Below are 72,089 nucleotides of genomic sequence, written 5' to 3'. Positions count from 1 at the left end.
CAATCCTTTCTTTTTCATTTATCATTTTCCTATATATATATATATATATATATATTTTTTTTTTTTAGCACTTGAGTATCTTCTCCTGGCACAGAGCCAGAGGAGCCCCTGTGGAGATGAATTCAGGGTTTTTGAGCGGTTCCATCACACCCAGCACTCCCATCTCACCTCCCCCTGTCCAAATGTAAACAATGATAGCAAAGGTTTGTGGCTTGACTCTCTGTCCAACCCAGCTGACTGTGACTGGCCATTAATTACAAACAACCACATGAGACCAATCCCAGATGCACCTGTTGCATTCCACAGCAGCAGATAACCATTGTTTGCATTTTGTTCCTGAGGCCTCCCAGCTTCTCAGGAGGAAAAAATCCTAAAGAAAGGATTTTTTCATAAAAGTTGTCTGTGACGGAAGACTCAGACATCATTTCCATGCAGGCACTGAAAAAGACAAATCCCTGTGAAGAAGTTAGCACAGAGTCTATAATTAGCTGTGGCATTTTATTTTGTGAGAGAGAAAAGGACCAAAGTGAAATTGCATTGGCATTTTAATGCTGGTGTTCCCTAACTCTTGCAAAATTATTTTTGTCACCCTTCATAATAAGTATTCAAAGAGAAGACTCAATTTTGTAGCGACGTCACAGGTTTAGGAAATAAAAAATAAATAAAAATATAAATAAAAAATAAATAAACACCTCAGCAGAGAGAAATGTCACCCATATGATCCATCATTACCTTTGGATGTGCTTGGAAAGGCTCAGAAACCATTTATTTATTTATTTTAGCAGCAGCACCTCAGCAGCGAGCTCTCCTGGGCCGGGAGCTTTGTCAGGACTCAGGAGGAGCTGAAAGGTCCCTGCAGCCCCTGATTAACCTGAGCTGCCCCCTGCCCCTCTCAGGACACAGCAGCTGCCAGGAGAACTCACAATACAGCAATTAGGCAAGGAAAGGCCGCTGCTCACAGTAATTAACACAAGAACTGCTGCAGCGCTGCCTTGAACGCTGAATTAATGAAAGCCCGGGTGGGAAATCCGTATCGAGGTCACACGTGGAGTGGCAAATATTTTAACTTTTCTTTTAATCTTCCATAAACTCAGCATGGAGAACAAGTCAGGAGAGGCTCCTCTGGCCGCTGACACCTTGTCCAAGGTTTGATTCATTTGCTGCTGAAGTCAGAGGAGCTTTTTCACTTTCAAAGCTCCATATTAATTTGTGTCTGACTGCTGGTGCAATTCATTTCCCCTTTCACTCCGACGCTTTTGGTGCAGGCAAACACCAAAACTCCTTAAATATAAGATGCTCTCCATCTTTTCTTTGGTTTGCAGTGGAATAAAAATGTGATAACGCCCTTTGCTCTGTTATTGTACATGAGATTTTAACAAAATTTACACCACAGCTGTATTTTCACCGATCTTCCAATGAACTGCACGCCTTGGACACTCCCAAATGTCTGAGGTATGGCCTAACATAACAAAATGATGTTTTTAAGAAAGTTTCTTCCTCCCAAGCATTTCACAGCCCCCCAAGCCACAGCTCTGCAATATTTTAATGCTGAGACACCACAGAATCCTCAGGGAGGGGTTGATGCCACCAACAACCCTGCGAGACCCGAGCTTAACTCAGAATATTTGAAAAGGTCACAACTTCTTTATCAGAAAATTAAGTTAACCCTGCACCCAGGAGTTTCTGGTTTAAAACTGGAGTTTTAAAGCTGACATTTATAAAACTGGAGTTTTAAAGCTGATATTTCAAGGCTCCAGTGATGTCCCTCTCCTGTTTTGTGTGTGTCTCCCTCTCCAGAGAGGAGAACAGGGCAGCACACAGCTCCAAACTCGTCCCTCAGAAGGAATTTCCTGATGGTTTTCCTTGGCCTGCCACATCCCCAGCTCCAAAAAACCCTCTGCAATTCAGTATTTGGATATGGTTTGGATGGAGGAGATGAATTTTATTGTGGCACTTTGCCAGAAATTGATGCCTAGAGGGAGAAAACCTGAAAAACGTGGTCGCAGGTTTATTTTTGCTGACAGAGGTGGAAGAATATTGTTTGTTTATTTTCATTTTTTTTTCCCCTGAGGACAACAAATGAAAAATCAGCCAGGAGTCCCTTCCTGGGTGCATTCTGAACCCAAAATAATCACCACCACCTATTCCAATGCACTGACCTTTCCCTGTTTTGGCTCCCCAGTCACCATTGCCCAAGAATTAAACGCAGTCTATCTGCAGGAAAAGCTAATCCAAGGCTGGATGCTTGCTTGTAAATAAATCTTGCTGCTAATCCAATATTGCCACCACTCAGAGGCAGCTTGTTACAATATTTGTTATTTAAGAGATTATTTGTCTAAAAAAAGAAGAAGATCATAAGTTTTGCTGTGTTTGATCTAAAAAAAACCCCCACAAACAAATCCCACTGAGCCTGTTCTGCAAACATGCTGAATTTTGGAGGATGAAAGGCAAGGCAGGAAAAGGTCATGCCTATTAATTTCAATCCTTGTGCAAACCCAGCATATTCCACACTTGCCTTGTAAGATTTGTGGCATTTGGGTAAATAATTTGTATTCCTTTCATGCCATTTGCAGCCTCCATGCTCTGCATTGCTGAGTGCATTGCAAGTGGGATGTTTTGCAATGCTGATGCCCCTCAGTTAATTCAAACATGATATTTCAGCTTTATAATTTACTATTTCCATCACATTAGCTCCACTTAAGTTGGTGAAATCCTACGTATTTTGTCAGGTTTGTTGATAGGATTGGATGTTTTTATGCTTTCCACTATGAATTTGTACACTGACATCGCAATAATCTGGCAAAATCCTGAGATATTTGAGCAATTAAAATGGAATTGGGAAGATTTGAGAGGAGCAGGAACTCCCCATCCCATTAACAGAGGGTGAGGGATTTGTGATTTGTGTGAGGAGCTCCTCACCCACTGCCAGCCCCCTGCACACCCTGGCTGCATTCACCCCACAATAACAAAACTGGAAAACAGGAACAAAAAAAGTTTCCTTTCATCTTAGGATAAAACCCAGCCCCTGCTGTGTGACCGTGTTCACAGGGGTCTCAGGGTGAGGGAAGGGATCAGGATCTGACTCCATGGTTCAGAAGGCTGATTTATTATTTTATGATATATATTACATTAAAACTATACTAAAAGAATAGAAGAAAAGGTTTCATCAGAAGGCTGGCTAAGCTAAGAATAGAATAGAAAGAAAAGAATGATAACAAAGGTTTGTGGCTCAGACTCTCTGTCCAACACAGCTGTCTGTGATTGGCCATTAATTACAAACAACCACATGAGGCCAATCACAGATGCACCTGTTGCATCCCACAGCAGCAGATAATCAATGTTCACATTTTGTTCCTGAGGCCTCCCAGCTTCTCAGGAAGAAAAAATCCCAAGGAAAGGATTTTCCATAAAAGTTGTCTGCAACAGGGCAGGAGGGGAGGCACTGGGTACAGCCAGGGAAGGGATCAGGGATGAGATGGAGAGGTAATTAGGGATGGATGGAGATGAAGAGGTAATTAGGGATGGAGAGCAAGAGGTAATTAGGGATGGATGTACAACACTGATCCTTTAAGTGGGCACTGATGAGTTGTGTGGTGTTCATCAGCTCTGCTTACAGCAGGTGGGAGAAGCTGATGAGCTAAAACTGATGAGGAAAAACTGATGAGGAAATGCTGCTGAGAAGGAAATGCTGCTTAGGAAATGCTGAGGAAAAGCCACTGAGGAAATGCTGATGAAGAAATTCTGCTGAGGAAATGCTGATGAGAGGATGCTGATGAGGAAAAACTGATGAGGAAATGCTGATGAGGAACTGCTGAGAAGGAAATGCTGATGAGGAAATGCTGCTGAAAAGGAAATGCTGATGAGGGGGTGCTGATGAGGAAAAACTGATGAGGAAATGCTGGGGAAGAAATGCTGAGGAAATGCTGATGAAGAGATGCTGCTGAGGAAAAACTGATGAGGAAATGCTGAGGAAATGCTGATAAGAAGGAAATGCTGATGAGGGAATGCTGAGGAAATGCTAATGAAGAGGTGCTGCTGAACAAACGCTGCTGCTGAGGAGATGCTGCTGAGGAAAGTTTTCCTGCTCTGCCTGCATCAGGATTCACTGGAGAGGGCTCTGCCAGGAAATGAAGGTGCAATAGGAGCTCCTGCAGCAGCTCCTGGGGCCATCCATCCCATCCATCAGTGCTGCAGGCAGCAGGCACAGGGGATCCTGTCTGCACCCGGGGAATGCTCTCATTAGCACGGGGAGGAGCAGCTGAATGAAGCACTAAAATGAGAATTTGAACACTAATTACACGACTCCCCGACATAACAGCATCAACAGCAATTTGCTGCTCCATCTTCATTTACTAAACACCAAGCCCACGCTCATTAATTAGGGCTGTGATCAGCCAGCAGCACAAACAGAGCAATTTCACTCTGCTGGGCGTATCCACTGGTGTCAGTGTCACCTGCTCCTGTTCCTGCAGAATTGGACACCACACACACAGCCTGGCTCAGCCTCAGCCCTATCAAACATCCCCTACCTGGGAACAGCCTCCCAAGATCAAATCTGTCTTAGCTCTGCTGCAGGGAGATCTGTATCCACGTGGATCAGACCTGCTGCTGCAGTACCTCACTTCTCATTGGGTTTTTCAGAATGAGCTCCCACTCTGCACAGGTTCTCAGCTCAGGAGAAGGGATTGGGATTGGTGAGGCTGTGAGGGGTTTGGGGCTGTGTTATAAATCTGCAGTCACCATGAATGAAACATTGATGTTTTCACAGCTTTACTGAGGGTTCTGTGAGGGACTCTCAGAGATCAATCAGCTTTCAGAGGTGAATTCCCTCCCAAACCCCACAGGCACAGATCAGCCCCATCCCATGAGCTGCAGCTCCATCAGTTTGTGCCACAGGATTAATTTGTGCCACAGGTACATTAATTAATTTGTGCCACAGATACATTAATTTGTACCCTGCTCAGGGTATTTACACCCTGACCTTGCTGTGGGGCAAATGCATTGACAGGCATTTGGTGCAGCTGAGGAATTCTGCTCTGAGGCCAGACACGGTTTGGTCACTCTGATGTGTTTGAATTCACTGTTTAAATTCAAAACCAGGAGATCAAAATGGGATGGACACTCCACCACCCACCCAGGCAGCTCCTCCCAGTGTTTCATTCTGGTGCAGCAGCAAAGATCACAGAGAATTTCTCATCAATGTTTTTCCATCTGGGAAAAAACCCTTTTACCTCATCCAAAACCAAAGCCAGAATATGCCCTGCGAGGACTGACCCCTTTGCACACACTGAAAATATTTAGAATTTCTCTTCAAAGGCAATATTCCTCCTGCTGAGCACACTCTGTCTCCTCCACTTCTCCCCATTTCTGAGCTGAATTGAAGTCCGAGTCCTTCACAGAAGTTTTATCCCAATTTTTGGGAGCAGAAGATCGCAGGCAATTACAGCTTCATCACGGGTGCTGCAGTTGGGAGGGGAAATCTCCCCAAACATCCAGCACGGTGTGAAAGCCTCCTGAAAGCATTCAATTTCCAGCAAAATACAGGTGGGAGTTTATAGAAACTCTGCAAGCCTGGGGAAGGCGATAGGAGAAGGAGCCAGACTTTTATTTGCATTATTTTATTCTTGTGCAAACCCAGCAAAATATGGGATTGACCCTGAGTGAAAGAAGGCTCAGCTGCGAATTCAGGGGAGAGTTTATTTCTGAAAGATGCAGCTTTTACCTGTGGAGAATTTCAGCCCTGTTTAGTGTCAGCTCCTTTATTACTAAATCTCTGCCAGAGATTGAGCAGTCCTTTCAAAAAGAGGCAATTTTAGTGGTGTTTATACCAAATTTCAGCTTCACTTGGCACAGATGGGAACTTCTGGAACTTCTCACAAGGACAAACTCTGAAGATTCTTCATGTTTAGGGTGGCTCTATGTTGTTACATCTGCAAAAATAAACCAAAAATTGAGAAAATACGATTTTTCCTCAATTACAATTAAACCATAGATGGAAAACTTAGAACATTAAACCAAGAAGGAAAATCCAAGAAATGAACATCAAAATCACCTTTCAGGGACTAAATTCAGACATGGCTGGGAGCTTGTATTAAACGTTGGACATGTGAGCACTGATCTTAATGAAACAAACGTGATACAGGAAGAGATCAAGGGCCCACCGCTCCTCAGAGATAAATGAAATAAATATCTTTGTGTTAAATATAAAGTGCAGAAGCCATTTCCTCCAGGAATCCCTGCAGCTTGCCCACCAAGGAGCACAGGGATGCTTTGGGAGGAGCTGGTTCTGCTGCCCAGCTGGGCTGGAACACAAAACAAAGGATGTGGCAGATTCCCAAGGCAGGTCCAGACCCACAGAGAAGCAGGAAAATACAGCAGCAAAAAAAGAGAAAGAGAAAACCCCCCAAAAGCTGAAATTCTGCAAAAAAAAATAAGTGAAGGATGGCTCAAATAATGTGGTTTTTGAATCAGCAAGGAGTGGTGCCAGCAAAAAAGAAGAAACTCAGAGGGATTTCTTTTTTTTCTATTCTTTTCCCAGATAATATCTTCTCCAATTCTTGGTTTCTTTAAATAGTTTTCTTTGAAGTTGGGCAAAGCAGGCTGGCCATGAATTGTAGCATAGAAATTTGAGGAATAGTGCTTGAAAATGAAAGCTAAGTGCGGTAAAGAAGGAAAAACCTGTATGAAATGAATTATTTTTGATATTCTAAAAAATTATCAATTATAAACACATCTGCCACCAACATTTCTACCCTTCCTCCCTCCTTTTCCTCAAAATAAAAGTTACTATTTCATTTACAAATAAATAGAGTTCAGGCAGTTTCTGCTAGTTTGTGCCTTGAATTCCCACATCTGAAAAATCTGGACAAATATTCCCATATCAGCTGGAAAAACTCCAGAGAATTTTAATTAATACAGTTTAAGAAAACCCCCAAAATCAACAACAAAGCTGCCTTGTCCCAGAGAGGACTTGCATGAGGTTCAATAAAGAAGGTTTGGACATGTATAAAAGAGATTCAAAAATGCATTTATCCCCAATATTAGCTGTAAATCTGATTATACCTGTCTGAGTTCTCATCCATTGGCTTTTTTTATGGCAGGAATTGAACCCAGAGATGCCCCAATGTTCCAGGGAAGTTGGTCCCAGGGCCGTGCTTCCAACTTCCATTGCAAAAATATCCACCATACTTGAATTAAAATAATTAATTATTAAAAAACCACCTTATTAAGAGCGGTTTTATCTACCAGCTTGTTCTTTGGAGGCGCTCTGGGTGGCTGGGAGGGTTTTTCAGTGAGAAAAGCCATTTTTCAGTGAGAAAAGCCATTGTTCAGCCCTGAGCTCCCATCCGAGCTGGCACGGGCTGAAGTGATGGAGAAATCTCAGAGGGACTCAGTGGGAGTTAAACTGGAGGAGAAAACACCTAAAAATTCTGCAGCTCAACAAAAGAATCGTCCTTTATTCAGCTGGAAAAACGGGCTTGAACTGGAACAAATCTCAGCACGGAGCAAGGGGAACCTGCTGGCCAAACGTTCAGGGAACAAAAGAGCGGCAGAGCTGATGGAGCCAGGCCAGGGCAGCAGGAACAGAGAACAAAACCTGAGGAACCTGGAGAAATGATGGCAACAGAAATAAAGAATAAAACCTGAGGAACCTGGAGAAATGATGGCAACAGAAATAAAGATTAAAATCTGAGCAACTTGAAGAAATTACGGCAACAGAAATAAAGATTAAAATCTGACGAAGCTGGAAAAATTATAACAACAGAAATAAAGAATAAAACCTGAGGAACCTGGAAAAATTATAACAACAGAAATAAAGAATAAAATCTGAAGAACCTGGAGAAATTACGTCAACAGAAATAAAGATTAAAAGCTGAGGAACATGGAGAAATGATGGCAACAGAAATAAAGAATAAAACCTGAGGAACATGGAGAAATGATGGCAAGAGTAATAAAGAATAAAACCTGAGGAACCTGGAGAAATGACGGCTGAAAAGTTCATCAAAAATTCATCGAAACAATCAAGAAACTTTCACACAGAGAAATTAAAGGAAACTCTCAACTTCAGAGCAATTTTGGTTCTAAGCAGAAATGGGAACATCTGTTAAGTGCTGAAGCAACTTTTTATTTTCCCATAAAGAAATTATCTGTCATGCCAGCCCTGTGTGTGTCTGTGAGAAACCAGGCTGGGATGAACAGCAGAGATTTCTCATGGAATGGAAGAACAAGGAAAATAATTCTGATTATTCAGCCCAACTGCAATGCTGGGCCACGTGCAGCACAGGTTTCCTTAATGGAATAAAAGGGAAAAAATTCCAAACTAAATTTGATTTCTCAAAATGAGTTTGGGTAATCTGGACTGAGTTATGCAGCAGGGTAGGCAGGCACTGATAAAGGACACAGAAATGGGAATGAGGAAAGGACAGGAAATTTCCCAGAATTTCCCAGTGTGTGTTAGCAGCCACAATGGGGATGTGATAAACCACATTTTGTTCTGCTTCCTGAATGCAGCCTCTCAACAATTTTCCTCCAAATGTCCCTGAATTTTGGAGAAAGTCACGTTCTGAACTCGCAGGAAATGGCATCAAATCAAATATTGAGTTCTACTGAAATTTGCCAGTTCTAAATGCAAATTGCTCTTTTACTTTGCCACCATTAAATGTAGCATTTTAACCCCAAATCCATCTGACTCACCATTTTTTTCACACACGAGCAGATGGTATTTTAGCTGCAAATAAATGTGACTTCTCTTCAGGATGTTTCATCCGTAAATATAAAAAGAGGCAGAAGAAAAGTTCTTTTTTTTCTACAGTTTTAACTTGAGTTCGGACAGGGTGGAATGGAGCAGGAGGAAAATCTGTGTTTAAATTCTTGCTGGGGTCTGGGTTTGCACACTTACAGAGGCAGACAATTCCCATATTTAAATCCAGGGAAAGTTTCACATCCAGTCATTTTTTGAGAGCCTCAGGGGTGTCTGTTCCAACGTTTTTCCACTCCCCAGGGCAGGAATTTTTCCTGATTCCCGACCTGAGCCTCCCTTGGTGGGACTCAAGGACTTTTCCCTTGTCCTGTCCACCAGGATCTGCTCAAACCTGAGTTTTCCCCTTTTCCCTGTGGAACCTGGACCAAGAGCCCTCTTTGTCCTCCTGGGAGGAACAGAAGGGAGGAAATTGAATTCCACATTTCCTTTTCAGCCCTTTAATTTGTTTCTGTTCCACTTTCAGGTGCTTTGATTGAAACCCATTCAAAGAATCCCACCCCTAAATCCACGTTCTATTCAGGCTCTGGGGGAACATTAAGCTGAAATAATCAGAGCCATCAATAACAAAAAAATTCTCATTATTTTGTGCCAACGTGTTATGAATAGATACAAATAATTCCATATAAATACAGATACACCCCCATGTTAACCATGAATGGAGAAACACTTTTAAAATCCTTCTCATTTTGAAAATAAAATAAATGATAGAGCAGCAGGTATCATTGTACTTGGGGATGATTTTGTGCTGTCAGAGCTGTTTGCTGCCATGCAGTGCCATTATTTCTGCAGATGCCAGGACAGGCAGCATTTATCATCCCCTGCCCCCCTGAGCAGGCACAGACCCATCCCTCTGCGCTATGAGAGTAAAAATAAAAAAATTTATTTATTAATTTGGGGAGCATCCACCCCATCCCTCAAATTCAGCTTGTCTGGGAGAGGAGCAAGCCCTGTATTCAGATAGATGGGGAGGATTTTGCACTGTGCATTTACAAAAATGTCATTTTTCATCACTTAATTGGAGCCAATCCTGGCCCGGCGTTTGGATGGCTTCCTATTGATGGTAACAAATTGTGACAGCACAACAAGAACGGGTGACAAATGCATCCTGTCCCAATTAGCAAACCTCACCCTGCTGCTGTTAGAAAGGCAGATCTGCTCTGAAATGATCCATTTGGGTGGGGAGGTCACTGCAAAGATGATTTTTACATGCCCTGTGCAGTAACCCAGCCCTGGAAATGCCTGCCAGGGTCTCACAGGGAAAAATGAGGTTTTCCTTCTAAAACCTGAGCTTTCCATGCCCCTCTTCCCTTGGGACACCCAGTGGGGCTGCAGGGAGCAGGGCAGGGATGCTCTGCAGGCATCCCTGATGAAATCAGCATTTATGGCAGTGCCACTGCCTGTCTGCCCCAAACCCTGGCCTCTGAAATACAAATGTTCATGCACAAACATGCCTACACGCTGCTCTGGCATTGAAATATCCTGCTCAGTAGGCCATTAATGTGTTTACATTGGTGTGCCAGGTTTGTGTGAGCAGTTTGTGACAAGGAGAGCGGGATCGTGGACAGGAGTTCAGGGGAAATCAGCTGAGAGTCACTCCCAGGGAAAGGGAGCAGTGCAGACCTCAATGAGCACTGGGGAGCTCAAAGTGGAGCTGCCAAAGTGCAGCTGCTGAGGCTGAGAGAGGGAAACAGCCTGGATAATCCTTGGGAATGGTACAAATAATAATAATAATGGTAAATATTTAGAGAACAGAAGCTCGGAGCCACCAAAATCTCCCAGTTCTCTGAGCACAGAAAACCATTTTGATAGGGAAATGGATATTTGGGGGATGTTTCATTCTGACTTCTTGTCAATGAATTGTTTTGCCTTCCCATGGGAAAGGAGGTCAAGAAGGAAATCAGAGCTGGGGGAATCAAGTATTCAAAGGTCAAGTACTGCAAACACTAAAGGCTTCCTCAAAACCCACAAAAATTGTATTATTTTAGCTTTCTCTGTAATAATGTGGGCAGTGCTTTCATTGCCAGCCGTTCAGGATAATGGCATTACCAGACTGAGGTAATATTTGGAATATTTATGACACAGAGCTTGCCTGAATGTGTTGTTTTTATGTAATTACGGGCTGTGTTTGACATGGATTAATGTTCATGGAAATGTGGTGTATTGGATATTTTGGTAAATATTTCCTTGCTCATTCTCCATGCTATTTTATGCTGTTTTTAATGAAACCATCAAAAATATTTACAAATCTGCTCCTGAAATGGCAGCTTTTGATGTCTTAATTTTCCCATGAAGTATGGTTGGCCTTCATTAGAATTCAGGATTTTAAGACTCTTGCATATAATCCCTCTATATAATTTACATGGAGCTTAAAACTAATAAACAAAACCTTTCCTCCTTTCCTTCTATGAGAGCACAGAGCTTTGTTTGGCTGTTTTATTTCAATTTTAATCAGAATATTTCTGCAGAGCACAGGGATGTGCTGAGGAGCTGCAGAGTGAGAGGTGCGTTCAGTTCCTGCAGATGTGAGCACACAGCTGGATTTCAAACCCGGACACATTCCTTGGGATTTTATTCCCTGTTTAATGGATGGGGAGTCCCTGCTCTTTGCAGGCACCTGAGCAGGGGTTAGCTGGGGATTTCTGTACCCAGCATTGCCCTCAGCCTGTCCAACAGCTCAGCAATTAACCCAGGTTCAGGACGGCACAAATCAGCCATTTGTTCTCTCATTTCAGCTCCAAGTCCTTGTCCTGAGTGTCTGACAAGCCTTGAGGATTGTGCCTTCAATCCTAGAAGGTCAATAATTGTTTCCTAGGCAGCATATTTCTACACATCTCATTTTTTTAAAGACATATCTATTTTTTTTTTAAAGTCAAATTCTGCTTTGCACACCCATGAGCCGGGAAGCTTTCTGGACCCCTTCAAGGTGGGAGAACAACTCCATTACCCTCAATCCCTCTGCTCTTGCCACTTGAATTGAAACTGGAATAACTCCAAGGAGGCGTCCAATGACCTGCAATCATTCAAACTTTTATAAAGAAACCAAGGGAAGATGCTGGGAATCCTGCAATCATTCAAACTTTTATAAAGAAACCAAGGGAAGATGCTGGGAATCCTGCAACCATTCAAACTTTTATAAAGAAACCAAGGGAAGATGCTGGGAATCCTGCAACCATTCAAACTTTTATAAAGAAACCAAAGGAAGATGCTGGGAATCCTGCAATCCTTCAAACTTTTTATAAAGAAACCAAGGGAAGATGCTGTGACTCCCCTCTGAAGTTTTACAGAATATTTAACCCCGAGGTGGTGCTTGCAAGCACTGAGAAAGTGATTCCCAATTAATGATTCATCCAATGGCTTTAATTTGGTTTCTTCCTTTTGCAGTATCTATAATCAGATTGGGATTTTTCTCTCGTGCATTTGTTCCTTAAAACGGTTTCACAATTTAGTTTAGCAATGTGCTGTAGCCCCAGTTGTCTGGTTAGCACTGGAGATGTTGAATTGTTTTCCAGCGGAGTTTGGATCAAAGGTGGAATTTGGGAAGGGGAGGCCCAGGCAGGTGCAGCCACCTCAGCAGGACACAAAGGAGAAACACAGAGATGGCACCAAGGCTTTTCTCTTCGAATCAGAATCAACCTTTATAACAGATTATATAAAAGATTTTATTAAAGCCACCACATTCTGTTAATTGTTTGTTTTAATATTAGCCTCAGAGTTCAATTTTGGTAGTTAATAGAGTGGAATAAATGGAAATTTTATTTATCAATACCCATTAAGAGAAGCAGACACTTGCTAGGAAGCAAATTTGCCGTTTCATTTTTCATTAATTCACCTGCTGTGTATTTACACTCTGTGTACAAAACCCAGAAACCTCTTCAGGCATCAGTGCAAGGCTGGGGATCCTCTGGGATTTGCCCTTCAGAGCAGCACCCTCAGCCTGAGGCCAAAGGAATTATTGATATTATTTTTTCTCATTTTAAATCAGCTCCAGTAATCAGCTGAGCTGCCCACAGCCATCCTGAGCCTTTGAACTGTTTATTTGTGTTACAGCTAATCCATGGCTTTGTTCTTTCCTGTTCCAAGCCCTGCTTTGAACCCTTTTCCTTTCAGGATTTGGGTTCATGACTTATTCCTCCGAAAGCTCTTTCCTGTTGTGACTTTATGCAGCCTAAGTTTGGAAAGGACCTTGAAGAATTTGTTTCCCAATAAACATTTATTGTCCACAGAATTCTCTACAGCCATTTTTCAATGGAAAAACCCAAAGCTCTGAGTGCCACATCCAGGTTTTCCTTGGACACTTTGAGGGAGGAAAAAGGAAAAGGAAAAGGAAAAGGAAAAGGAAAAAATGAAAAGGAAAAGGAAAAGGAAAAAAGGAAAAGGAAAAGGAAAAGGAAAAGGAAAAGGAAAAGGAAAAGGAAAAGGAAAAGGAAAAGGAAAAGGAAAAGGAAAAGGAAAAGGAAAAGGAAAAGGAAAAGGAAAAGGAAAAGGAAAAGGAAAAGGAAAAGGAAAAAGGAAATAGATGCCTCATCTCTGCTGGCTGAGCTGGGAATTGGGGCAGTTTCTGCCCTTTTTCCAGAGAGAAAATGTAAAAGAGAGTTTGGATCAAGACCTACCAGAAACCTGACGTAAGGAAAAGTTAAAACCACTCCTAAGGCTCCATCAAATATTGGGAAATTATTTTTCCTTTCTCTTCTGCCCGAGCCAGAAGAATCAAAGTGGTGCCTTGTTCATTAGGAGCGAACTGGCAGAGCGTGGCTTTGCAGATGAACAAAGATTTTATTAATAAACTTTTCCCTGCCCAACACCCTTCCTTTGCTCAGGGCTCTTGTGGCAGTGGAGGGGCTCTTTGTGAGAGCCTGGATCCTCTGCATTTGAAGTTGTGCTCCCCATTTCATTGCACACATTTCATCCAAATATCAAACAGAAGCAGCCCTTCTGAAAGCACTCCCAGGTAAAAGGAGCACGGCTTTGGGCTGGAAAGGAGATTTTTCATCCCACTTCAGAATATTCTTTTATTTTTTTATTATTTTAACACATCAGGTGCATGGAGATCACATTCATTTGCTCTTGGGAAGGTGAAAATTGGCAATTTGGGTTCACTAAAGCCCAAAGTGACCCTGGTTTGTGTCACTCATTTGTTGCCAGCCCATGGGAGTGGTGTTGATGAAATCATCACCAAATTCACTCCATCATCTGCCCTGGTGCTCCTCAAAATGGAAACTGGGGAACACAGGAACGCCAAGGAAAAATATTGAAATCTTTGGAGAGAAGGGTAATTTTACAGGAAAATCTATGCATTTAATACACTGAAAACCAAGGTTTTTGTTTAATATAGAAAAGGATCCCTGAATATTGCCAAGGGCAGTGAGTCCTTGCCCAGCCCTTCCAGGCAGGAAAATGGAAAAAACCAGAATTTTTCTGGGCTATGAATTGAATTTTGTGTGTATAAAAGACTGTTAGCTGGAAGTAGCTATCTTTAATATCTTCTACAATCCTATGCTATGGTTATGAAAATGGGAAAAATTATTTTCATAGTTGCCATGTGGTGATTTTGAATTTGGGCTGATCTGAAAGACAAAGACACCACCCAGGAAATACAGCCTGCATTTGGCAGACCTCTGCAATTTCAGCATTTTTCTTATTCCCTTCTCCTTCTCCTGAAACCAAATTTTTACAAAGTGTGTTTTAGCACTGGGGTGTGACTGGAATATCCCTTACCCACACCTTAAAATAGGTAACATTTGCTTTTGCTTTGAGCTAACTCAGATGGGAATTTTCTCCAAGCCTGAAGTGTTGTTTAGAGCCCTTAAACACAATTTCACGCTCAAGCCAGCCACCCTGACAAGTCCCATTTTGGTTTCCTGCAGCACCATCAAGCTGCTCCAGTTTCACTTAAAAGGTTTAAGACCTGAGCCAGTAAAAAACCCTGAAACCAGTGAAATCACCCAATTGCCTTTTTTTCCTCCTCCAGCTCAGAGGAGCTGACATCTCCAGCCTGGCAGAGGGAAAATTTCCATTTCAGCTTTTCCAGGGGGTCACATCCACTCTGGAGAGCTTTAAGCCGTTAGCACCGACTCAGCTGTTTGAAAAACCACATAATTTCCCCCCGAAATAATTGTGCTTCGAGTGCTCTTTTCCCATTGAAGGGGATGTTTCAAGGAGCATTTCAATCCCCAAGACAATTTGCACCTTCAACAACAATCCCAGCTCCAACCATCTGTGCACCAAGACATGGGGATATCAAAACTGGCCAAATTCCAGCTTTTAAAAGTGTTTTTCTGCCTCTGCTTCCTGAAGATGCATCAAAAAGACAGAACTTTCATTATTCCTAATGCAGGTTTTCAATCAGATAATCACATTGATCATCTTCAGAAGATCAATCTACTTTTAAATTAATAGCTAATATTTGTAATTTTCCTTTATTTTTCCTCTACCAGACATAAAACACACACCAGTAATTCCTATAAAGTCCCTTTGCTTGTCCTCTGAGCAAAAAAAACCCAAAATACATTCTTCTTCCACACAACCCTTCCCAAGGACTCCAGGATTTACACTTCAGGATTTTATGGCTCCAGGATTTGATTTGTGTGAGGAAGAGTTTGTTTGTCCTTTCATTAGTCAACAAGGCTGGTCTGACAAATTTGTCTAATTATGTGATGTATTTTATATTATTTATTTTAACTTGCTGACATGCAGCTGTTGAGCAGAGGTCGGGTGGGAAGCTCAAGGATGAGCCAGCACTTGTTTCATATTTCATCTTCCAAAGCCAGTAACAAATGGCACCTTCTCCCCACCTGTCTGTCAGCAAAAGAAAAGAAACCTCATAAATAATAAACAGCATTTGCTGTTAAACCTCTCAGAGGGGAAAATCTAAAGAGGAAAATATGGATTAAATGGTGTTCATTTAAAACAAACTCAATGAAAACAGGAGAAATACCTTTTCTTTCAGTTATCTGTGCTTGTGGTAATTGCATTTTAAATTAAACTGCTTAGAAACAGGGAAGAAGAAAGCATTTGGAAGAGTGAAAAAAGAAATCATGGAGTGGTTCCAAGTCTATCTCAGTGAAAGATCTTCATTTTTGTAATGGATCAGTACACCAGGATGGAATAAATCCTTTGGTTCTTTCTTAATCACTGACACTCCTGTCCTCACCTAAAGAGCTCTCTTGTTCCATCCCAAATTAAGGATTTGCTCTCTGTGTGATCCCACTGGCCTGAAAACCGAGCCTGATACAGAAATTCTGATTTTTCCAGCACATCCTGGAGGTTTTTTCCTTTAAATGTCTTTTATTTTTGTACCTGAGCCAGCGATGAGCTCTGCACTGCATCCACCTGGCAGCCCTTCAGAGCTTTCTGTTTTACAGGCTGCTGGTGGAACAAAAGCTGCTTGCCTGAAAAGCTTTGTTGTTTCTTGCAGATTAAACTGATTTCAAGCACTTTCCAGGCTTTTGTATGAAAATGAGCTGTGCAATTGCTGCAATTATCTCAGCCAGCACGGGAAGGGTAAATCGCCTCACGTCAACCCTTCTGCCCCACTGGCTGGTGCCTTTTATTCAGGAATATTTCTTTATTTCTCACAGTGCAAATTGGTTGCTTGATTTCAATGCAGCCTTGCTAGAGTGGAAAAAAAAAAGGATAAAATTAAATTTCTCTGCTTTCTTACTGACCATTTCTCCACAATTCTCATAAGTGTGTGTTCAAGGTTGTGTCAATTAAACTCTTCATGGTATAAGCAGCCAGTGATTCTGTCTTGGAAAAGAAGTTTATTTATGGATTCGACTTCATAACTTATTCAAATTGCTTGGGACATGCTTTCAGAATCACTTGTGCATAATCTAAAAGCTCTGGAAATAAAAACATTGCTTTATTGTATTTTCATTAATTCTGAAAATCCCATTTGCTCTGTCACCATGGCAGGATAAAAGAATTCCCATTGTGAAACATTCTTTCCTGAGGAATCCATTCAAGTGCAAGTCTGGATCTCATCAAATATTTCTCCATTCACGTCCCCAGAGTGCAGCACAACTTTCTTTGTGTCACTTTGAGTTCCAGCAGACAGAATTTACAGGGGGAAATGTTCTCCAAGGCTCTTTTCTGCACTGGGGCTGGGGAAGATCAATGTTATTTAGCACAATTTGCTAATTGGGGATGAGTAACGAGGGTGAGCAAAGGGAGACAGAATTAGAGTGGATTGAGGCTTTTGTTGAAATACTGGAGAGTTTGGAGAAAAGGAACCAAAGCAAATATTGAGGTGAAAAACCCCCTGCAGCTATTGAGAGTGGTGAATTTTGTGAATAGAGACGCTCCAGATTCCAAATCAGGCAGTAGAGGAAAATCAGGTGTACACTGGGTACAGGGAGCCAGAATTCCTCACATTTTCCCAAGGGGAACCACAAATCCTTGACAATTTGGTTGAAATTTTAGGGGGAACAGGGTGAGAAAAAGGCCAACATGAAAAATCTTTTAATTTTAACATCTTTATGACATTTCTGTGCTGGTGCCTCTCACTTTGGCCAAGCTGAGCACAGATTCCCTGCCCATCCTGCATTCAAAGCTTTGTTTTTAATGCAGTGGATTTTGCTTTGGGGCAGGTTATAGAGGTGTTTTAGGGGTGTCAAAGAGCACCAGCGTGGAGCCCTAAAAATCCACTTTCAGCTGCCTGCAGAGCCTGCTAAAAACACATTAAATCCTAAACACTTCTGGGCAAGAGAAGGAAAATCATGTGGGAATTTTCTGTTTTCCTTAATTCAGTCACTTTGGTCACTGAAGAAAAGCACAGAGCAGAGGGAGGATTCTCTACAGTCAATGGAGAAAGGAAAAATAAACATTTCTAGAGGGAGATTTGTCCGTATTCTTTTGGGATAGAAGTAATTCCTTCTGGAGATGCCTCTCCTACAACCCTTACCTTAAAATAATGCAATTATTTTAAAAGATCGTGCAAGCTTCACACTTTTTGTGCCTGAGGAGTTTGAAACATGCAGCAAAAATATGGAAATAGCAGTAAATAAAAGCAAAATTTTACATGCACAGATTGAGTGCTGTGACTGAGAGACCTGTTTATATCACTGGAGCCTATTAATCACAGTAATAAACACAGCTTTTTCCTTGCTAAATTTGTGCTAAATTCATTAAATTTACTTATTAGACAGATTTAAAGGGTGTGAGTTGGGCCGCACTATTGAATTGTGAGAATCTATAAAAAATGCACTCATAAAGAGAACATAAAATGTGTTCATAAACAGACTTTAAAGCACAGGAAAGTTCAGTCCCCTCTCTCCCAGAGCAGAATTTTTTTCCCGAGGACATCAGTACCAGGCAGCACAAGCAGCTCAAAGCATCCCTGCCCAGACTGCCTAAACAGCACAAATCAAAATACTTCAATTGTCAATGATTTTTCCCTACAGAGTGGGAAGATGAGGTGAATAGTCACTAATGCAGGGGCTGGAATCCAATAATCCAGAAACTTTCATACAATATACTTTATTGCAAATCAAATGTTATTGCTTTTAGCACAGCACTTATAAACTGCTTTCTTTTTTTTCCCTCCCCAACTGCCATAACACCTAAAATTTAACCTCTTTCAGAACAGAAGCAGCAGGAAAGAATAGCAACAAATTTTGGGGGTTGGTACTGAGAATGAATCATTTACTGAGGAAATGATGAATATATCACTGAATGCAGACCTAGGGAATAGTGAGTGATAATCAAGCTGTTAAATGACATTTTAAATCCTCACATGGAGCTCCATTTCTGTAATCCAAGTCTGGATGAAACTGTGCGGGATTTAGGAACGATTCTGTCAGAACCCAGTGAATTTATAGAGGAATTTTTGGGCTCATTCCCACCAGAGGATCAGCAGGACAGAGCCTCCACAATCCCAGGGGAATTTCCTGGCCTTTGGGGAGCCCAGCCTGGCTTCTCCCCTGCCCAAAAACCAAAATTCCACCAAAATCAGCTCCCCAACCTGCCCGTGCTCCCAGGGCTGGCTGCACAAACACCTCTTGCAAAATCCCAGTTTCTTTCCCACTCTTTGCTCAGATAAATGCAAAACACCTCCTGCAAAATCCCAGTTTGTTTCCCACTCCTTGTTCAGTATAAATGCAAAACATCTCCTGCAAAATCCCAGTTTATTTCCCACCCCTTGTTCAGGATAAATGCAAAACACCTCCTGCAAAATCCCAGTTTATTTCCCACCCCTTGTTCAGGATAAATGCAAAACATCTCCTGCAAAATCCCAGTTTATTTCCCACCCCTTGTTCAGTATAAATGCAAAACATCTCCTGCAAAATCCCAGTTTGTCTCCCACCCCTTGTTCAGGATAAATGCAAATCAGCACAAGGGCATGGGGAGCTCTTAATTAAAGCAGGGGAAACTTCAGTCAGGGTCACTTTGGGTTTAGGAGCTGGAAAAGGGATCAGATCTGTGCATTGATTTCACCTGGAGCGGGTTTGTTTGCGGCCTGGAGCTGTCCAAATGCTGTGGTTTTCAGCCACATAAAACTTGGATAAAATAAACTTGCTCTGTTTCTCAGGGTGTTCATGGGTGTTCCAAGGTCCCTTTTTAGTTTGGATTTAATGCTGCTCTCCATTCCTTCAGAGTGCTGCCAAGGATCAATGTTGATCCCTGGAACTCTGAGTGCAGCAGAGGCACCACACAAGTGATTCCCAGAGACCTTTCCCTGCAAAATTTCCTGTAAAATTTCCTGTAAAATTTCCGTAAAATTTCCTGTAAAATTTACATAAAATTTCCTGTAAAATTCCCATAAAATACCCTGTAAAATTCCTGTAAAATACCCTGTAAAACTTCTGTAAAATTCCCTGTAAAATGAGAGTTCCAGCTCTGAGCTGAGCTGATTTCACCCACCAAACCCCAGCTCAGAGACTGCGGCTCCCCCCAGAGCCCAGCCAGGAGCTCCAGGAGATGCTTTTGAGGAATCCCACACGGTTTTTGAGCAGTTTGACCTCCAGCACTGCAGCTGAGCAGGAGCAGGCCCAGGCCAGGCTGAGCTGACTCCTTGCACCGAGTGAAATGTTTGTTCCCCTCACAGGCCCTGTAATAAACAATCATTGTGCTGCCGAGGCTGCTCTCTGTTCTTAAATTGGGTATTGACTTCATTAAAACGATCTATTGCCAGTTCTGCTTCCAGCTGTGCTTTAAGTAAGAAGCAGAATTAAAATCTCCCTTGCCTCACCAGCAGCAGTTTGAGGAGAAAAAGCTGTTTTGTTGTGCTGGGGCTGACACAGATTTTACTCTGTTCTCACTCTCACAGCTGATCAGGGACTGCTCAGGACAAAATCTCATCTATTAAATGCTCAGAAATCCCATGAACAGACCCCATAAATCACAGAAAAACCAGGCTGGAGGAGTAAGTAGCAAGACAAATATTTACAGAGAGAATCTCTGAATTTCCCTGTCAGGACTGGTCATAATTCCCTCAGTAAAGTTCCTTTCAAAGTGATTTATTGTGCAACATCTGCAAGTGTTTCTGATGCTTCTCTCTGAGGGTGCAAATATGCAGATATTTTTAGTTTTGGTCTCATCATATTCTGCTCCTCTGACCCTCCATCTGAACAATCATTGAATTGGAAATGTTTTTAAGGTAAAGTGCTTCATACTTGAGGCAGTGAACAAAACGCTGTCTTTTAAATTATATTGGTGAAGTGTGTGCTCTGAAAGCAGTGATTTGGGAGAACAATCATGGCAACAAACACATAGCAGGGAAATAAAACAGCTTCAGGGCTGTCTGAAGGAAAAAAGAGCCTCAAATCAATAATGAAGAACTCACAGAGAGTCCTGATCATCCCATTGATTGATATAAAATCCACAAGTGGGAACTTGCACTTGAGAGAGAAAAAAACAACTAAAAGTGTGGATTTTTTTTTATGTGGAGATTAAGTTTAAAATAGAATTAAAGCTTGCATGATGAAAATAATTAAAAATAAATTCAGCTGGATACATAGGGAAGTTCTTAACCAACTGTTAAAAAACACTCCTTTCAATTATATACCAATAAATTATTATGGTCCAATAAAAACCTAACAAATATGAAGGAATCTTAGTTAAAATTCTACCAATATCTTTCAAAACCCATTAAAACCCACTAGTGAAGAATCAATACCTGCTGCTGCTCCTGCTCTCACTTTTATGAGCATTTGGTTGTAACCGGTTTGTAATTTTGTCTGTAATCAGGCCTGCAGAGCATTGCCTGCTATATTCTATATTCTATATTCTATGTTCTATGTTCTATATTCTATATTCTATATTCTATATTCTATGTTCTATGTTCTATATGCTATATGTAATGTAATGTAATGTAATGTAATGTAATATAATATAATATAATATAATATAATATAATATAATATAATATAATATAATATAATATAATTAAACTGAGGGTTCAGAATATTTCAGCTGTTAAGGAATCCTTCCTCCCTGGCAGCTGCAATGTTCTCACTCACACATTGCAGGAGTGAGAAGCAGCAATTTGAGGTTTCAGCAGCTTGGCTGCAAAAGCTTTTGGATTTTGTTGTACTTGCCCTGCTTCCACAAAAATCCCTGAGCTCAAGAGGTCTCCTAGAGGTTAAGGAGAAGCTCCCCTGTCTCCTTGCAAAGCAAACACTCACTTTATTGCAGAGGGAAGCTCACAGAGCTCCTGGGGTCACACATCAGCTCTCCTTGGCTTTTCCCCTCCTGGCTGGAGCTCTGCAGGCAGGATCGATATTTGCTGTAAAGCCCAGCCCGAGGCAGGGGGATCTGGGTGGATTTCCATGGATTGAGCCCCCCTGCACCCCCTGCTCAGATCAGATCAGATCAGATCAGGTCAGATCCTGGGCTGGCTGAGCCTGGAGTGCTTTGGGTTTGCTTCCAGGATCTCTCTGCTCCCTGTAGAAATGGCACTCCCAATTAGCACAGCAGCAATCAAATGAGCTCCAATTCCTCTCAGTCACCTCTTCACAGCCTGAGCAGCGACAGAGAGCCAGGAATCTCCTCGAGGGTCAGAGGGGAAAACTTCATCAACACCTCAGTGAGAATGGGGAGGGCCATTACTGCCCTGGAGATTTATTGCTCAGCTCAAACAAAAAAATTAATTATATATCAATAAAAAAAGATAGGTAGGTAGGTAGGTAGGTAGGTAGGTAGGTAGGTAGATAGATAGATAGATAGATAGATAGATACATACATACATACATACATATATATCTATTTATATATATGTGTGTGTGCATGTATTTTTATATATATGCATATATATGTAATTATATACATGTAATTATAGATATACACATATATATACCCACATATATAAATATATATAAATATATATACACACATATATAAATATATATATATATATATATAATTCTATAAAAATATATTATTTTCTCTCTTCCTAAGCTTTGTCCTGCTTACATTTTTAATCTCCACCCTTTCTCACACTTCTGCTGTTTTGCAGAGATTTTGCTCTTTTGATTGTGGCCTCACCCAGGAGGTCTCTGGTCAATGGAAATTCTGAAATTGTGGCAAAACATCTCCAAGAAATCAGGCTAAAGGCGTCTTCTGCCACTGAGGCACTTACAGCCCCTTGTGGTGCCAGCCCATCAATCCCCTCTCGGGAAAGGCAGTTCAGGAGCAAATTGGCAATGCCATAACTCCAGCGAGGCTTGAGGAAAAGCAGCACTGTTTCCCTTTTAGATGTATAGATCTGCCTTCAGCCGAGCTGCAGGAGCAGCTCAGGATTCAGTTCTGAGCCAGGAGCCGTAACCATCCATCCCATTGTGAGCAAACCCGGGGGTGCCGTGCCACACAAACCTGCAGGGCCCCCAGGGCTGCTCCTGCTCCTCCCAGGGCTTTCCCATCCCGTCCTGCCCAAATCCCCCGGATCTCTGCCCTCCCCTCTCCCTCCCAGCCCCACTGCTCAGCTGTTTGTGAAACCATCTCTGTCAGGATAATTGGGCTGCCCACGGAGGGGAGGATTTGCTGCCTCTGAATCAATTCCCCTCCCGGCAGCCTCCCTCTAATAAAAACATTTTTCTCTCCTTGCGCTTAAAAGCTCATAAATAACTCTTTGGAGAGGAAATCTCTGACCTTTGGGGCTTGCGGCTGCGTCTCTGTGAGTGACAGAATGAACTCCCCAAAGCTGCAGGTTTCGGAGAGATGAAGTGTGTATTTCAACAAGTTTGCCTTCAGCATTCCCTTCCTTTCCCCATTTTTCCTTCTTTACCTTTTGCCTCTCTCTGCCCCCCTTCCTCCTGCCCAGAGCTGAAGGGTTATTTAAAGCAGAAAAGCATCAAGAAATCATCAGCTGGAATTTTTTTCTGAGTTCTGTCTTTTTTTTTTCCATTTCCACTCTGTATCAGAAGGGTAGATAACTTAAATCTCCTAATTTTGCAGGAAAACATTTTATTTATCAATTATTTCCCTGTTCCCTACACCTGTTGAAACGCATCAAAGCACACACTCAAGTCAAAGCCCTGAAACACTTCAGAAAATTTCCTGGTAGGCATTTTTAAGACAAAATTTAATAAAAATGAGCAATCAAATTCTCCAAATTCACTCAGGTCTTTTTTAAGGTAATAAAAGGATTGAAAACAACCTGATAAATGTTCTGCAACATGATAAATGTTCCCAAACATGCTAAAAAATATTCAATTTGCAAAATTTGTGTGAATTTTTCATTTGTTTCAGGAGAAAAATTAGCTTCATTGACTGAGTGGAAAAAAACCCCAGGTTTTTTGACATTAACCAGTTAGAAAGAAAATAAAGTAAATGTGACACGTTAAAACAGCAGGAACTGCACAGTGCCTGGCAAAATCCGGGCTGTGGTGATTCTTTAAATGAATTCATGAAATTAGCTCTGATGATGCACTACAGGAGGAAATTTTGATTTACAGAATAAAATCAATGCAGAGCAGAGCTCAGTCTTGAGCTGCTACACAGACCCCTGCAGAGAACCTGGAGCTTTACAGGGAATGTTTGCCAAAAGAAGTCCTTGGGTAATACAGAACATCCATTTTAATGGCTCTCTCTCCATCATAATGTGGCTGTGAAAGTGCAGCAAAATATCCAGGAGCACTGCTGGGAACCTGAGTGAGCAACGTGAAATTATGATTATGGGTAAGTCTAAGAGCAAATTATAAAAATAAAATCTAAATTTAAAGCCAGCAGCCCCCCGTTAAGAACTTTAAGTATGATTGCAGGTCTGCATTGTTGGATAATTAGTATACAAATGAAATACTGGTGGGAATATGAGAAATATTATTTATGGGTGCTTGGTGTTAAGTAAGAAATTATTTCAGTAGGTAAAACCCTCAGGCTGGGCTTTACTCATTGGAATAAAGAATGATCCATCCCAGTGCTCAGCAAAATTGTGATGCAAGCTGAGGCTGTTTGTTTTTTTCTTTTTAAGGCAAAATGTTGGTGAAATCAGAACTGAACTGGTTGAAAGGTCCCATGTCAGATGGTGTCACACAGAGCCTGGGCTTTTCCTGAGGATGGGAAGTCAAGCCCAGCTCTGGAACGGGCTGGCACAGGCTGGGATGGATGAGGGGAGCTCGGGCAAGGCCCCAGGGGTCCCTGGCAGTGCCCAAGGCCGGGCTGGGCAGGGCTGGGGTACCCTGGCGTGGTGGCAGGGGTGGCTGGAGGAGCTTCGAGGTCCCTCCCACCCCAAACCACTCCAGGATTCCGAGATCCCAAAGCTCAGGGTCAGGAAAAGCAGAGCAAGAAGAAATCTCAGCTTTGTTCCAGCTTTGTTCCTGGCCTGGGGCATGGGGCTGCTCCTCCAGAGATGGAAACTTCATGAATTCCCATAAATTCCCATGGATTCCCATATGTTCCCACAAAATCCCGTGAATTCCCATGGATTCCCATGAATTTCCAAGAATTCCCACAAATTCCCTCTGATTCCCACAAATTCCCATGGATTCCCATGGAATCCCACAGATTCCCACGGATTCCCACAAATTCCCACGAATTTCCACGGATTCCCATGAGTTCCCAATAATTCCCACGGATTCCCACGGATTCCCACAAATTCCCGTGAATTCCCGTGAATTCCCATGGATTCAGCTGTCCCCTGCACCCGCAGCAGGAAATCCCAGGGTCAGGGTGGGATTTTGGGGCTCAGGACAGAGCCAGGAGTTAATGCAGGTGAGTTAATTTTTGTGGCAGCTGCCTGGCAACTCCCGCAGGGAAAGACTGAAACCCTTTTAAAGCATTTAAAGATTTAAAGCACGAGGAACTCATTTACAGATGGGACTGCGCCAGTTTTGGTCAGTGGGAAGCAGCAGAACCAGGAGTGAGGGACAAACCCAAGGTGGCCTGGAATGTGCAGCAGAATATGAAACTCAGACATGGGATGGACTCCCTGACATTTGAGGGCAGGTTCAGAACTCCCCAAGTTCAGCAAACAAAGGATTGCTCAAATGCCAAAACTGTGGATTTTAATTAAAAAGTGCAGCCAAAGGAGGGAAGGTGCTTTGGTGGGACAGAGGAGGGGTGGCAGGGTCAGATTTGGGTGGGCTCTGCTCCACACTGAAGTCAGGAGGCCAAAATTCACCCTTTGTCCTCCAAAAGGCCTTTCAGGGTCATTAACTGCAGATGCACTGAGCTAGAGGTGCTAAATATTTTCATAATGCTTTAAATAAAAGTTCAGTTTCTCATTTCCTTGTGTTTTGTTTGGTTTTTTCTTTTCTTTTTTTTGCCTTGTTTGCATTTCTACTGGAGTAAAAAAAACTCTGTGACACACAAAAAGGAATAAAACAAATGAAAGGTTTCATTTCAGGGCTTTTTAAACCCAAGCCTGTGTATTCCTTTTCCCCTGGATTGATCTGGACAGCTTTGCTTTCAATCCAGTTTAATTGAAAATATGAAAATGAAACATTACACTTTTCCTCATAAATAATTCCAATTTGCTGCTCTGCAGATGATTGGAGGGTTGCAGCTCCTCTTGTTCTGGCTGTGTAAAAACCAAATATTGGTATGATGTAAATGTCAAGTTTCATTTAAAACAAAATAGATCCTGAAGAGCTGCAAAACCATTACAAATCATTTCAAAGGAGCAGACACAGGATTTTAGGGATTTTTTTTCAAACTCAGTGCTGACTTTGGCACATTGCTGAGGGGCTGAATTTGGAAATGCAGATTTCAGGTGTCTGTCATGGGGGATGCAGGATTTGTAATGGAGTGGTTTGTGATTGTCCAGCTGGAATTGCCCCTGGAAATGGGAATTTCCCCCTGGAAAGGGGAATTTCCCCCTGGAAAGGGGAATTTCCCCTGGAAGGATTCACACCATGAAAGGTGACAAAATCAATGAGCCGGGCTTGGCTTTGCCCACTGGGGTTACCAGTGAATAAAAGATGCTGAAGAGGCTGATCTGAGGGAAAAATGCCAAAATAATTTATATAACTAATTATTATCTTCAAGGCATTTACAACATAGCGTGGCTACAGCTGATAGGCCAAGAAACACTTATATTGTAATTAATAAACAGTTAACTTCTGATTGTGATGGTGTGAATTATAACACCTGTATTGTCTCACCCTTGTCATAAGACTAAAAATAAAATACAGAATTTAAAACACCTCTCAGTTGCCCCATCTGGGTCAGAAAAGGGCAGAATCCCACACCACAGCACTGGGACAGACTGAATTTTGAATACAGTGACTTCTGCTGGGTAAATTCATTTTGGTGGCAGCTCTTTGCAGGGAGATGTTTCCAAGAGAGCAAAACCCAACATTTTCCAAGGTCCTGTTTGAAGATCACTTGGCAAAGCTTGGTAAAACACAGCTCTCTCCATGGACCTTGGGAATGCACTGGAGGAGGATGAAAACAGAATTAAAATCAAGGAGAATTAAAACAGAAGGAAAATTAAAGGAGAATTAAAACAAAATTAAAATCAAGAGTGAGAGATGTGCAGCAGAACCCGGACAGGGTTTGGCATTTCCCAAACAGGACATGAAAAATAAAATCCACCCCAAAGTTCTCACTGCAGCCTGTGAAGGAACCAGGAGCTCAGGGAATTCTTTGGGAGGTAATTGGGAGAATTGGGCACCTTCCTGTTGTGCTTCCAGCGCTGAAAACCAAATCTTTGTGTGCAAGGAGCTGCTCTGGTCCCTCATTAATTGGGCTGCTGGGCCCCTGCAGGATTTTATTAGAGGAGCCCATTGACATTTATTTAGTAAATCCCCTTTTAATGAGTTTTACACTCATGTCTACCCCAGCTAAAACTTTGGGCCAGAAAGCAAACTTTTTTGAGGGGGAAAAAAACAAAATTAGGAAACGCAAAAAGGAAAGAAGCGATTTATTTCTAGGATTGGCATTATCTATGAAGATTTCTGCACAAAGCAAACAGAAGAAAGTCAACAGCTTCCTCAGCACATATCCCATTTATTGTCAGGTGTGTGTCAGCTTCTCCACAATTTAGGACCATTATTATTTCATTATTATTTACGTCACTAGCTTGTAATATATATATATGTGTGTGTGTGTGTGTGTGTATATATGTATATATGTATATATAACATATTTATATAAATAAAACATATATAAAATACATATAAAAATATATAAGTTACATCAACAAAAATATAAAATATATATTATATAAAATTATACACATATATTATAAATTATATGAAAATATTTTTAGATCTAAATTTTAAAAAATCTATATAACATAACTTACATCAACAAAAATATAGACTATATATTATATAGAAATTATAAATATATATTATAAATTATTAAAACGTTTTATATTTTTATACAAATAAAACCAATCTATGTAAATATATAAATATAAATAAACAAACCCATTTAAATATATGAATATACATATAAATATATAAATATATATGTATATATATTTATATATTATATATACATATATATAATATATAATATATAATATATAATATATAATATATAGTACATAATATATAATATATAATATATAGTATATAATATATAATATGTAATATATATTATATATATTATATATTTTATAATTTTATATATATATATACATATATATATATATATACACATATATATATATATATATATATATAGCTAGCTTTTATTTTTAAAAATATCTGTGGAATTCAAGGTCCCCTGTTATTTTTCAAAGGCACCTCTCTGTCATCTTTATGAGAACTCCAGGGAAAATTTACTATCCTGGACAGTGACTGAAGTCCACAAAAAAACCTCTAAAAATGAAAATATTTAGCACCCTATCAGATGGAGACATCTTTTTGAAGAGGGGGTTTCAGAGCACAGAGATTTACAGCAGAGTTTGTGATCATTAGGAATTCAGCTCTGAAAATCTGCCCTGAAATGGATTCACCTGAGCAGGGAAATGCCCGCACTGGGGAGCTCAGCAGCACAAAATCTGATTAAAGAGAGTTTCTGCAGGAATGGTGAATTATTCTCCTCTCCCCAGCACTGGGCTTTGTCTCCCCAGTGGATTTTGGGGATAATGCTGGGATTCTGCCACAGCCCAGACCTGGAAACGCACAACTGGCTCTGATTCAAAGAAGTGTCTGCAGACAATGGATGGCTCCCAGAGATAATAAAATCAGCTGTCAGTACATTAAACATGTTTTTCCCCTGACTGGTCATCACCAAATATCATCAGATCTGCCCCAAGAAAGGGCAGCCTGTTATTAATGGGCTGATGAGCTCGGGAAGATCACATCTGATTTATTTGGTCATTATCAAAGCCAATGCAGAGTTCAAAGATGCAGAACTCCTTGTTGTGATGGGCTTGTTTTCCTCACTCTCACAAAGTCAGGATGGAATTTTTACCCAGACACAGAATATTTCAGGGGCTGTTGACTGGAAACTCATATTTCACTGACTACAGGAATTTTGAAGGACAACCTAACAAATACCATGACCTAAAAAAAAAACTTTTTGCCTCTAATGAAAAGCTGGAAAAGGACTTTGAGATGAACTTTGTTGAGGAGTTCCTGGGACAAATATGGGAAAATAGAGAGGGAAAATACAAAGTAAAAATAAATAATAAAAAAAAAATCCCACTGATTTTTATAATCTATATCTAGAATTCCATATAACCCATCTGTAAATTCATGTATCATTCATATTCAATCCATATATATGTGATGTCTCTCTCTTTACTTGGCCAAAGAAAATTGTTTTCCATCTTCTTGGAGGATTCAACATCCAAAAATCTGCACAATATTTAATAAATTAATGGAGTTTGCAGTGCCTCCCTCTCCATCTGCCAGCAGCTTGGTGCAGGCACAACAAACCCAGCTCTGGCTGGGGGACACAATGGAAAATTTGTGTGCAATATTTAAACACCTCCAGAAATAAACAAACCACCCAGACACCTCAAATGAAGTGAATTTGTTTGCTGCTACAATAATTTGGTAAATGGTTTGATGTTAGAGAGAAATTACAGCCTGCAGATGTTGGATCACTGCTCAGGGCATTTGGGCACTTCAGAGATGCATTAAACCTCCTAAACACCTGTAATTAAAGAAGGGGTGGAAATTAGGTTCAATTTTATTTGTTTTTATGGGGAAGTCAGGTATATTTTGGACATTTTTTATGATTAAGATACTAAGCAGGATGTCAGGGGTTTGCTTAGTGATGCACTAAGTTGTTTTCTTCGAAATCAATTCAGCACCTGTTTGATGGCTTTGCTGTGAATATTCCAGTACCTGGAAGATCCTCAGCTGAAAAATAGATCTGCCCATAAATCATATTTGGTATTTTACAAATATTCATCATGACATAAAACTCGCATATTTTTGCCAGAGATGTTAAATTTTGTGTTCCAAAACTCATCCCTGACAATATTGAATATGGGCTAAAGAAACATAAAGAATTTATCAAAAACCTGAAGAATTTATCAAAATTTACCAAAACCTAAAGGATTTATCTTTTATTGCCCAGAGCAATTTAAACAGACTCTGCTAATTGGCTCTGACCTTGATTAACAGAGGGTTACAGGAGGAGCCATGGCCAGAGCTGCTCCAGGAGCACAAATAAACAAAATTATAAAGCTAATTTCAGGTCATGCTTTCCCCAGCTGAAAGGGCATTAAAAAAAATCCATATTTGTGCTTTTGCAAAAGCAAAAACTCATCACAGTTTGTGTTTTCAGCAGTTAATTAATGACAACAAATTAATTAGAGATTCCAGCTCTGAGATGGGAATCACAATCCTGGGCTGAAAACTTTCCACACTTCTTACTTCAAATATTCATTTCTTTGCCACATTTTTTTTTTTTGTTTTGCTGCTAGTATCAATTTTGATTAATTAGAAGAAGAAAAGGAAAGGTTTTTGTGTGGAAATTTGTGAAACCTTGGTGCAGCCAAGTGTGGAGGCCAGAAGGGCAATTAACCCCGGGCAGGCTGGAGGCAGGGCTGGCGAAGGAGGGATTGTTCTTTATTCCAGTTTTTCCTGCACGTTCCCAGCTGGAAATGAGGGCTGAATATTCATCTCTGCCCTCTGAGGAGCTGGAGGCTGCTGGGTTCCCCACCTGGCCGAGAGCTGAGGAATAAATGGGCTTTTGGAGGCCTCATTAAGGCAGGGAAATAACGAGCGAGTCTCCAGAAATACAATTTCCTAAAGAAATATGAATTTCGCTCAGCACCTCCATAAGATCCAGCAGGACTTTGCATTTATCCTCACAATGAGAACAGCGGTGCTCCGATAACCAATGCCACTAAAATCCTTCCATAATATCAAACTTTACCCAGTACTACACAAGACATTTTAACTCAATTCTCCCTTAGCTTATTTAAACTCTGTTTTTCCTTCCTAAAAGACACACAGCTCTGGAAACACATTCCTGGATCACATCCCAACCTGGGTGCCAACTGAATGCAATTAAAAACAATTTCTTTTTTATTAAAATCAATTTATTGATTTTTTTTTTTTAAATCAATTTCTCTCCCAGTATTTGAATTCCCAGCATGTAAAATTGGTTTTTTCCACACCTTCCACCATCCCAGGCTGCTCCCAGCCCTGTCCAGCCTGGCCTTGGGCACTGCCAGGACCCAGGGACAGCTGAGGAGTGTTCACTTTGTTTTAAGTTTTTATTATTTGAGGTAAGGTTGGTGCTGGATTAGGGAAGGCATTAATTATGTGTCTGGTTTTTTTTTTGTTGGGATTTGTGAAAGCTAAGTTTTGAAGTAGATGAGAATGTATGAATTTATTACTGTATTTTTTAATGGTTTGTGCAAGGTGATTTATGAAAGAGGTGAATGGTTTAGATAATTCTTGCTTTATTTTTAAATAAATGTTATCACATAACAGGCAGCCACAGCTTTTCTGGGAATTCCTTCCCAAAATCCCACCCAGCCCTGCCCTCTGTCACACTGAATCCATTCCCCGTGTGCTCCATCCCTCAGAAATCCTCCCTCTCCACCTTCTTCAGCTCTTTCAGGTTCTCAAACAATTCAGGTATTTAAGCAATATCAAACCTGGAAATGTGCTTTATTCCTCGCTCCTGGTGTGTTTGTTCCACTCTCAGACTCTCCTCACCCCCAGCACTCCCCAAAAAGATCCTGAGCTGGATTTGTTCCAAGGAAACTTTGCAGGACTCTCACTTTAATCACACCGCTGAACACAGAGACCCTGAAAAAGCTGATTTTTTTTTTTAAACACCTCACATAATTACATTTTCCAGCTCATTATTTCCCCTTACGCCAAATATCTATAGTTGTGTTTCCTGTATTATCCCAGCCCAAAATGGGGACAAGGGGGTTCTGCTCCTTTCCAAAGCTCTGAAAAGGTTTTTTGGGGTTGTTTTGTTGGGCTCTGACAGCTCAGCAGAGCCGAGGAAATGATCCAGGAGTGTGAGGTTGTTCCTGCAAATTGAGGCTCCAGGGGAAGCATCGCCTCTGTGCTGGTGTTGTGTTAGGGATGCGTGGATAAAGTGATATTCAGAGGTTGGGGTCTCAGAAGGCAAATGGGAAGTTTATTAGACACCATGTGTCTAATATATATATATATACTAAAAATCTTATATATGTAATAATATATAATAATATATATAATATATATCACGCATATGCTATTATTATACTACTACTATTATTATTATACTATTATTGTATTACATACTATATTATAGTATATACTATATTATTATACTATTATTATTATACTATTATTATATATACTTTATATATTATCTATTATATTATTATATTATCTTATTATTTATATATTATAGGATATATATAGTCTATATCATATAATAGATATTGTATATACGATATATACTATATATACTATATGGTATATATACTATAACATATATCATATACCATATACCATATACTATATACTATATACTATATACTATATACTATATTATATATTACATATTATATATTATATATTATATATTATATATTATATATTATATATTATATATTATATATTATATATTATATATTATATATTATATATTATATATAAAATATATATATTATCGTTTATTAGACACAAAATATTACACTTTTTTAATAATTACATAAAGTTGGATTTGATTGGTTTTTATTGACACTTTTTATACTATTGGTTTATTGGGAATAACACTCTATTTCATTTATAAATAATAACACATTTTATAAGTAAATAATATGTTTAAAGCACTAGTTATAAAGATTAAGGATGGTTTTATTTTTTTTGTGAGTTTTCTCAAAACTTCCTAGAGTAAGGCTTGGGAAAGTTTATCTGACTCTTTTTTTGACCAGACTTTCAGTATCTACATCAACTCACAGATAATTTGGGACTGTAGGAGCTCCAAAGGGGTTTTAATTTAGGAAAAGCTCTGAGTTTCTAAAAACTGCACAGGGAAATGACCCCATGGCAGGAGCACAAATGAATTCCAGCCAGGATGGGTGGGGAGAGCTCAGCTACTCCAGCCCAAGGAGGGGTGTTAAAATAAAATATTTATGGAGGGCTGTTAAAATAAAATATTTATTTTATATATTTTCCATCCAACTCCAGCAACTCTCTTTCTTTTGTTTTGTTTTTTTGTAGTTCTTAAGTTCAATATTGAACAGGTTTTACTTGTCCAATTTAGTCTTGAACTTGAACATCTCATCACTTCTGTATTTCTCGTTCCCTGAATGCAAAAGAATTCCAGCAAAATACCACTAAAAATGAACTGAAAATGACCCTGGCTTTTAGGGTCTGGCACTGAAATAGAAAAAAATTAAAATAAATAAATAAATAAATAAATAAATAAATAAATAAATAAACCATGCAGTAATTTTTAAGGCATTAAATTTTGAATTCCACGATATCACAGTGAATAAAGCCCTACCCCTCTCCCTGCTCACTGGAAATTGCCAGGTTTTACATATTTATTTCCCTTTCTTCTCTTTGCTATCTTTTACATAAAAGACAGAACCACTTCATCAGTTTTTTAAAAGCCTCAAATTCCTACTCATGGAAGCAATTCCTTATCAATTCCCCAGCCCTCCTGGCTGCTCACTCTCTAAAATTGATAATTTCACCATTTAGAAAATATTTATCCATTCTATAGCTCTTATCATCCTTTCCCCATACAGAAATAAGTCAGAAAATTGACTGTCACACCTATTTAGATTCATTTTATGCTTCCTATGGAAGCAATTTCAGGATTTATCTATATTTTGTATTAGAATTCTTTTATATCCAATTGTGGAACATCCAAGGGAAAAGAACAACCCAAAAAGTTCAGCTGAAATATTTTCTAAATTCCCTGTATATTCTGTATATTAATCATAGAAATAGATATTAAGAGTAGAAATGTATACATTTTAATTATTTTTAGCCTGAATTCTAATGCAAATGTTGAAAATGTTATGGCAAATGAACTAAAAGCATCTTCCACTACATTCTGCTGAAGTATTCCTTAAGAAAAGGACTTTCAAATCAAAGATATTTTTATGACATCTTTTCTATCATCAGCACATTTCTAAATGCCAAAAAGGATTATTAATGAATATTTACAATAATAATCTACAGATATAATCTAATCTAATAATCTACATATAACAAAAAAATGAAAATCATCTTAATCCCCTAAAAATTTGGCTTTTTTTGTGCAAATCAGCATTGACAACTGAAAATCAACATTTAAACTGTATTAATTTAATATCTCTGAGTTATTTTAGGTGGGACAAGTGTCAGATCCAAGCTCAGACCTTAATTTAGCCAATTAATCACTTTTATTACAGGCATCCCATGGAATATCCACTGCTTTGCTCCTCCCATCAAATTCCTCCCAAAACACAGAGATTTCCTGTGACCAGCACCCAGCCAGAGCAAACACTGAGATCCTGCAGCATTTTCCAGTCCTTTCTCTTGATTTTTCTTTTATCTCCACACTCTGCAGAGAATTCTGATTTTGAATACCCAAATGTTCCAGGATGCTGCTGGGAGTGGGGATTTCCTCAGGGCTCTGTCTCTGTTTCTAAATTGAAATTTTTTAAAAAAAGAGTGAATTTGGGTATATAAGCGCCCAGGCTCCACACAAATGAACGTCTGAGCAGCCCAGATTTAAATCAATCCCGTTCTCCTCGCATTTCCAAAGCTGCAGGACACATCTGGCCCTGCTAATGAAAGGCCAAGAGATTCCAGCAGCAAGGTCAGATTCCAATTAATTCCCCTTGTTCTCTGTCTGAACCCGGCTCATTACAAGCCTTGATAGATCAAACACTGAAATATTCCCTGAATTGTTCAAGATTTTCCCCCCAGTGATGGCTGCAGTACAAAAGCTGAATATTACCAAAAGCTCTCCTCACAATTTGCTGGTTTTAATCAACTTCTCTTGGTTCTGCTGTTTGATTTCTGGAGTGATCAGGTAATTAGTTATGATAAATTAGGGGTTTAGGCATCAAATTTCCACACAAGGAATTTTTTCCTATCTCTGGAAGTTTCCAAGGCCAGGTTGGGACAGGATGGCAGTGGAAATTGCCATGGCAGGGCTGGGACAGGATGGCAACCCAAAAAAACTAAAAAAAAAAAAAACACAAAACTCAATTATTTTATGAATCAGGGGTTTTGGGGTGAAATTTAGAGCTCCCAGTGAATATTTTTGTCTCTACACTCATTGGCAGGTGTTGCTTTGCTTGTTGTGTGAGAAGAGCAGAACAACAAGATCCATAAAGAAATCCATAAATCCAAAAGAATGGGATTTATCCATAAAAATCCATAAGTCCAAAAGAATGGGATTTATCCATAAAAATCCATAAATCCCGAAGAATTTTATTTATCCATAAGAAATCCATAAATCCAAAAGAATGGGATTTATCCATAAGAAATCCATATTTATCCATAAGAAATTCATAAATCCAAAAGAATTTAGTTCATCCATAAGAAATCAATAAATCCCAAAGAATTGGATTTATCCATAAGAAATCCACAAATCCAAAAGAATTTTATTTATCCATAAGAAATCCATAAATCGAAAAGAATTAGGTTTATCCATAAGAAATCCATAAATCCCAAAGAATTGGGTTTATCCATAAGAAATCCAGAAATCCAAAAGAATGGGATTTATCCATAAAAGAAATCCATATTTATCCACAAGAAATTCATAAATCCAAAAGAATTCGGTTTATCCATAAGAAATTCACAAGTGCAAAAGAATTTGGTTTATCCATTAGAAAACCATGAATCTAAAAGAATTTTATTTATCCATAAGAAATCCATAAATCCCAAAGAATCTGGTTTATCCACAAGAGTTGAGAGCTGGAGGAATTTGACTTTTTTTCCCTTGTAAGAAGTGATTTGTGTAATAAAGCTGTGGGGAAATTGAACTTGTCAGCGTGTTAAATGCATTTGTCTGCTGGAATAAAATAAACTACACGTGTGCAATTATGGGATTGGAGGCTGAAATTCCCTGTGATTCAAACTCTAATTTATCACCAGTTTTTCTTTAATCCACTCAAGCTTTACCAGTTAACTCTGCATAATAATTTCATTTGAAATGGAAATGAAACAGAAGGCTTTGAAAACAAACATTGAGCATTATTTAAATCAGTGCATTCCAGCTTTGCAGCAACAATTCCAGTGATTTACTGAGCAGGACACAGCTGAAATCTGCCTGGAATTTGGCAAAAATAATTATGTGTGTGTATATATATATATATAAAATACTTGACATTTAAATATTGGTGGGCAGAGTACACTCAGCACTTCAAATATATATTTTAGGAGATGTATTAATTTAAAATAACTCCACAGAGCAGTGTGAGGTTTGTTCTTTTGGAGTTTTCCATCTCTCCAACCAGCCAGATCTTACCTTGAAAGCACTACTACAGTGGGAGGAAAAATAGATTTATGAGCTGTTAAAGAAGCAGATTTTATTTTATTTTATTTTATTTTATTTTATTTTATTTTATTTTATTTTATTTTATTTTATTTTATTTTAATTGTTTTGGCACTGCTCAAACCCAATTTGTCCTTCACAGACAGAGCTGGTCTCTCATTTTCTCACAGAGTCACCACAGCCCTGGTTTCCCTGCTCTTTTAAAGGGGATTTTTGTGCAGATTAAGTTGATTTTCATATAAATATATATTTGTGTGCAATTTATTTATTTTAATATTAATTATATATATATTTAATATTTATTTGTGTGTAATTTATTTATTTTCATATTATTTTATTTTTAATTTTCATATTAACTTTACTTATATATTTATTTTTAATATTTATTTGTGTGTAATTTTTAATTTCTATATTAATTTATTCTTATTTGCATATTAATTATATTAATATATTTATTTTTAATATTTTTGTGTGTAATTTATTTATTTTAGTATTAATTAAATATGTTTATTTTTAACATTTATTTGTGTATAATTTATTTATTTTAATATTAATTTATTTTTAATTTCCATATTAATTTTATTAATATATTATTTTAAATATTGATTTGGGTGTAATTTATTTATTTTAATATTAATTTATTTTTAATTTCCATATTAATTTTATTGATATATTATTTTTAATATTTATTTGTGTGTAATTTATTTATTTTAATATTAATTTATTTTAATAGATTTAATTTTTTAATAATTAATTTATTTTAACATTAAAATGTGAGCAGAGGCACAGGCAGGGTCAGAGCGATGGACACAAATCCTCCAGGACTTTTCTGCCCCTGTCCCTTTGGTGAGCACATTTCACCACGTGTGTGACAGCCCAGAAGCACCAGCTCCAGCTCTTCCTGCAGGAAATTTGGTTCGTAAATAACTTTAGAACATAAGGACATTAAAATCATCGGTGTTTACATGAAAAGTAATTGAATATCAATCAAAGCACACTGGCAACCTCCTGACAGCTCCAGTTCTGCTGTAATTCATTGAATTAATCAAGGCCTGACACTGGGAGATGTTATTGCAAAGGCTGAGGAAGGAGCAGGAAATTACAAAGTTAAAAAAAAAAAAAAAAAAAAGAAAAACAAAATAAAAACAAGATAATCTATTTTTTTTTCTTTACTTCCACTGTATGTGAAACTTTCCAGTGAAGGAGAACAAGGCCATGAAAATGCTGCCATAGTTCAGGCTCAGCTAATTTATATTTCAGCCCCAAAAATCCACTAAAATGATGGTGAAAGGGCTGCATCGGGCACGTCTTGAGTTAATCACAACAAAAATGACATTTTGGAGGCAGGAATTCAGGAGATGCTCAGGTCTGGAGGGACATTCCAGACCAAAACCTTCTCATCTACTGCCCCAGCTGTGAGAAATTTCACTCAGTGTCCCTGATGGCTCTGTCCACCTGAAATCGTCACATTAAACACCCAGATCTTCAGCCCCCTTTTAACACCCTGAATTAAAACCCATATTAGGATTTTAACATTAGCAAATATTTTAATATTAGCAAATATTTTAATATTAGAATGCAGTTTTAAAATTGCATTCAGTGTCCCTGATGGCTCTGTCCACCTGAAATCATCACATTAAACACCCAGATCTTCAGCCCCCTTTTAACACCCTGAATTAAAACCCATATTTTAATATTGGCAAATATTTTAATATTAGCAAGATTTCAGGAGCTGCTCCTCATCCCCAGCTCGCCCACAGACAGGGCAGTGATATTTAATATCTCCAACCCCAATCGTGTGTCCAGCAGCACTTCCTAAAAGAAGAAATGGCTTTTTCTGCAGCAACAATAAAGGCAGATCTCTCGGGAAAGGGGAGATAAAAGTGTTTTTTGTTTGTCTAAAATATGAGCTGTGAAAATAAATAGCTGCGCCACACAGAAAATGCCATTCAAATAAAACCCTGCACTTTCCTTTTGGTGGGATATTAAACATGACACTGAGATCCCTGCCCAGCTCCCATTGCCCCACAGCCACCTCTGGGTTACACACATTTTGTGTTTTATTGGCCCTCACATGCAATATGAGCCTGTTCCTGTCTTGTCATCAATTCCTGGTGCACATTAATTACCAATTGTCATTAATTACTGGTACACAATTCCACAGCTCCAGAGCCTCTCAGGGGAAAGGGGGACATGTAAATACCACACATTTAAGGAGTAGATTGATGTGTGTATACCACATATTTAAGGAGTATGTTGATGTGTGTTTATGCAGACGGACCCTCTGCAATAATTTATATTTTGTTGGGATGATTGCTCAGCCAAACACATCTGAGTGGCTTTTGCCAGTGCAAGAACAACAAAGCACAGAAATAAACACAAACTAAAGGGGAGCTCAAGGAACAAACAATACCTTCAGCAGTGGAGGATTCAGCACTAAAATAGGAATCAATCAGATCTATTATTTTAATCCACTTCCCAAAAGCTGGAGCAGCTTGTTTGGATTGCCTGCCTTGAGCAGTGGTGCTCCAGCACCTCCAGACTGAGAGAACCTCTCCTTACTCCTTCCCTGCTGCAATCCTGCAGATTTAATTACTTCAGGCTCCTGCCCTGTTCACAGCCCCCTGGAATTGGTGCAGCCTTTTCCTCTGGCTGCTGAACTCGCTGTGTCCCTGCTCTGTGGCTGCCTGAGCAGTGGAACTAATACAGCGTGAGGGTGCATAATTCCCATTCATGTCAGAGAGGAGAGGATTTCCATGGAGATCAGCATCTCCTGATTGCATGGCTGATCACTCCTCCCCACTCCACAGGCCAGGGAAATAAATGTTTTTTTTTCCTGGGAGTGAATAAATTCAGGGGTGACAGCTGAAGTGATGGGAGTTAATGGAGAGAGGAGTGATGAATAAACGCTGAGCTCTCAGGACACCTCACCAAACCTGGGACAAGGCTCTGCCCTGCCCAGAGCATCCCCACAGAGGGGAACAGGGCACCCCAAACCCAAACAAACTGAGAGGAGAAAGGGGGAAATCCTTGGAGAGGGAAAGGGCTGCGGGATGAGCAGGGCTCCGGCTCAGCTCCATCCTTTCTGCACTCCTGGGGCAGGGTGGAAGGGTCAGCACCTCCTGCCTTGCTCTGGGGCATTTCAGGGAATTTCACCATCTGCAAGGACCCTCTGGAGCTCACGGGAAAGGCAGCAGCAACAGCAACTATACCTGGGCAAGCAATTCTGCACCTTGCATATGGGGAAAATAAATCTGTGTGCACTGGCAGGACAGCCTGGGGTTTTTCTCTGATTCAGGGTGGTGTTGCCCTCCAGGTTTTAATTCCAGAAGCATTTGAGTGGTTCCATGATGGAAAACAAGTGGAGAGTGGATGGTGAGAACTGCGCCAACATAACCCCCAAACAGAGCAGGCTCTCAGCATCATCTGAGAGCATCCAGCCACCAAATTCAGAAATCATCTCATGTTAAATCCCAGTTCCACAGCCTTAAACTGCTGTCTCACCTTGGTTAATCCGAGAATCAGAATAAAATGTTTTTATTATCCTGTCCCAGCGTGTTTTTTTTTTTAATTTTTCCCTTCCCATTCACAGCCACAACTTCGCATCTATTTCAACCACAGCTCCATGGCCCAGCCAGAATACCTGAACAGCAGCAGGTTTGGGTACTGAGCAATTCGTGTCTCCAGAGCAGAGCTCAGCACATCTGCTGCTGGCATCCCGCGGCAGCCTCGGGCACTGCACCCGGCCAGACAAACACTGCCGGCTCCTCGTTCATGCCCTCAATCATCCCCTCGTTCCCTGCACCCCGCGGCTGGAAAAACAGAAATCCGCCTCACCAGCACAAACAAAATAAGATTTGTGATGGCTTAGAGCAGATGAACCCCTCCCTCCTTTTACCTGCAAGATTCCCAGAGTGTGGAAAAGCTGGGAAAACACTCATGGACAAAGCAACCACCCTGAATGCCTCAGCACACAACTCCCTTAATTTTTTTTTTTTTTTTTTTTTTTGGATTGTCAAAACTTACTATCTTTCTTTATAAGGATTTTTTTTAAGTATTTAATTAAGAAATTACACTTAAATTATTTTTTCTTTAAATTTAATAACTAATCACTCCAAGTTCACAATGTGCACTTTTTTGTCTAATTACAACACGCTACAACTTATGAAAAAGAAGGTGAAGAAGGTAAAGGAGTTTACTCGTTCCTGCCTTAAAATTTTTATCTTGTTTTATAAATTTTACTGTATTTTAAAACTTTAATCTCTAAGTTTTCTACTACATGACGTTACACACTCCTAATCACACTACACGCTTGTAATCCCAGCTCTCCCCATCAGTTTTGGAGAGCCTCAGGTCAAATGTAGTGTTTTTGTTCTGAGGGTCAGAGTTTGTCAGCACGGAAACTCTCAGACTCTCAGCCTCCAGATCTCCAGCATCAGAGCCCAGAGGCAATAAAAATCAACCACCACAAACTTTTCCCTGCGTTGGTAAATCCAGAATGTGGAGAAATCAATGGAGCCGAGCCCAGGTTCTAATTGGAGCCTCCTGTGTTGAAACCAGCTTTCCTTCAAACACCACAGGGCTCGTGGCAGGGGCAGAATATTCCCCAAGAAGCAGAGAAGGCTTCATTAGTGTTGGTGGGAGCAGGGGATCAATCTGCCCTCGTGGAAGTTAATGAGAGCAGCAGATTCTCATCCTGGCCTGGTCTCGGAGCCCGGGGCTGCAGGCTCGTTGGCATCCCCAAGTGCTCAGCACCAGGCTCAGGCACAGCTCTGCCCAAATTAATTCCACCTGTGTGGCTGTTTAACTGGCTGCCAACCTGCCTGCAGGCCACAGATTCCAGAGATGCTCACCCTCAATATTAATGGAGCTTTTCTGCTGTGAGGGAAGGGAAAGGAAAGCTAAACACAATTATAAGAATAAGCACCGACAGCAGGGAAAGCTGGAAAAATAAAGGGTGTTTCATTCAGACAAATGCTAAACCAACCCACTTCAATCAATCACTGCCTTCCCTCGAGGAGGCAAAAATTGCTTTATTAAATCTTGATCAAGAAAAAAAGGGAAGATCTTCATTTAAGGAAAAAAAGAGGTTTGAACTATGATAAAAACAAAGATGAACATAATCCTTATTTACAACGAATTAAGTTCCTCTTTGCACTGTGGGGTACCTTCCCCAGTGATGGCAGATTGATTTTATTTCCTTCACAAACACATTTGCCTGGCTTGGCTTCCCCGAGAGCCTCCATTCCACTCCAGCTCTGTTCCCACAACATTCCTGCACGTGGAAATCCAGCATTTACCTTTTGCTGTTTTTAACTCAAAGCCCAAGACCATGATTCTGTCCTAGAAGAAAATTAGCTTGTGCTATTTGAGTGACAAAAATAAACAAAACAAAACAAAACAAAAAACCAAAAAAAAAAACCCACCAAAAAACCAAAACCACCCCCAAACCAACAAAAAACCAAATCACTGCACCACAAATTGCATGGGACTTTTTTTTTTATTTTCAATGTTTACAGAGATGGAAATAAATATAGGAAAGAGGAGATTCTTTTAAAAGAAATCAATCAAGTCTTCAAACAGGAAAAATTGTATCCAAGAGTTGTTTCAAACTGGCCACCATTCCAGAGATCAGGAACAGGGTGACAATAATGGGAAAAATTCAAGGTAAGCATTGCCACAAATCGGTGTCGGGAGCCAAAATAACCACGCTACGGCAGATTCTCACATATTTACAACATACCTATCATACAAAATCAGTGGGAGTGTTCAGGGAGTGATTTCTTCTCTGTCCAGTGCATTTAAAGTTACACCAGAGGGTTTGGTGGCTTGGCTCCTCTCCCCAAACATCCACAGGAGCGTTTCTGCTTTTGGCAAAGTTTAAAAAATCCTTTGTATCGCAGGAATTCTTCATCCAACATGGGCTTGTGTGCATTTCCACCCTTGTCTGCTGCTCAGAGGGCAGAGGCAGCCAGGCTGTGCCTGGGCTCCTCTCCTGGGCTGCAGGATGGAAAGGTGTCCGTGGTGCCAGGGAGCTTCAGGGGGCTGGGAGCACCTTGAGAGAGAGCCAGGGAGGGAAAAACAGCCCAGTTAAACACAGCACCCAGGCAGGATTCACACACACAGCAGTTAACTCAGCCTAACCCTGCTTGATCTGCTGCTCCAGCTCAGAAACACCCACGCAGATCGTCTTTACCCCTTCCCTCAGAACAGAAAGTTTAAAAAAAAAAGTTATTAATTTGCTTTTTATAAGTTCTGACTTGCGTTTAAAATGTAAAAATGCTCTTTTAGATCCTTTTTTTTTCCCAGTCTAACAAGCAAGGTATTTTTCTAAATATAAACCCTGCAGTCTGCTTCTCTCGTGCCAGCTCCGTGCTGCATTGCTGATTTAATAAAGGGCTCTGGGGAAGGGCACAGACTGTGCCACCAGCAGCTCCTCCTGCCATGTCCCCATGCATGGACAGCCGCTGCTTCATCCTGCATCCCTGCCCTGCAAGGAGCTTTCCATGGGCTGCCTGCCCCCTCTAGCGTTGGAAAGAAAGAACAGGGAAAAATAGTTCCTTTAAGGCGCTTTTTTGGGGGGTTTAATTCTGAAAACAAACACGACTCCAAGGAGCTGACTTTGGCCCAGCTCCTCTGAGGTCTGAGCATCTCCTTTTATTTCCCCTCATTTCCCTGTTCTGGGGGCGTGGCTGTTTTGGGTGAGTTTTAACAGGCACACAAAGTGAATACTGAAGGTTCTCAGCACAAGGCAGCCATGCAGAGCCAGGTGGTACAAAAGGCACTGAGAGCTCGGGGCAGGTCTGTCCTGAGCCCCCTCTGCTCCAGCACAAACAGCCCCAGCTCCCACAGCATCTGTGCTCCAGACCCTCCCCAGCCGTGGTGCCCTCGCTCCCCCAGCTCAATGTCCTTCCTAAACCGGGGACACGGCACCCAAACTGTCCCTGCTGCTGCTGGCCACAGCATCCCCAGCTGTCCCTCCCAAACAGGACATGTCCTTGTCCCCATGGAGCAGAGCAGTGTTCAGGTGAGTGCCACCCCCACGAGTGCCACCCCCACGAGTGTCACCCCCCCCCATGGGTGTCACCCCCATCAGTGCCACCCCCATGGAGCAGAGCAGCGTTCAGCTTGAGAGTCACCTCCATGAGTGCCACCCCCATAAATGCCACCCCCATGGAGCAGAGCAGCATTCAGGTTCAGTGCCACCCTGGGGGCAGTGTCAGGGGTGGCTCCGTATCAGGTGTGGCTCAGTGCCACCTGGCAGTGTCAGGGCAGTCTCAGTGTCCCCTGGGCAGTGCCAGGGCTGTCTCAGTGCCACCCTGGGGGCAGTGTCAGGGCTCAGTGCCAGGGCTATCTCAGTGCCACCTGGGCAGTGTCTCAGTGTCCCACCAGGGCAGTGTCAGGGCTGTCTCAGTGCCACCCTAGGGGCAGTGTCGGGGCTCAGTGCCAGGGCTGTCTCAGTGCCACCTGGGCAGTGTCAGGGCTCAGTGCCAGGGCTGTCTCAGTGCCACCTGGGCAGTGTCTCAGTGTCCCACTGGGGCAGTGCCAGGGGTGTCTCAGTGCCACCCTGGGGGCAGTGTCGGGGCTCAGTGCCAGGGCTGTCTCAGTGCCACCTGGGCAGTGTCTCAGTGTCCCACCGGGGCAGTGCCAGGGGTGTCTCGGTGCCACCTTGGGGGCAGTATCAGGTATGGCTCAGTGCCACCCTGGGGCAGCGGCTCAGTGTCCCTCCGGGGCAGTGTCAGGGGTGTCTCAGTGTCCCCAGGGCAGTGTCCAGCTGGCACATCCTCACCTGGCAGCCCCAGCAGGCGCCCCGTGCTGTGCTGGCGGGTGATGTGGTGCCAGTAGGCGCTGCGGGGCAGGGGCACCACGGTGCCCAGGGACACGGCCCGCTCGCTCCTCCTCAGCTGCAGCTGCAAGGCACGACAGGGTCAGCCACACCCGCAGCACGCCTGGCTCAGCAACTGCTTCTGACAGGAATGCCAGCTACACACACTGCACTAAATGTTATCATCGAGCAGAATTTAATAATAATAATAATAATAATAATAATAATAATAATAATAATAATAATAATAATAATAATAATAATAATAATAATAATATACTAATATTAATAATATAATAACAATCCTAAGCAGTAATAATAATAATAATAATCCTATATAATATATTGAACAAACTAACTTTGTACCCACAAACATTGAGGAATGTGTGTGTCCTTGTTGTTTCTATCAGCAATTGCTTTTCACGGGAATTCCAGTTATACATATTGCCTTGAATTTTATAATCGAGCAGAATTTAATAATAATAATAATAATAATAATAATAATAATAATAATAATAATAATAATAATAATAATAATAGCTATACAGATTGCCTAAATGTTATAATCAAGCAGAATTTAATGATAACAATAAAAAATTATTATTATTATTATTACTACTACTAAAAATTGAATGAACTAACTTTGCTAACCCACAAACACTGTGGAACGCGCACTTATCCTTGAACAGGAATTCTACTTATACAGATTGCTCTGAATTTTATTATCAAGCACAATATAATAATAATAATAATAATAATAATAATAATAATAATAATAATAATAATAATAATAATAATAATAATAATAATAATAATAAATTATATACAGTATCATTCTTAAATATAATAGCATAATAACTAAAGTATAATAATTACTTCATTATTAATAGTAAGAATATTAATAATAATAAAGTAATTACACTGCTAATGATGATTACGGCAATCCCAATAACACTCCCCCTGAAGAGCCCAGTCTGGGTGGGTGCCCACTGCAGACCCCCCTGCCCGTGCCCTCCCCTGCCCACCCTACCCTGGAGTCCTTGGCGCTCTGCAGCAGCCGCTGGTGCTGCTCGGCGATGGCCAGGGCGGCCGAGTGCACCTTCTGGTAGATGGCCTCGCCGTGCCTGGTCTGGAAGATGAAGAGCCCCTCTCCCGTGTCACACATCCTGCAAGGCACAGCACAGCCAGGGCAGCGCAGGGTCCGGCCCCGAGGGAGCCAGAACCTCCCCGAGCCACCCCAAAACCCCCTCGCACAACCAGGGGGGAACAGGAGGGGACAAAGTCATTGCCACCCTCCGTTCCTGCCTTTTCTCAGCCAGGAAATGGAACAAGTTATTGCCACCCTCTGTTCCTGCCTTTCGTCAACCTGGAAATGGAATAAGTTATTGCCACCTCTGCTCCTGCCTTTTCTCGACATGGAAATGGAACAAAGTTATTGCCACCCTGTGTCCCTGCCTTTTGTCAACCAGGAGGGGACAAAGTCATTGCCACCCTGTGTTCCTGCCTTTCCTCAGCCTGGAAATGGGAAAAAGTTATTGCCACCCTCAGTTCCTGCCTTTCCTCAACCAGAAAACGGAACAAAGTTATTTCCACCTGTTTTTTGCCTTTCCTCAACCAGGAAATGGAACAAAGTTATTTCCACCTCACTGTTTCTGCCTTTTCTCAACCAGAAGGGAACAAAGTTATTGACACCTCTGTTTCTGCCTTTTCTCAACCAGGAAATGGAACAAAGTCATTGCCACCCTCTGTTCCTGCCTTTTCTCGACATGGAAATGGAACAAGTTATTGCCACCCTGTGTCCCTGCCTTTTGTCAACCAGGAGGGGACAAAGTCATTGCCACCCTGTGTTCCTGCCTTTCCTCAGCCTGGAAATGGGAAAAAGTTATTTCCACCTGTTTTTTGCCTTTTCTCAACCAGGAAATGGAACAAAGTTATTGCCACTCTCTGTTTCTGCCTTTTGTCAACCTGGAAATGGAATAAGTTATTTCCACTCTCTGTTCCTGCCTTTTCTCAACCAGAAGGGAACAAAGTTATTGACACCTCTGTTTCTGCCTTTTCTCAACCAGGAAATGGGAAAAAGTTATTTCCACCTGTTTTTTGCCCTTCCTCAATCAGGAAACGGAACAAAGCTATTGCCACTCTCTGTTTCTGCCTTTTCTCAACTTGGAAATGGAACTCGGGATCATTTAGTAAGGAGGTAATATAAGAGTGGATCTTGGGTCCATGAAATATCTCTGAGAGTTGTTCTCAATTTTGGTTCCCAGCAAGAACCAGGAGAGCACTGGGGCTCTGTGCCCTCAGGACTTGGAGCTCTGGAATTTGTTTTGTCTTTCTGCCTAGGGAAAAGCCATGGAAAACCACAGGGACAAGCAGCCACTGATACAACAGCCACAGAGCTACAAATGGATGTGCAGAGAATACAGGGAACATGAAAAAAACCACAAAAACCAAAGGGCATCATTGCTGTCTGTGCTTGTGTGCAGCCCTGGTGCATTCACTGACACCCAGCTGCTCCTTCACCGCTGCAAAGGCTCTGGAGAGCTCCTGCACAAACCCAGATTTTTATATTTAGGCTCTATCTGGAATCTGTGTCAGGCAGGATTAATTTGTCTTTCCCTTTTGGACTTTTAATGAGTGATGCAGACTTTTGTCTTCCTCTTGAAACAACAAATACAAATTTTATGTGGCTTTTTTTAGGGGTGTAGATTTGTTCCAGTATTTTAACAGGTGTTTGTATTTGTTTCACTATTTTAATTGGGTTGTGGGACTTATACTTGTTTCACCATTTTAATTAGGCTTCTGGGGGGGTTACACTTGTTTCAATATTTTAATTTGCTTTGAGGGGGGTTATATTTGTTTCAGTATTTTAATTGGATTTTTAAGGAGGGTTTATACTTGTTTCAGTATTTTAATTGGGCTTTTTGGAAGGGTTTATATTTGTTTCAGTATTTTAAATGGACTTGTTGTGGGGGTTATATTTGTTTCTGTAAATTAACTGATTGGCTTTTTGGGGGGGAGTTTATACTTGTTTCAGTATTTTTATTGGATGATTTTTGGGAAGGGTTATATTTGTTTCAGTCTACTAATTTGGTTTTTTGGGAGGGTTTATACTAGTTTCAGTATTTTAATTGCATTGCTTTGGGAGGAGCTATATTTGTTTCAGTATTTTAATCAGGCTTTTGGGGAATTATATTTGTTTAGCATTTTGATTTGGTTTCTGAGGGGGTTATATTTGTTTCACTATTTCAATTAGTTTTTTAGGGGGGAGGCGTATTTGTTTCAGTGTTTTAATTTGGATTGGGGGAGGGGTTATATTTATTTCAGTATTTTAATTTGCCTTCTGGGGGGTTATATTTGTTTAGCATTTTAATTTGGTTTTTGGGCGGGTTATATTTGTTTCACTGTTTCAATTAGTTGTTTGGGTTTTTTTTGGGTTGGGGGGGGTTATACTTGTTTCACCCCTTTAATTGCAACGGGTCCAGGCTGGCTTCTGGCTGCAGATCAGCTCCCAAACCCTTGGAAACCCTTGGGGAAAGGTGGAGACACCCCTGGGAAGGCAGAGAGGAACCGAGCCCAACCACAGGACCCAAATCCACCTGCAGGAGCCAAATCCACCTGCAGGAGCCGAGCCCACCTACAGCACCCCAGCCCACCCACAGGAGCCCAAACCCACCCACAGGAGCCCAGCCCACCCAGAGCACCCATGCCCACCCAGAGCACCCATGCCCACCTACCTGCCCGCCTCGAAGGTGAACCAGGCTGGGTCGCGCCCGTAGCGCCGCAGGGCACTGAGAGGCCACGAGACCAGTTTGACTCTGGGATTCTGGATGTCCCAAAGACAGATATTCTCAAATGTTATCTGCAAGGTACATTCCCCATGCACATCTAAATTAGGGGATGGCATCAAATACACATTGAATCTCTCTGGGAGAAAAACAAAAGGTTAGTCTAAAATCCCTGCCCAGCACAGGTGCAAGTCATTCAAGGAATTTCCTATTTTCCATCCCTATTGTTTGCACTTAGAGCTAATCATTCCCACACAAAGAATTCCTTCTGTAACTCTGTAAACCCCACGTTTGGGGCAGTCAAATGCTGCACCCAAAGGGCATCAAATATTTGTGTGTGCACTCAGAGCCTGAGGAGAAGTGCACCAGCATAATCCTGGTATTTGCAAACAGCTCATAAAGTTGTGAGCAATTTGTGAATAAATCCAGTGCCTGAGCAGGTAATGAGCTCATTTGCACAGGAAAGTGGAGTAGCCACGGGCTCAGGTTTTGCATGCAATTACTGTTATTTATTATTCTCTTTACAAAGCCTCAGCCACTGACATCACACCAAAAAGACACACAACAAATCGTTCCCATCTCCAAGAGCAGCTAACTGATCTGAGAAAGGGAAGTGCTACTCCAAAATAATTCTAGATAACTTATTTATTATCTCCGGTAGCAAGAGCCAAAAATAAACCCCCAACCAACCAAAACCAACACCCCAAAACAAGCAAGGAGGACTTGGAAAAACAGTTTTGCTCCTTTTAATTTCCAATATCATTATGTACAGTCTAAAAGGCTTGAAAATAATGCAATAAAAAATGGAAAACGTCGATATTTCTGTACCTACCACTCTGCTCCCTCTCTACTCCAGATGCCAACAAGTCAGGCTCTCCAAGGCTAATGTCATTAATTCGTGTTCCCAGGCACTCCATCTGCAGCACCTTGCACCACTCATCTGCCTCAAGCTCTGCACAAATGCCCAGAAAATCTCTGTGTGGGTACATCACGTTTATAATTCCACAGCCAGCGCTCCGAGCGCGCCTGTTTGACCCACCTGAGTCACAAGCGAAGGTTCTGGAGGTGTCATCACTGAAATAAATGCCCACTGCGTGCTTCTTGGTGCCTTTGGGCAGCCTCGAGATGCTCTTCACGTTACTGAGCTCCGTGACCTGGGAAAGCACAATTGGGGATTGGAGTGGGGAGCCTGGAAAGGGATCCGTGCCTCGCTGGGGAGCAGAGGAGGGGAAGGAGAGGGAGAGGAGGGTGGGACAGCACCAGCAGGGCCAGGGTCTCTGGGATGGCTCCTGAGGAGACGCAGCCCTGCAGGAATCACCTCAGCGGGAAATGCCAGGGGAAATTCTGTGGTGGTGCTCACAGGGGTCCCAGGGTGAGGGAAGGGACGAGGATCTGACTCCGTGCTTCAGAAGGCTGATTGATTATCTTATGATATATATTACATTGAAACTATACTAAAAGAATAGAAGAAAAATTTTCATCAGAAGGCTGGCTAAGAATAGAATAGAATAGAATAGAATAGAATAGAATAGAATAGAATAGAATAGAATAGAATAGAATAGAATAGAATAGAATAGAATAGAATAGAATAGAATAGAATAGAATAGAATAGAATGATAACAAAGGTTTGTGGCTCAGACTCTCTGTCCAACCCAGCTGACTGTGATTGGCCATTAATTACAAACAACCACATCAGACCAATCCCAGATGCACCTGTTGCATCCCACAGCAGCAGATAACCATTGTTCACATTTTGTTCCTGAGGCCTCTCAGCTTCTCAGGAGGAAAAAATCATAAGGAAAGGATTTTTCATAAAAGATGTCTGTGACAAAATTCCGTCCTCCCTTGGGAGATGCAGCAGCCACATCCTCCAATGTGGTGGATGTTCAAAGGGTCCCAGGATGAGGAAGAGATGAGGATCTGACTCCATGTTTCAGAAGGCTGGTTTATTATTTTATGATATATATTATATTAAAAGAAAATTATATATTAAAACTATACTAAAAGAATGGAAGAAAGGATTTCATCAGAAGGCTTGAAAGGAATAGAAAGGAATAAATAACAAAAGCTCGTTAAAAGGAATAAATAACAAAGGACTCTCTGAGAGTCCAAGCCAGCTGACTGTGATTGGCCATTAATTAAAAACAACCAGCACTGACCAATCACAGATGCACCTGTTGCATTCCACAGCAGAATATAATTGTTGTTTTTCTTTTCCTCTGAGGGTTCTCAGCTTCTCAGGAGAAAAATCCTGGCAAAGGGATTTTTCATAAAGTATCATGGTGACGCCCCAGCTCTGCAGGACATCAGTGAGGGACATCATCCAGGACACCACCATCCTGAGGGAACTGCAGCCAGGGGAGAGGGGGAACCAGAGCTCCCTCCAGGCTGAGCAATATTCACACGAGGGGCAGGAGAAACACAGCCTGGGGCAGCAGCACCACAGAGGGGCAGGTGGGAACCCAAAGGATTCACCCAGTTTGGAGCTCCAGCACAGTGCAGAAAAGCTGCTCTCTGTATTATTTTTTATTGAGGGAAAGTTGAGGATTTGTTAGACTGCTCCACTTCAAAAAAAAAATAAAAGCAAAAATAAAATCACAGTTTTCATTATCAGAAAGTGTTTTAAAGATTCAGAATCAGATTTCTGTTGTTTGGGTGCCAAACAATGACTGGAAAAAGCTTTTACACCCAAAGCCCTGAGCCTGGTGCCTCACTCCTCACTCCCAGCTAAGTGACAGCAATCACTAAAATAAATGTTCAGCAGCTCCTCCTCCTCAGCAGAGTGGTCAGACTGGAAACATTTCATTTGCCACCGATACAGTTTTGCCTGGAAAACAATTACACGTTCCACAATCCAATTTTCCAAATGGATTATTCCATAAAACAGGCAGAAAAGACTGCTTAAATGACTCCTGCTGTTGCAAGGCAAGATTAATACAATCAGATTAAAACCCAGCCCCTCGAGGGCTCAGTGCATTCCTGTCAGCAGGACACAATTAGCTCAGCTTTTATTGGAATATTGAGGATTCTGGCACATCACTAAGGCAAAAGAAATAAGAATTTCCTCCTTCCTCCAGTATTTTGTTCAAGAATGTGGCAATTTGTGGTTGCTTATTTATTTTTAACAAGTGAAAACCAGACACTCACCTGAAAAGCAACTCGGTCTGCAGATTTTGCAGCCTGAATTCTAATTATTTTCCCTCCCTTGTGGCACCAAAGGAATTATGTGGGCAATTTGCTTTGTGTATGCAAATTCCCAGTTCACTCCATAAACCCCAGCTGAGTGCTCCCACATTACCTCTATTTTAGGGCACTGTGACCTTCCCACTTTTAAAAAATAGAGCAAGATTAGATTAGAAAGGATTTAAAGGTTAATATTACACCAAAAGAATTATTTCTGTTTAACACATTATTTCTGTTTTACACCTCCAGCGGTGAGGATGTCCCCTTTAGGGTTTTATAATGGATAAAACCTCCCCCAGGACTGATGAGGGCTGTTCAAGTTTTGTATTTTTATCAATTATTTTCTCTATAATTCTATGTTATCAATAATTTTTTCTCAATTATTTTCTCAATAATTTTATGTTATTAATTATTGTATTGATAATTTTACGTTATCAGTAATTTCATCAATAATTTTACGTTATTAATAATTTTCCTCAATTAGTTTGAGAGAAGCCTGTTCCTTACCTTGTGGTAGCACCTGAAGTAAGCAGCTCGTTCATCTGAGAACTTCTCCAGCCTCTTGGGCCCTTTGCTCGAGGCCTTTTTGAACACCAACCAGCATCTCTGGTAAATCTGGAGGCACAAGAGGATGAACTTGGCATCTGCTCTGAGCTGAGCACCAGCAGCACCAACAGGGAAGGGAAATCCTCAATCAGCTGTGGAACCCCAGGAGTTCATGGGGAACACAAGCCCAGGCTCTGGGGGAGCTCCATCCTCTTTCTTTGGGCCCAGCCAGAAACCCTCGTGTGCGAGGAGGGTTTTTGTGAATTCCGTGTTTTGTGAATTCCGTACTTTGTGCATTTTGTGAGTAAGGGTGCTCTGTGAACACCAGGAGTAATGGACAATGCAAAAAGCAGATTGTTTAAGGGCAGAACCCAGGACCATCCTGTCACTTTGCTCCCAGGGTCTAAGTGAATTTAAATCCCGGTCATTTGGGGCAGGCTCTGTGCAGGGTGGATTTAAAATCACCTTTTCCATCTCTCCATCTCCTGCCACATTCCCTGCAGCCCTCTCAGCTGAGCTCAGCCTGCCCACAGAGGCAGGAATTGCCAGCCCTGCCAACTGCTCACAGCCCACTCTCCATCATCACACCTGGCAGCTTCGAAATAAACCCAAACTGCCACCAAAAACAGTGGGATTTCGAGAGCATAACAAAAAAATAACCAGACAGGCCCTCAGCAAGTGGCTCACAGCATGAATTCAGTGATCAGTGATGGCATCCCAGCCATCAAACACCATTTATTTTACTTTTTCAAGTCCAAAAAAGCCGTTCTCAACCTATTTAGTCAGTTTGCCAGTAAACAATTAACCAATACCACAAAATATCTCCCCAAATCTCTCACAATTCATTATCAATCCCACTAAAACCCAGAATACCTAAACCAAATTTCTCCCCTGAAACACCCCATGAACCTCAACATTTAGAAATCCCAAATCCTTATATAAATCCTTAATACGGCTGAATAAAGCAGAAAAAACTCCTCTGCTGAAGGCCATCAGGGGAGAGAAGAGCCATTCCAGAAGAAGAGCCAAGAAGCATTTAGAGCAGAAACCCTCCCTTGGCAGGGACAGCTGAAGAAAGGCAGCCAGGCTGGGGCTCAGCATCAGACCTGGCTCCTTGAACATCTGCTGAGCTTTGTGCAAGGGCACGGTTCATGCTGGGCATGGAACTGGAGAGAGCCAGCCTGGGACTGGGACTGGGCAGCAGGAACAGCAAAGGCTTCCCTGGGGCTAAACTGGGCTCTGGGCAGGCAGCGGGTGCTGCCAGCAGCTGGATCTGCAGCTGGGTGTGCAGGATTTGCAGCTGGATGTGCAGAATTTGCAGCTGGATCTGCAGCTGGATGTGCAGAATTTGCAGCTGGATGTGCAGCTGGGTGTGCAGGATTTGCAGCTGGGTGTGCAGGATTTGCAGCTGGATCTGCAGCTGGGTGTGCTGCCCCGTCGTGGCGCAATCCTGGGAGCAGCCCCGTGCGGGATCAGGGAGCTGCAGGGTTTGCAATGATTCCTGTGTGCCAGAGCACCTGGCTCTCCAGCTCCACAGGCCACGGGGCACTGCTGAGCTCATTAACACTCACAGAGCTCGCTAATTAGGGCACGGGATGCTCTGGGTGACGGCCACCCCAGCCACAGCAGGGCAGCAGGCACGGCTGGGAGCTGCCCCACGCCTGGGCTCCCTCACAAACTCAGCTTTTCATCCCTCACGGCACACAAATTTCTCTGCAGGAGCTGCACTTGCTGTATTTCAGAGCTGGACTCGTGATTTTGAGATGACACCTAAGAAAACCCCCAAAAAAAAGGGGCAGAAGTTGCACAGGAACAAACCCTTTGTGCTAATAAAGCAATTTTTCCAGCCCTGAGCTGCCACATCCAAAGCCAGCCAGGGGAGAAGGGCTGCAGCTGCTCCATCCCTGAGCAGCCCAGCTGTGCCTGAAAACAGAATAAAAACCTGCAGGCCTGGGGTGATGATGCTTGTGAGGAGCTGCCTGCAGAGCCCAGGTGACAAACACCCTGCCAGCATCCCTCAGCAGATGGGATAATGGGAATAATGGGAATAATGGGAATAATCTCCCACTCCCGGCCTGCTGGCACCCTCTGGCACCAGCTGTGGGCTGCAGGGAGCACCAGAGGGGTTTCTGTGATCAATTTTTCCAGAGTTTCTGCCATCCCTGCAGACAGCTCCAGGTGTGCAGCGAGCCCTGGCTCAGCACAGGTGAACTCACCCCACTGCTCCCCATTTCCCCAAAGCGCTGCAGGCACAGCTCAGTGCCCGGGGAGCAGCTGTGGAACCCCAGGGATGGGCAGGGAAGGGCAGTGGGAGCTGCCAGGGGGTGCCAGCAGGCTGGGCTGCACCAGGGTGGGCCTTGGCAGGGGAGAGAGGGACCCTGGCACATCTGGAGTGGTCCTGCCCCTCTGCTGGGCACATCTGGAGAGATCCTGACCCTCTGCTGGGCACATCTGGAGTGGTCCTGCCCCTCTGTCCAGCACACCTGGAGTGATCCTATCCCTCTGACCAGCACATCTGGAATGATCCTGTCCCTCTGCCCAGCCCCATGAGGCACATCTGCAGTGCTGTGTCCAACTGTGGGCTTCTCAGAGCTTCTCAGAACACAAAGCTCCTCTTTATTTGTTTTTTTGGGTTTTTTGTTTTTGTTTTTGTTTTTTTTTTGGGGTTTGTTGCTGTTGTGCTTTGGTTTGGTTTTTTGGGTTTTTCTAGGGTTTTTTTTGGGGGGGGGGGTTTGGTTGTTTTTTTTTTTTTTTTCTTTTGATTTAGATGAATGGAGCAATGCCGAGTTAAAGAAGCACTGAATAAAAGGACTGCAGAGCCAGTATTTCCCTGCTAGAATTCCCCCTTCCACCCTCTTCCAGCCCTCCTGCCCTTCTCCAGGTTGCTCCATGCACAAACCCAGCCCGTATGAATTCCTCACGTCTCACCTGGGTAATTAAGGGCTGAGTTCAGGAGTTCATTCACGTTTAGGAAGATCCAAGCCGGAGAAAGCTGCATTAAAAATGTCCATAAAAGCAATGCACTCCTGCATTTACCAGGGAATGGCCACTTGTGTTTCAGCACAAGCACCGTGCCAGGAGCTGCCACTCATTCAGAACAGATCAATGCAGAACAGCAGCAAACATCCCCCCTCACCTTCCTGGACACATCCACAGCAAATTTTCCTTTGCCAGACAGAGAATTCATTGAGAGCTCCCCAGACAAACATTACTTGGCAAGCAAAGGGACAATTTAACCTCTTACACTGGCATCACTGAGGGGAAACACCACTCTGTTTACCCTACTGATCTCCTGAACCGAAACAAGTGACATTATCAGCAAAACAACAACAACAAAAAGCCCAACAATATCCATTCCAGCAGCTTGAACTCTCGCTGGCATTTCTGACAGCACTTGATGAAGCCAGACAAAAAGATAATGGAGCAGTCCATCATCTTCCCCAGCGTTCCTGAAGCTACACAAACACCAAATTAAGATGTCAGGCTCAAATTAAGATGTCACTCTCAGGAGCAGCCCTTGCATCTGTTACTTTCTCTCAAGTGTTTCCACAGGCTCTGCAAAATGTCATTTATCCCTGATCTCACTGCAGGGCAATGCCCTGCACAGCAGAGGGAGAATTTCACACTGGGGAAGGAGCTGCTGATGAAAAGGCCCCAGAAGCACCACAGAGTGAATTTCACCTGTTTATAATCAGGATTCCTTTCTCTTCCACTGCCTGGGCAATCATCCCTGGCACACCGTGCAGGCTGGGGCTGTCACCTGCAGAAATCACACATTTTTCTACCAAAAAAAAAGAGGAAATAAGGAAAAGAGCGCCAGGATCCACAACCAGCAGGCCAGGGAAGCGTTTGGGATAAAGGAAAAGGGTCAGATTTGCTTTAAACTTGTTACAGTGAAATATATATCTTAAACAAGATGGCAATGGGTAAGAGGCACTTGTTTAGGAGTCAATTCAGCCCATGGAAACATTTGGAATTGATTGACTTCACAAAGTAAGCCCAACTTTCAAAGAGCACAGAAGGTGATTTATCTGAAAACAGGATGGAAAGCACAAAAAAACCATTCCTCCTCCAAAGATGTGCCAACATCAAAGCAAGAGTCCCATATTCCAAATAATGATCTGTATAATCTTTTGGGGAAAATCAGGAATAGTTCTGAGGTTTGTCCTTTTCGGCTTTTGGTGGGGTTCTTTGGGAACAAATTAAGACCCTCATCATTCCGTGCTGTTCCCACAGGTCAAACACCAAAAGAAACAAAATGGGATTCCACCAGGGGAGCTGCAAAACTTCCTTGTACCCCCTCCAGAGGCAGGCTGAGCACCTGATCCCCAGCACAGGGGTGACCCCATGAGGACACATGTCACTGTGATATTTCATGAAAAAATCCCTTCTCCAGGATTTCCTCTCCTGGGGAGCTTCAGCTTCTCCATGTTTTGCTGCTTTGGAATGGGACTTGGAGAATTGTTTACCCAGCATGTGAATTGTTTTAATTTAATGGCCAATCCCAGCCAGCTGTGTTGGACTCTCTGAGTCTGTCATGGGTTTTTATGTTCATTCCCTTCCAGCATTCTGATGTATCCTCTCTCTTTAGTATAGTTTTCGAATATAATATACAATATATATTATATACTATATATTATATACTACATATTATATATTATATATTGTATATTGTATATTATATATTATATATTATATATTATATATTATATATTATATATTATATATTATATATTATATATTATATATTATATATTATATATTATATATTATATATTTAATTGTATTATACATTATATTTGTATATAATATACAAATGTATATAATGTATATATATACATTATATATATTTGTATTATACATTATATTTGTAATATAATATATAATATATAATATATAATATATAATATATAAAATATAATATATAAAATATAATATATAATATATAATATATAATATATAATATATAATATATAATATAATGTAATATATAACAAATATAATGTAATATGGTATTATCAATATAATATAATATTATCTAATATATAATACAATATAATAAATGTAATATAGTAAATGTAACGTAATAAATGTAATGTAATAAATGTAATGTGATGTGATTAATATAATATAATATAATATAATATAATATAATATAATATAATATAATATATCAGCCTTCTGAGAACCTGGAGTCAAATTCTCATCTCTCACCTCATCCTGGGCACCCTCCCAACACCCCAACAGACCCAGACCTGGCCTCTGATCCCCCATCTCTGTGCCACACCAAACCCACAGGGTTTTCTGCCCCAGTGCCCAGAGCGGGCTGCTCTGGCCTTCGCTGGGATCCCTCCCCTCATCAGCTGCAGGAAAAGGCTCCAACCTCCCCAGGAATGTTCTGGATGCCATCCCTGCTGCCACTGACAGGCTCCAAGCAATAAGAAATCTCAATATCTGTGAATATATTCTAACACCTTATCTGGCAGCTTGGGAGAACTCTGCATTTCCAGGGAGATTAATATCCTGCAGGTTGCACTTGGTGCCTGAGAAATCTGTTCAGCTTTTCCCTCCCTCCAACTTCCAGACTGAGAGGAGCTGCAGAGGTGAGCAGAGTTTTATTAATAAAGCTGCTTCAAACTGAGACACAGGAACTTTTTCCCTTCCCCCAGCCTTACATCATTCTCCTTTCCAGTTTTCGCAGCCCAGGCTGTGAAATCCTCATGCTGACTCGCTGGCACACGTACCCAGGCGCCCAATCTCCCGCACCATATGGTTCCAGTCCCGCAGATCGTCTCTCCCCCGCTCTGCCTCTCCTCCCGGCGGCGTTCGCAGCCCCAGAGCTGCACAGAGCCCGGCACAGAGCACGGCACAGGGCGTGTGCAGCACCAGGCTGCTCAGTGAGGCTGCCACAGCGCTCACTGCAGCCCAAACCCAAACCCTCCGAGCTCCATCCTTCAACAATCAAACCTTTCTGCTGCCCTTCCACAGTCAAACCTTTCTGCCGGACTGGGCGAGCCCTGAGCTTCGGGCAGGAGCATCACTGTAGGACACGAAAGAACACAAGCTCACATTGCTGCTCTCAAGGTGAAGAAAAGGGAAGTTTATCTTCTGACTCCAACATTTATAGATTTCCAAAAGTGACGGCGGATTGGAGGGTGACAGTGCCACCTCTCCAATGACACTGGACAGACCATCAACTCTCTCTACTTCTATAAAGGAATGCAAAACAACGAGTTATTTACAGAAAGTTCACTACAAGAATGTCAACATCAGAAGGCTGAGAAAAATCTTAAAAAACCAGGGTGACACAGGAGTTTCTCCAAATTTCTAGGCACAGGCAGAAGTTTTCCCATCTGAAATGAGGGTGTGCAGCCAGCACTGGCGCTCAGTGGGAACAGCCCTGGACAGAATTGCAGGGTGTTCCCAGCTCAGCCTTGGCCACTGTGCACAGGGAACTCCTCACCCAGCACTCCAATAAACACAGCAAGGCTCCACACCCTCCCCATTGCAGGTGAAAGTTTAACATTGCCAGGAAACCACTAAGCAGAGCAAAGCAGGCAAGCCAGAAAATGAAGAACTAATTTTTGTGACGGTGTTCACAGGGGTTTTCAGGTGAGGGAAGAGATGAGAATGTTGACTCCATGTTTCAGAAGGCTTGATTTATTATTTTATGATATACATTACATTAAAACTATACTAAAAAGAATAGAAGGAAAAGAATTATAACAAAGGCAGCTGCCTCAGACTCTCTGTCCAAGCCAGCTCACTGTGATTGGCCATTAATTACAAAAAACCACATGAGACCAATCCCAGATGCACCTGTTGCATCCCACAGCAGCAGATAATCAATGTTTACATTTTGTTCCTGAGATCTCTCAGCTCCTCAGGAGGAAAAAATCCCAAGGAAAGGATTTTCACAAAAAGATGTCTGAGACAATTTTTTTTCCGCTGAGTTTTTCAATCAATCCAGCAGCACTCGAGCATTTCCCAGGAGCAAACAGCTGGCTGCAGAGCTGTGGCAGCCCCAGCTCCCTCCTGGCACAGGCCGAGGGCTCAGTTACCACAAACCCTGCAGGCAGGGCTGCCCACGAGTGCCCCAAGGGCAGAGGACACCCCTGACTCCACATTCCTTCCCCCTGATGTGATGGAGATGCTTTGGGCCAGGCAGGCTCCTCAGGCACAGAAACCTGAGCCCCACAGATCCCATTTCTGTCCTCAAGGAGGGTCACACTAAAGAGGGAACAGCTCCAGCAGTCACATCTCCCACCAGGGCTCAGGATACTGAGGGGGAAGCTCGGCCTGGACAGGGAGTGCAAACCCAAAAAGCGAGCCTGGAACCAGCACACTTTTCCCTAGTACAGCTCCTCATGCTCAGCAGTGCTGCAAACCCCTCCACTTCAAAGATCTGCTCCTGTTCTGATTTTAATTGGCATTTTTAATTGAGCCAGCCCAAGCTGAAGAGAAAGCTCAGGTGTGTTCACATCCCAAAAATGGAAAGCCAAGAACAGGTTTTCCACCAGGGAAACATCTCCACAATGCACTCCCCCCTCAGAAAGGTCACACCTGTACCCACAGAATAAGGCACGATCTGAAAATCATGAGCACAAAAATGACTTTTCAGACAGAGAGAAGCCATAAAGCAGCAGCAGCCCTGCCTCATGCTCAGATATAAATCCCTTTATCAGCTGCCAAAGCGCTGAGTGTCCCTCCCCAGACACAGACACTGGTGGTCCCTGGCAGAACCCCTGCTCCCACAGCAAATCTGATTTTCCCCTGCTTTGGAGCTCTCTGGAGGTGCTGCCTCTGCCCTGTCAGCATTTCCCAGCTCACAGCCTCCCGTGTGTCACTGCTAATAATGACACACCAGCCCAGGCAATGATCCTCCTCCCCACAAGGGTGGAAAGAGCCAGGAGAAAGCTCACTCTTCCTGAATAAATCTGGCTCTGCAGAAGACACATGTGGCACAAATGTTGCTATGGAAACCATCCTATTAAATAATATTCAATTAAACTCACACGTTCGAGGCACGCAGGAAGGGTTCAGGTGCAGAGCTAATTAGCCTAAATTCAATTTCGGAATTACAAAGCAGGGCCTGGCAGAGCTGTCACGTTCCTTTCAGAGGGGGCTGGGGTTTGAGCAAGCTGCTTCTCTGCCCCCCTTTCATTCCAAAGGTGGCACCTGCACCCCAGGCCCTCAGGAAAGCCATTTCTGAGGCAATCTGAGCCGTTTCTGAGGCGATCTGAGCCATTTCTGAGGCGATCTGAGCCGTTTCTGAGGCGATCTGAGCCATTTCTGAGGCGATCTGTGGCTGCCGGTTCCCTTGGAGATGGAGCTGCCACAGGGGCACAGGCAGGGGCTGCATCCAGCCCAGAGAGCAGTGCTGGGACTGCAGCGGTGCCCGCAGCACAGGACAGCGCCTGCAGCGACTCCCACTCGCATCCTGCCACACAGAGGGAGCTGAGATCCCTCAGCCACCAGAGCCCGGCAGGGTTTTCCTTCCTGATGGTTCCACGGCCTGGGGGACCTGTCTGAAAGTTATTCTTCCATACTTTGAAGTATTTTCTTCCCTTTCTCCCTTCCTTTTCTTCCCTTTCCAGCCCTCCCCAGCTGTGGGAAACAACCTGTTGGCTGTTTAAACAAAAACAAAACAACAAAATAATTGGTTTTTAAAAAAACCCCAATTAACAAAAAAACAAAAGCAACCTGTTGAAATCCATTGCTCACCCTGTGAAGGAGCCAAGCCAACAGCAGCCACTGAGTGAGACTGAATTCAGGCTCGGCCGGCCCCAGGTGTCCCATCACACCTGCAGCAGGAGGAAGGGGCACCAAGGAGCAGGGACAGGCTCCAGCCCTGCCTCCAGAGACCCCAGACTGGTGATAATTCCCCACTGCTGCACATCAGGGCACTGGGCTGGGAGCAGCTCACAGAAAATGCCACAGGGAGAATCTGCAGCCACATCTGCTCTCGAGTCATGGGCCAGCCCTTCCCAAGCTGGAAACTAAGCAGCCCTGAATCATAACCTGTGTATGGTCCATAAAAAAACCCCAACAAGCCAGCATACCTACACTTTGTAGGCTGTAGGTCCATAAAAAAAGAGGAAGAATATTTCAGATAATGCTCTTTTTAATGATACCACATCCAACTCATCAGCTTTGCAGGGAGAGCAGGCTGGAGACCCAAGTCTTGCTTTTAATGCCTTTTAAAAAGGTTGATTTAAGAAGCACCTCCCAGTGTACTCTGAGTAGAGGGGGCAGAGAAATGACATTTTTACAGCTGTCACATCTCCTAAGAGGGCATCCGGCCCTTCCTCAGCAGCAGCACCCTCAGAGTGGTCTGGAAATAAAGGAAAGGCACCAGCACTGACAGCATTCACGACTATTGTGTGGTTGGACAAAACCTTACTCACACCTTCATTGAGCTTTGCTGTTACAGCATGGGAAAACGCATCACAGTTTAATCTTACTCATCCTTTACACCAGAGCAAACTGAACACTGTAATGAGGCTCAATCAGGACACAATTGTGCCCAATTTACTACAATGGCATTCCCTCAAAATGTCACAGAATCTCGTGGTTTTACAGCATGAGCTGTGCCTGCCAGTGCAGGGCTGAGAAATGCAGCCTGATGGAAGAGTTCTCAATGTTTTCTGTTTCCAAAGCAGCCAGGGAGATGCAAGTTCCCAAAACTGTGGAGAAGTCACTGCCCACAATGGGCACGGCAAGAGAAGGGAACTGTAACTGCAGTGGCTTTCAGAGGACCACAGACACTCCCCCGAAATGAACAAATTCTGGAGTGTTTAACACAATAAATCTGTTTCTTTCCGGTCCTGCGAGGCAGATACACCAATTGAAATGTTCAATACACACACACAGCCTTCTTCCAGGTGCATCCCCTGGGCCAGGCTCCCTCAGGGACACGGAGCTCTCCAGTCCCTCCCCTGCCGGGGTATGGGGTATGGGCTGGAGGAGCATCCCTGGAACTCCAGAGCTCACCCCAGAACCGGGATCACGGCCCCAGAACAGCCTGGAAACAACCCCAATATTACACCAGCACCTCAGGGGGGCTGCGAGAATTTTCATTTGGTGCAACTCAAGCGACTCTAAAAGCCCCGAAAACACCGCAAAGCTTCACCTGCCCCACGCAGGGGCCCAAACCCGGAGCGGCAGCAGAACAGGAGCACCCGAGCGCTGCAGGGTCCGGGCAGTTATTAGGGCAGATAGTTCCTTCATGCAGTTACTAGGGCAGATAGCTTTAGGACTTTGATTGTATTTAGGATGAGGAAAACGGTTGCGTATAGGTAGAAGTTGAGGGGGGTGAGTTTAGGGCTGTAGATAATAATGATTGCTATTCAAGCCTAGGTGGGAGATGGAAGAAAAACCTAGGATTTTTCGAATTTGTGTTTGGTTGAGTCCTATTCATCTTCCTAGGGCCTGCCGGAGCTCCCGCACCCCCAGCCCTGCCCGGAGCTCCCGCACCCCCGCCCCGGGCACGGCCCCAGCCCCGGATCCCTCCCGGAGCCAAGGGCTGGGACGGCGGCGGAGGCAGCGCAGCATCCCCGGCCGCCGACGGGAGAGATCGAGAAAATAAATATATCCATCCACACCTATATACAATGCACATTCAGGTGCCTTCATTGTTCTCTCCTCACCTTTTTGTTTCCTGCGGAAAAACCCACCCAGCTCAGTTTGCATAAAGAGGACAAAGGAGCGGCAGGGGAAAAGAAATAAATAGCAAAATGCCCAGCCCTGGGCAGGTTCCCCCGGGCACTCACCCCCAGCCGGCGGCTCCGGATGCGCACGTAGCCCTGCTTGACGATGTCGTTGAAATTGGAGGCCATCCTCGCCCGGGACAGGCGGCGGCGGCGCCGCTCAGCCCGCCCGCATGGCCGGGCAGCGCCGGCCGCACCCGGGAGAGCAGAGCGGAACAGAACAGAACAGAACGGCACCGCCCCGAGACAACAGAACAGCACCGCCCCGGCTGGGACAGCACCGCCCCGAGAGAGCAGCACCGCCCCGAGAGAGCAGCACCGCCCCCGGAGCGCCGCCCGGAGCGATCCGCACCGCCCCCGAGTATCCCGCATCTCTCCGCCCCGCTCCACGCCGCCCTCTGAGCGATCCGCCCCGCACCGCCCTGAGGAGCGACCCGCAGCACTCCTGGAGCGATCCGCACCGCCCCTGAGTTTCCCGCATATCTCCGCACGACCCCTGAGTGACCCGCATCTCCCTGCACCGCCCCTCTGAACATCCCGCATCGCCTCCGGAGCGATCCGCACCGCATCCGAGTATCCCGCACCGCCCCGCCCCGCACCGCCCTCTGAACGATCCGCGCCACTCCCGGAGCGAGCCCGCAGCGCTCTGCAAAGCCCCGCACCGCGCCCGGAGCGCTCCGCTCCATCCCGCCCTTCCCCGCATTTCCCGCAGCGCTCCGCTCCGTCCCGCTCCTCCCCGCATCTCCCGGAGCGCTCCGCTCCGTCCCGCTCCTCCTCGCATCTCCCGGAGCGCTCCGCTCCGTCCCGCACCTCCCCGCATCTCCCGGAGCGCTCCGCTCCGTCCCGCCCTTCCCCGCATTTCCCGGAGCGCTCCGCTCCGTCCCGCCCTTCCCCGCATTTCCCGGAGCGCTCCGCTCCGTCCCGCCCTTCCCCGCATTTCCCGGAGCGCTCCGCTCCGTCCCGCCCCTCCCCGCATTTCCCGCGGCGCTCCGCTCCGTCCCGCTCCTCCCCGCATTTCCCGGAGCGCTCCGCTCCGTCCCGCCCCTCCCCGCATCTTCCGCAGCGCTCCGCAGCGCTCCGCTCCGTCCCGCTCCTCCCCGCATTTCCCGGAGCGCTCCGCTCCGTCCCGCTCCTCCCCGCATCTCCCGGAGCGCTCCGCTCCGTCCCGCCCTTCCCCGCACCGCCCCTGGCCGGGGACAGAGCTGTCCCAGCTCCATCCCGCTCTCCCCGTGCGACCCCCGCTGCCCCGTGCCCGCACCCCCAGCCCAGCCCGCAGCGCCCCGCAGCCGCGGCTGGCCCAGCCGAGCCGAGTGCCTGTCCCTGAAAGTCTTTCGGGTGCCTGGAATTCAGGCGGGATTCTCCGGAATCCCCTCGCAAGGACGAGGGACGGTAACCCGAGCTGCTGCCCCGCGTCCCCGCAGCCTGAGCTGGGTTTTTACGGGCGCTGTGTGGCTGCAGTGAGGACAGAGCTTGCGTGGGATTGCCCTCTGCGCCTCCAAGTTCTGCTTTTCCAAGAACGTGCAAGCAGTGCCAAGCACTCCGGAGATGCAGAGGAGAGGGGCTCTGGTGGCTCCACACGGGTTACCTGGCTATAAATACCGTGGCCTGGAAAAGGGACTGCTCAGCCCTGCATAACTGCTTTTAATAGAGCCACAAATACGGCCCAAGGAGGTCAGCCAGACTCCAGGCTTTACTTTGGGAATTGTCCTGAGGTGGAAATCACAAATAGGACAGCAGAGGTGGCAGAGCAGGGACACAGCACAGAGCACCCCAGGGAGAGCAGCCCAGCTGGGCTGAGCTCAGGGCTGTGGGGAAGAGCTGCCCATATTTATTCGGGTCACAGAATCAAAGAATGATTTAGGTTGGGAAAGGTTATCGAGGGTAAATCACCTCTGATGGAAGTGGTCCTGTCTGGTTTGGATGTGGGGCTCCTTCATTTTGGGCAGCCAGGAGTGATGTGGGGGCAGCGTGGTGCTCACAGCCCTTGCTTTAAGAGGTGATTGTGCTTTGTGAAATATTCATTGATGGAGTGGATTTCAGAGGGCTCTCCAGCTGGAGGACTGATTCACTGGGGATACAGGAGGCAAGTCTGCACTCCTCACTTCGGGATTTTACCCTTCCCGCTCCTTTTCACTGAGCTTTTCTTACAGAATACATAAAATCAAACAGCTCCAGCCAGAAACAGCAGGACCTTCCACCCCCATGCACCAAAACACACCAGAAATTAGGGGAATATTCTGAGATGAGTCTGGAACACAACCTTGAGGCCACCAGGTTGATCAGAGGGATGGAGCATCCCTCCTATAAGGAAAGGCTGGGAAAGCTGGCATGGGCACAAGATTTGGGGTGAGCTCAGTGTGGCCTCACAGGGTCTGGAGGAGCTGCAGGAGAGGTGGGGAGAGAGTTTGGACAAGGGATAGAGGGACATCACACAGGGAATGGCTTCAAACTGCCAGAGAGGAGGTTTAGGTGGGACACTGGGGAGGAATTCCAGCTGTGGCTGCCCCTGGATCCCTGGCAGTGCCCAAGGCCAGGCTGGAGCACCCTGGCACAGTGGCAGGGATGGAACAGGATGAGCTTTAGGATCCCTCCATCCCAAACCATCCCATGAAATGCCCACGCAGCAGCTGCACAAGGCAAAGCCCAGGCTGCAGAACCACCCCGAAATGCACTTTTGCACAGTACCAATGCTGGAAGCATCAAGTGACTTCTAAACCAGGATTAAAAAATTACAATAATAAACAAGCCCAGAGAGGCTTGGCTGGGTTTCAAAGGCATTTGGAGCAGGGAAGAAATGACAGAGCCACTTTAGATGGTTTTTCAACAAGTTTAGACGTTCCTTTAATCCCTGGCAGGACCTGTAAACACTCTCTGCTGGTTTCATCAGTCACTGGCAAATTCCTGCAGGTAAACACATTCCTGAGAGCTCGGCTAAGTCAAGGTGGATTTAAGCCTGTGCTTATTCTTTGATGAATGAGGATATTAGAGGCCACTTACATCTTCCCTTTGAACAGCATAAATCCCTCACACACGCCACGGTTCAAAGAGAAAATGCACTTTAATTCCCATGTGGGCAATGCATTCCAAGAATGTGCCAGAAAATCTCATTGTTCAGGTTTTCCACTCGGTGCTATCTCCAGAAAAAAAAAAAAAAAAAAAAAAAAACCCAAAAAAAAACCACAAAAAAAACCAAACTTGTTTCCCACTTTTTAAAATGTAAGTGTCGTTTGACAGGAATCCTTTCCTTTGCCTGGGCTCTGCTGACCATTAGCCCTCACCACAAGGAAATTCAGCACTAAATTCATCTTCATCCACATTCCAAACTGTCAGAAACCTCTTTAATAAGCTGTCACTGAAACTCTTTTCCTTTTAATGCCAATATTTTTGCTATTATTTCTGGGGAAGATAAGAGCCAAGGGTCACTTTGAAGCACCAGCCTGTTGTTGATAATTTAAGTGGATTATTGTTATATTTTAATCTCATCAAAACTCTCATTGTGCTGCCCTACAATGAGCTTGTTGCTTTCAGCCCCCTACAAACACAGATCACAAATTTTAAGTCAGTTTTCCTCAAAATGCCATCCTGACATTTGAAAAGGAAGTTACATTTATCTCATTTATCTGCAGCACGAGACCCTTGGCTCTTCCTAAGAAATAACAGCAATAATATTGGCAATAGAAGGAAAATAATTTCAGGATATTATTTCATTACAGCTGAAGTCTGCCAAACATCTGTGGGACTGTACAAATTAAAGGATAAAAAACCACTTAATTTCAGGAAGCAATATTTACCATGAAGTTATTTCCTAGCACTAGCCAAGCATCTCCTGATTAAAAAAATTAAAAAGAAAAAAAGAAAATTTCTCATTTGATCACCCTGAAATGATTTTCTGCAAATCTATAACACACGTCAATATTTTCTTTATGAAATGCTCCCCTGCCATTTTGCCTCCATAAGGTGAAGATTCCAACATTTTTCTGCTTTTGTTTTGATTTTCCAGAGCAGTTTGGAGATGCTCACATCACAGTGAGGTGTGCTGCCTTTCCCCAGTGCTCAGAGGTTACTGGAATGCAATATTTCAGCCACAGCATGGCCATGAAAAGCTTTTGGGCATTCCAGTGTCTCATTTTGTTGTGGTGTGAGGAACATTTTTGACATTTCCTCCTGATTTCTGCAGTGGGAATTGTGAATTTGGATGAGTTCTAGCCGTGAGGAAATACAACAGGTAATGAGTGAAATAAGAAACTCTAATTCTTTATAAAATGGATGGGTTCTCTCATGTTACTGCAGGCTTAGAAATCCCTTATTCTCCTTCTGCAAACTGCTGCCTTCAATCACTTAGTTCTGGAGAAAGACATAAAAGAGGAGTTCATCCCAAATTTATTTCTTTCAGAACGCAGAGATTTGATTAATTTTGCCTCATGGCTGTGGCTTGTTCTCCTCTGGTGCAAACTCTGGATCCTCAGCATGAAACTGCTCAGAAATTCCTTCCCCACTTACGTGTCATGGTGCTAATTAATTTTGAGTGAATGAATTCTGCTGCAATGAAGATTTCTCAGGTACTTTTCCCTGCTGTTCCATCTTCTCCTCCTGTACATTTTTCTCTGTGCATCATCCACAATCTGTTTCTGAGTGTTCTGTTTCAATGTCCAGCTCTGTCACGCTGAGGAGCTGTGCTGGGTCGCAGAATTTAGGAAATTTCCATAAAACTGGGCATAAATTTGAGCATTCCCCAGTGGAGTGAGGGCAGGACCTTGGTTAAAACATCTTTATTCACGCTGGGGATTTTTAAATACACCAGGTAGAAATCTGCATTAGTGCAATGCACCCAGAATTACTATGCAGATATCAGTCAGTGCCAAAACATGAAAATTCATGAGGCTGAACATTTAACTGATAAAAAATCCCATCCTAGCAGCAGCAAGGCACAGAGCTCGTTGTGCAGCAGGAACCACTGATAATCAATATTTAATGGCAATAAATAATCAATTAACAGGGCTGCCGTGTCACTGTGCACAGAGCAGGATTCATCCCAAGAATTCTGCAAGGCAAATCCTTTATTTATTTATTTATTTATTGCTACAGGAAATTTGCACTCATAATTTTGGGTTTTTTTGATCTTTTTATCGCTGTTAAGCGAGTTTTGAAAAAGGAGATGTTCTAACTATAGTCCTTGCAGATGGCACTTGGAAAAGGCACCCAACAGTGCCAGTTTACCAGGCAGTTTGTTATCTTGTGCTGCCTTAGGAGCAGGAGATTTGGGGGCTGCATTTTGCCATTCCCTTGGGGCAGGGTTAAATTTGCACGAGCATTTGGGCTAAATAAAATAAATCAATCAAAGGGATGAATTGGAAGAGAGAGAGAGCATTCCCCAGGACTGCAGGGAGGAAAAGCCAAAGATGTCCCAACCCCTGGGGCTGGGGAAGGTGGGAAGGGTGGAATTTGTGTTCCTCCCTTTGCAGGAAACACAATTTTGCCAGGGTGGGTTTCAATCCTGCGCCAAAAGCACAAAAGCAATGCACAAAAGGGGGATCAGGGGTTCTCCATCCCTTGGAAATCCTCTCTTTGCATCTTTCCTGCAGCTCCTTCAGGCCCTGCAAGGCCACTCTGAGCCCAGCCCTGGTCTCCTGTGCAGGTGAGCAATGCCAGCTCTGCTCCATCCCTCTGCCCACCCTGGGGCTCCTCTGGGCCCTCCCCAGCAGCTCCAGGGCTGGGTGCAGGATTCCAGCTGGGCTCTCACCACGCGAATTCTCCTCCACACTCGGTCTTCCCCTGCAGGAATTCACTCACACAGGATGGAAAACGTCCCTGCCAAAGGTGGGGACACCAATAATGACACCCAGGCTGTCAGGGCCACCAGCAGGACTCCTGGATCTGGAGAGATGTCACCCTCTAATCACTGTTCTGGCAGCTTGCTCCCCCTTTTCTGGACGTGCTGGATGGAGCAGCACACGAGCCAGCAGCGCGGTGACCCCTGGATGAAAACGGGGTGGGTGACAGTCTTATATGTTTGGGGGACACTCTGAGTCCCCATGGCACTGCCAGGCTGCCGTGAGGGGATCAAACAGCTCCTGGGCTAATTGGGATGGTTAATGAATTGGGAGGGTTAATTGGGAGGGTCAATCTCACCCCAATGGATGCTCCCAGCCGTGGCTCAGCTCAGGGATGCTCGGATGGAGCCATGGCCATCAGTCAGGGATGAGGGTTTGTCCCCGTGGCACTGGAGCTCTGCTGCCACCTCCTCCCACCCTGGGACGCTCCATTTCCCAAACCTGAACAAATGTTATTCCCTTGAACAAATGTTATTCCCTCTGATGAGAACCAGCCCCTTCTGTCAGCCCTCCTTTGGGCAGCTTGGCTAAAAAGCATTTCTGGGGAATATTTAATGCTGCCAGCACATTTTCTGCTTTGTTTCAAACTGTTTGCCACTAAACAAAATGTATAATTGCAAATCTAATTACGCAGATTGTCTTTATAAATGTGCTTAGCAACTCGGTGTTTTAATGAGCCAAACACAAACCTATTATTGCTATTATTCAAGGTTTTGTGACATTTCTTACTTTAAAAGCGTAAACAATTGGTGATTTGGGTGGATAAAGTTCTTTAGTGGCTTTTCTCCTGAGCTTTTTTTCCTGTGTCCGACTTTAATTAAGGAATTTGACTCCACTGCATTGTGACAAACCCTTGAAACCACTGACAGGAAAGAATAAAATTTATGTCCAGGGGAATCTCTAAGTGCATCTTAGACACATCCCGGTGTTGTTGCCACCTCTCAAAACTGGATTGAAAAGGTGAAAATCTGATTTTTTAAAAGCCCCAGCCCATTTAACATCACCAGTTGATTTTTATTCATTTTATAGATTACATTTCAAGGCATTTTAATTTCAGAATAACAACAGGAACCCTGAAGAACAGCTTGGTTTGAAGCATCTCTTAGTAACCAGAAACAGAATATGTGAGGGAGTTTTGATTTAAATCTGCCCATTCCTTCAAGGACACCTCAGCAACCCCAGAAAACATTTTGCAATGGATTCACTTCCAGTTTTTGCCTGTCCCTTAATTTCTAGAAGAAAGGCAGGAAACCTCTTTTTCTATAATTCTGTATATTTTTTTTCTCTCTAATTCTGTTGATTTTCTGACTCTTGCTGTGGTTAATGCTGGCAGCTCAGCAGGATGAAAAGCTGATCTGGGCTCAGTCACTTCCCTGATCTTCAGCAGAAGCACCACAATAAACTCCTCTCACATGGGCACTTCTTGCCCTAAAATTCCCAGCCTAATCCAAAAGGAAGATTATCCTTTCACTCAACAAGTGGCAGAGCAGAAGATAAGCAATCGTGGCAGCAGATTAGAAGGACTCCAAAATCTCCTTGTAAAATAAACTATTAAAGGCTTTGATGTGCCCTTATCTGGCAGGGAGAGATTGCCCAAACATTCCAGAACAGAAACAATTGCACTGCAGGACTGCAAGGCAAAGCAATAAACTCTGGGTGCACTTGTGGAGCTGAGTCAGTAAAAAACAGCTCAGCCTTTAGGGAAGCACAAACCACACATTAAACAGAAAAAAATAAAATCAATATTAAATAAAATATACCTCGCACATATGGGAACTAAATAGCTCCTTGTAGCTTAATGCAAAGGATTAATATTTTTACTGATAAATACTGATAAATAGAAAGGGGGAAAAATACCTCCTAACAGCTCAATAATATAATTTAACATATACATATACAAATATATATATATATATAAACATATGTATATAATATATAAATAATATATATTATTATATATATTATATATTATATATAAAGTTATAAAATATATAATATATATTATATGTTATATATATTATATATAAAATATAAAATATATATGTTTGCATATAAATATATATTTTATATCACATATAAAAATATGTATATAAAGTTTTTTATATGTAACATATATATAAAGTTATATAATATAATATATATTATATATTAATATATATATTTTTATATATATAAAGCTATGTATATATAAATAATATAATTTATACCAAAAGTATACATGAAATCAGCCTGTGTGAACTTTGCATTATTTTCAAGGATTTTTGGGCAAAAAGGTTGCTCAAAACTCATGAACCAGAAGCCAAGATTCATTGTGATAAAGGTAAAAGGCAGGCCCTGAAAATATAGAAAAGATCAAAAGGTTTATTTTAAAATCTGCTAAATTGAAAGTGAGTGACTGCAAACGGCCACGCTGGCAGAGCATTTCATCCAGAGAAGGTTTCAGATGGTTAATGGTAATTATAAAATATGTGACAAATCAACTCAAAGCAAATGAAGACATACATGACAGATAAAAGCAAATATTACAGCTCTGCTGACAGCTCCTCAGTCTTTCAGTGACAAGAATTTCAGAATCGGTCAGGAAGTGCTTGAAAAGAGAAAAAAAAGGGAGATAAAAGCAGTCATTTGGAAGATGAAGCCACTGCAAAGGAACCATCCAGTTTGATGTCCCCAGGCATTGAGGGGCTGATCAAACAGAAATATTAGGAATAAATAGGTGCTGTGCTGAGCTGCCACTCAAGATACCAGTAAAAGAATGGCTGTGTTGAGCAACTCCTACCAAAATCAGCCTTTAAATATAGGGCTTAAAACTTAGGGAGTTTTGGAGCTTGTAAGAAAACCACAGGCATCAAGAATCACTCATTCTTCTTTTAAACCAAGTCAGAAATACTGAACTTCTCTGTCTGTCTCTGCACAGAAGCACAAGCACTGCTGTGTTACAGCAGAAGGAGGTGGCCCTACCACATGCATGAAAGTGAAGGGGTAGAGTAAAATCCAGCTGAAAAGGCAAGAACTATAGGAAAAAAAAATGTGGATAAAAGTTTGGGTAGAAGGAAGATTTCCTAAAGCCTTTCCTTGAGCATATGCATGGCCATGGGTGAGCACAGGGGCGCAGCCACCCTCGGTGACCTGCCAGCAGCACTTAGTGTCCAGCCCTGCTCCTGAGCAGGGCAGGGAAACAGCTCAGAGGGTCCTAAGGGTGCTGGGGGGCTCCTGCTGGGACAGAGCTCAGCCACCAGCCCCAGAAGAGCCCCGCTGTCCATGGGCATCCCCATCCTCCTCCAGCCCTGCAGAACCACAGAACTGACCCCAGGCAGAGCAGCAATGAACGGGAATCCTTCCTTGAGGAAGTAAGAAAGGTCAACAGCAGAGATGGTGGCCAGGGATGCAGAAATGCATCTGTGTTGTCCAGGAGAACAGCAGCTGTAAAATAATGCTCTGGCTTCTGAGGCTCCCACAAAGGAGGTTCTTGCATGAGGTTTGTGGGCAGCTCAAAACAGACAAGTCCAAACCTGGGTGTCCAGGTACCGGAGATGAGGAGCTCTGGGTGAATGGAGCAACTGCAATATCTTGGCCAAAACTTTGTACCACGGAATGAGATTTTAGGGGTATTTTCAGCAGGGTAGGAAGGAAAAGGAAAGAGAAAGAAAATTCTTGTGAATCACAACATAACACAACACAAAGGACTATGTTTTTTTTCTAAATGTGGGGATTTTTGCAATATTATCAGGCAATTTTTGGTATCCCCCATGCTCTGACACCCACGGAGGTGTATTCAGCCACAGCAACATTCTTGAAGAAATGAAATGGGGAAAAGCTGCCAGGGGAGGAGAACCAGTGGGATGATGGGGATGAGCCCATGGAGCAGTGACAGTGGGGCTCTCTGGGCACAGTGTGGCACCAGAGATTTGGGACATGTGCAGCAAAACAAACAACACCAAAAAAACAAACAAAAAAACCAAAAACAACAACAACAAAAACAAAAAACAAACACAAACACAAAAACAAAACAAAAAAACAATCCCAAAAAAACCAACCAACTAAAACCAAAACCAAACCAAACCAAAACAAAAAAAACAGAAAAAATAAACCTGGCAGGTCAGCTCAGGACACATCTTGTTGGGATGTATTTCCAATAAAAGCAAA

At 42.9% G+C, this 72,089-nt stretch overlaps 1 protein-coding gene and 1 long non-coding RNA gene across 4 annotated transcripts; both read right to left on the bottom strand.

The window, feature by feature from the left end:
• Positions 1 to 41,521: 41,521 nt before the first annotated feature.
• Positions 41,522 to 62,375, bottom strand: DOK5 (docking protein 5). Its single transcript, XM_058036301.1, has 8 exons — positions 62,176 to 62,375; positions 51,365 to 51,472; positions 48,714 to 48,828; positions 48,507 to 48,626; positions 47,624 to 47,813; positions 44,920 to 45,055; positions 43,854 to 43,974; positions 41,522 to 42,119 (listed from the first exon to the last, which is right to left on the bottom strand). The coding sequence occupies exons 1-8, from the start codon at positions 62,239 to 62,241 to the stop codon at positions 42,019 to 42,021; spliced, it is 957 nt and encodes a 318-aa protein (XP_057892284.1). The 5' UTR covers positions 62,242 to 62,375; the 3' UTR covers positions 41,522 to 42,018.
• LOC131090739 (uncharacterized) lies at positions 45,062 to 47,459 on the bottom strand. Of its 3 annotated transcripts, none has more exons than XR_009115337.1 (3): positions 45,632 to 47,459; positions 45,332 to 45,531; positions 45,062 to 45,281 (listed from the first exon to the last, which is right to left on the bottom strand). It is a non-coding gene; the product is annotated as an uncharacterized LOC131090739 (long non-coding RNA). The 3 variants fall into 3 exon arrangements; XR_009115335.1 differs by having other exon boundaries at positions 45,332 to 45,831; positions 45,881 to 47,459; XR_009115336.1 differs by having other exon boundaries at positions 45,332 to 45,881; positions 45,930 to 47,459.
• Positions 62,376 to 72,089: the final 9,714 nt, after the last annotated feature.

The sequence above is a fragment of the Melospiza georgiana genome, chromosome 17 (genome assembly GCF_028018845.1).
Source record: "Melospiza georgiana isolate bMelGeo1 chromosome 17, bMelGeo1.pri, whole genome shotgun sequence".
Lineage (NCBI taxonomy): Eukaryota > Metazoa > Chordata > Aves > Passeriformes > Passerellidae > Melospiza > Melospiza georgiana.
This window is presented reverse-complemented; position numbering and strand designations above follow the sequence as displayed.

What these genes read in the sequence shown, in the direction of transcription:
- DOK5 (XM_058036301.1), bottom strand. Translation starts at nt 62,241, where the DNA reads ATGGCCTCCAATTTCAACGACATCGTCAAGCAGGGCTACGTGCGCATC. An exon ending in AGTAGAGAGGGAGCAGAGTG is followed by an intron (nt 47,814 to 48,506) that starts GTAGGTACAGAA and finishes TTTTTCTCCCAG; the next exon opens with AGAGATTCAATGTGTATTTG. An exon ending in GCGCCTGCTGGGGCTGCCAG is followed by an intron (nt 42,120 to 43,853) that starts GTGAGGATGTGC and finishes CTCTCTCTCAAG; the next exon opens with GTGCTCCCAGCCCCCTGAAG.